The 64,742-nt window shown below is 48.6% G+C and overlaps 2 protein-coding genes across 2 annotated transcripts; both read left to right on the top strand.

The window, feature by feature from the left end:
* The first annotated feature begins 7,083 nt into the window (after positions 1-7,083).
* Positions 7,084-7,560, top strand: NHLH1 (nescient helix-loop-helix 1). The gene has a single exon (XM_004442797.3). The coding sequence runs from the start codon at positions 7,084-7,086 to the stop codon at positions 7,483-7,485; it is 402 nt and encodes a 133-aa protein (XP_004442854.1). The 3' UTR covers positions 7,486-7,560.
* Positions 7,561-27,854: 20,294 nt separating this feature from the next.
* On the top strand, positions 27,855-54,490 carry VANGL2 (VANGL planar cell polarity protein 2). Its single transcript, XM_004442798.3, has 8 exons — positions 27,855-28,145; positions 42,139-42,399; positions 42,553-42,673; positions 45,174-45,781; positions 46,558-46,694; positions 47,203-47,338; positions 49,575-49,806; positions 50,624-54,490. The coding sequence occupies exons 2-8, from the start codon at positions 42,329-42,331 to the stop codon at positions 50,882-50,884; spliced, it is 1,566 nt and encodes a 521-aa protein (XP_004442855.1). The 5' UTR covers positions 27,855-28,145; positions 42,139-42,328; the 3' UTR covers positions 50,885-54,490.
* Positions 54,491-64,742: the final 10,252 nt, after the last annotated feature.

Below are 64,742 nucleotides of genomic sequence, written 5' to 3'. Positions count from 1 at the left end.
CCAAGACGTACTGCTGCTTCCCAGGAACACAGCAGCTCCTGCCCAGCCTCCTCCTGCCTGCCTTGCTCCTGTGACCCTGAACACGGCCAGTCTCTTACCAGATACACCCCCGCCACGGGCCACTCTCTGGGAAGGGTCAGGCAGTGTGGCACAGCGAGGGTTAACGCCGTCTGCTCTCCCTGCCAGCCGCTTGCCTAGTTGGGTCCCCAGGGCTCCCCACATATGTCACCCCCTCTCCTGCCAAACCCACTGCTTCCCAGCTCCTCCAGGCCCTCCCCCCACCCTCAAGGACTAGGCCCCCACCCCTCTGTCTTCCCAACACACCAACCTCCCTCCTCCAACAAACTACCTCAAATGCTATGTGGAGATGAAAAGACACTGTAACAGTCTGAAAAAGAGAATGCCTATTAAATGCAAAATAACAATGAAACCATAGTACCATACTCATCCCCAGGCTCTGCTCCTCCTGCCCTCCTTACAGCAAAGAGCCCACAACTCATGGGGTTCTCCTTCCCCCTTGGGGCCTGGGTCTGCTGACAACCTGAGCTGACCTGAGAGTTCTCCCCAGCCTCCCTCAATCGTAATGCCTCATTTCCACGTGTGTATGAAACTTCTTGCCACCTTTAAATCACCGTGCACAAATGTAAGTTTTGGGGTGAGCACTTTTCAGTTTACCTAGCACTTTCCCACACATTGTGTGGCAAGAGCCCCATGAAGAAGGCAACATTATCCCCATTTCACAGATGACAAAACACACTCAGTCAAGGTTAAGCGACTTGTCCAAGGTCACCAGGACTTGTCCCGGGTCTCCTGGCCCTGAATTCAGTGGAATTAGTAGTTCTTTCCACCACTCCATGCTTTTAGCTCCTCTTTATCACACGCTTATGGTCTTTTTAGCTACTCCACTGAGGAGAAAAACTGAATCCCTGAGGGAAGACTGGGGCTTGGGGCCCAGAGTCCAGGATCCTGGGACGACAGATGCAGAGGAGAAGGTGGTGGTCTCCAGAGCACTCTCTCACCTCCCTGTACGATCAGACCTCAGCTTGCACTGGGGACAGCTTGGGCTGGGTGCTTCAAGGACAGAGGTTGCAGGGCTGAAGGGTCTGAACTAAACAGCCTGAAAGGATTCCTCCTGAGGCTGGCAACAGGAATTCGGTTCCTCCCTCCCTTCACTCAGTGCCCCCCACAGTTCCCTCCTGCTTCTAGGGTCTCTCTAGGTTCTGCTTGTTTTCCTCAAAGTCTCACCCTTGGAATCCAGGCCTCCCCTTTTCAGTAACAGTCCCTCATCTCTATAGTTCTGTTTCTTGTGTCTCCCCACCTTGTCTCCTGTCTGGTATTTTTGTGTTTCCTCACAACTGTCTGCACTCTGCCTCCTCCATGTCTATGCCTCCAGCCTGTCTTGGGGCCTCCCTCAGGACTCTCTCCCAGGATCAGTATCTGTCCATGCCTGAATAGCTGTGTCTCCCCATATCTTCATTTTGCCTAGGTCTGTATCCCCCTAATGATCTCTTCCTCTTTTCAAGTCTCACCCCATGTCCCCCCCTCAACCCTGGCCCCATATCTTGCAGCTCTGAGCTTCCATAAAGCCTTGGTAACCTGGCAATTCTGCTCCCACCCTCTCTTTTTTATCTCTCTGTCTCCCTATGTCTCCATCTCCCCATGACGTGTCTTCCCCTTTCTCTGTATCTTCCCCATGTTTGCTACCCAGTGACTGTTTTCTCATCCTTTTTCTCTCTCTCTGGGTCTCTATCTCCCCATGTCTCCCCCTTCACTTCCTCTCCATCTCCCATTCATTCTGTGTCTCTCTCTCCCCCATGGCACTTTCTCCTGAGTCTCTTGGTCTCCCAATTTCTTGGATGGGGTGGAAGGCAGGAGGGTGAGGGAGGTAGAATTGTTGTTGCTGGGGGCTCATTAGGTGGAGATTGGTTTTTAATCAGCACCATGGCAATGATGATGCAAGAACTGAGATGCCACCTGATCCCATGCCCCCCCAACCCTCCTCCCCAAGCCTCCTTTCCCCTCCAGCTCAGCCCATCTGCTGGCGCCTGGGCACCTGTCTGGGCCTGCCCAGGTGGGAGTTGGCACCTCCCAGACCTGGGGGTGGGGAGGGTTAGGGGAGCTTGGGGAGGAATTATAGGACTCCCCTTAGGGAATGCCTCACCCTGGAGAAAGCCCAGAAAAGGGTGATCAGCAACAAGGAAATGGCAAATGCCTCCAACAGCCTGAAGATGGGGTGCACACCTACTAAGGTCCCAGCCTACAAGACGCATTATCTCAATCTCCATGGCAACCTAAGAAGCAGCTATAATTAACTCCATTTTACAGAAAAGGATGATTGAGGCTCAAGAGGTTAAGTTACTTGTCCAAGGTCACACAGCCAGCAGGGCTTTATTCACTGTAGCACACTGTCTCAAGTCCTCCCAGCCACGGTTTGTTTTTTTGTTCTAGATACTCACAAAGTATCAATGAAGACATTCAACAGCTAAGTGGGGAAGAGAACCTCAGATAGTGAAACCCAGCCCACTGCCTGTCTGTGCTTCCCTTAGTCCCTGCTCTTGCCACCCTGCAACACACACACACACACACACACACACACACACACACTCAGACATGCACACAGAGGCTGGAGGCAGCTGAGCTATTGATGTGAACTTAATGCATATTTGCATATAATTTTGTATCTAGTTTTCTTATTGCTCATTTGATGCCCCAGCATACTTGAAGCATGCCTGGGCTGCCCTGCCCTCCTCCCCCAGTGTCCTTCTGACCCTCCTTCCCCTCTCGACACTCCTGCACTCTGCTCCCTTTAGCCCTTACCTCCTAAGAGCCCCTAAGTCCCAGTGGGTCAGGTTGGGCTGGCCAGCCTAGAAAAACTCCTTGTGGGATCCATGTCAGGAATCAGACCCTCCTCCTCTCCTGGTGATGGGGTAGGTGGAGGATGGGGGCTGGGATGAGAGGGTGTGAGGTGATTGAGTTCCAGGGTAAGAAGGGCAGGGACCTGAACAGTAGCCACAGGCGGCCTGCCGAGGGACTGGTGGGCACCAGCTTTGTGAAGGGTGAGAGTTCAGTGAGGGTGAGGACTTTCTGGTCCTCTCCTGCCTTTTAGAGCTGTCCACTTGCACTTTTCTAGATTTCTCTGTCAGTACCTCAGAGAGCCTTCTTCCCAGGGAAAAGGAGTCCTGGGAAGGAGCTGTCAAAGTCACGCTGGGACTCAGAATGGGATCATGGCGCTGAAACCTGGCTTGCTGGGGGCCTCTGTCCCTGCCACCTCTGGTGTGGGAGACTGAGGGGGTTCATCTGTGATCCTGCCCTGGCTCTCGCCCCAGCCCCACCCCTTCCCAGCTCTCCATTTCTTGCTTATGAAATATGCATGGAGAACAGATGTCCCTGCTCCCCCACTCCCCGCCCCCCCCCAGGGCCAGCCCCCGCCCCCAGCTCCCGAGGGAGTTCCCAGATCCCTCTGCCAATGGCTGCCTGGCCTGCCTGTTTAATATTGATGAGGGGGGAGAGCCTGGGCCAGCCAATGGAGAGCTGGGGGTGTGTGTGTGTATCTCCATATATATACATAGGGCTGGGCCAGCTCAGGTGTGTATGTGTCTGTGAGTGTGTGTGCGTGTGTGTGTGTGAGTGTGGGTGGCCCCAGTACCTGGCCAAGCCCACCCGCTCCACCTGGGCCCTATATCCCCACCATGTGTAGCCCTCTCATCTACCCTGGAGCCTGTACAGCCACGCCACGCTGTCCCTGAGACCTCTAGAAAGCTGGTCACTAACTTTGCAGATGGATGAGCTCTGAGCAGCCAGAGGAGACTGGGGCTGTCAACGCTGCCCCCTGTCCTGCCAGCTTGGATCCCCTCACAGGGTCCTCCTAGGTAAAGGGGGAACCATGGCTGGGGAGGGGTGGGCGTGTCCCTCCCACTCTCTGGCTCATGTCCCTTCCCAGAGCCTCCCTCTAGTTCTTCTCTCTCATGCGCTGTGTGTCTCTCCGTCCCTGCACCGCCCTCTTCCCCACTTCTCCCCTTTGACTCTTTGTGCCTATTTATTCTCAGTCAGGTTGGGGATGGCAGAAGTGGGGCAGGAAGTCCTATCCTCGATGCTTGGAATTGCTGCTCTCCTTGATCCTCGGAGCCTGGAACTTTGAGACCAGAGTGGATTTGGGGGTGAGGACTTGATGGGTAAATAGAAACTGCTGCCAGGACTGGAGCTGGGGAGGATAGTGGGGTCAGGGAGATGAGACTGGGGTCAGATTGGGAGCACACAGAGGGAAAGGGAGGGCATGACAAAGTGACCAGGGATGAAGGGATGAAGGGGATCGGGCAGAGGGAGAATCGGGCTGTGATCGATGTGCTGAGAACCTCACGCTGAACTCCTGAAGCACGGGGTGGGGAGTTGGAGCACTGAACGTGTACTGGAAGGTGCTGACTTTGGGGCCTCCCACTCTATTGCCATCCCCTCTTGTTCCTTTGGACCCTGGTATATGGGGTATGTTGTAAATATGAGGACTAACCACCTTCTGTTTTGTGTTATAACCATTTGTGTATGTACATGTCGTCAGATGTTGGTGACCTTACACCCTCCCCCAACCCCAGAGCTTAGTAACTGTATGTCGACTATAATTGAGCCTGTCTTCTGTGCAGTGGGGTGGGGCAAGGCTGGGGGGTCCTGACTCCTGTGAGGGTGTCTGTCAGGCAGAAGAATCAGGGCTGGAGAGAAAAGGGAGATGGTGACTGTGAAGGAGCCTCAGTGCTTCTGTTTCTGACTAAGTCCAGCTGAGCTCACAGTGAGTGGCCCACTGTTCCCGCTTAACATTCCACCCGCCCCCCCTCCCCCGAGCAAAGCCCTTTACCCAGCTTTTCCCAGGCCATCTTCCTGCTGCCTCACCCTGACCTCCTCTGGCCCCAGGGAAAGCAAACCTTAGCCAAGCCCCATAATGGTGGCCCCAAGAAGCTGTTCACATCCTCCTCTGCAGGTCATGTCTGAACTGACCTTGGGCTGTGGGAGGGTGTGGAGTGGACAGTTGGTTATGTTCCCTTTCCCAAATCTTCCTTGCAGAGGAAGGGCCAGGGAATGGTGAGGGCTCAGGGTATTGAGGACAGAGCCAGAGGAAGGGGCTGGTCCTGAGCATGGGGGCCGTGGCCAGAGGAGATACATTCCCCTGAGTCTAGTGGACAGGGTGGTAGGATCCATGTCTGTGGTGGTCATGTTGGGGGGGGTTAAGGGGGCTGGGAGAGACTGAGCTGGGGCAGCTGTGCCGAGCTCCATATGTCCCAGTCCACTCTACAATGGGCAATCTGCATGTTTATCCCCGCTTCTCCCCAACACAGAGAAGCAGCAAGGGTGGAGAGGGGCCCTGGGAGGGAGGGGATCGCGGGGTCAAGGCTTGCAGTTCTCCACACATGACTGGGAAATGTTTAGAGTCATAGCCAACCTCTCTGGGAGCTGTGGCTTCAGTCTTGCTCAGTTTTTTCTTTTTCCTTTTTTTTTTTTATTAAAAAATTTTTTATTGTGGTAAAAAACACATAACATAAAATTTACAATTTTAAGTGTACAGTTCAGTCGTGATAAGTATATTCACGTTGTTATGAAACAGATCTCCAGAACTTCTTCATCTTACAAATCTGAAACTCTTACACCCATGGAACAACACATCCCCTTCCCCTGCCCTCCTCCCCCAGCCCTTGGTAACCACCACTCTACTCTCTGTTTCTATGAAGTTGACTACTTAGATATGTCATATAAGTGGAATCATACAATATGTCTTTTTGTGACTGGCTTATTTCACTTAGCATAATGTCCTCAAGGTTCGTCTATGTGGTAGCATGTGACAGGATTTCCTTCCTTTTTAAGGCTAATATTCCATTATATGTATATACCACATTTTCTTTATCCATTCATCTGTCAATGGACGTTTGGGTTGCTTCCATATCTTAGCTATTGAGAATAATGCTCCAATGAGCACAGAATGGCAGATATCTCTTTGTGATCCTGATTTCAACTATTTTGGATATATACCCAGAAGTGGGATTGCTAGATCATATGGTAGTTCTGTTTTTAATTTTTTTAAGACACTCGATACTGTTTTCCATAGTGGTTGCACCACTTTACATTCCCACCAACAGGGCACAAGGGTCCCAGTTTCTCTACATCCTCATCAACACTTGTTCTGTTCTGTTCTTTTGTTTTGAGTTGCATTTCTCTAATGATTAGTGATGTTGAGCTTCTTTTCATATGTTTGGTGGCCATCTGTATATCATCTTTGGAGAAATGTCTATTCAAGTCCTTCGCCCATTTTTTAATTGAGTTATTTTATTTTTTGTTGTTGAGTTGTAGAAGTTCTTTATAATATTCTGGATATTAACCCCTTATCAGATAATATGATTTGCAAATATTTTCTCCCATTCTGTAGGTTGCCTTTTCACTCTGTTGATTGTGTCCTTTGATGCACAAAATTTTTAAAATTGATGTAGTCCCATTTGTCTATTTTTGCTTTTGTTGCTGTGCTTTTGGTGTCATATCCAAGAAATCACTGCCAAGTCCAATGCCATGGAGCTCTTCCCCTACGTTTTCTTCTAGGAGCAGCGTAGTCTTAGGTCTTACATTTAGGCCCTTAATCCTCTTGCTCAGTTTAATCCTGCCCTGTGTCCTTCTCATCACTTCTCTTTTCTGTTGCTCACTTTCTGGATTCTCTTCCCTTCTTCCCATCTTCCCACCTGCTCCTTTACAATGTGTCCACCTGCCTATCTCTCCTGCTGCCCCACCTCCCCTGCCCTTCCCCATGTTTCTGCCGGTCTTCCCCCTCACTTACAGTACCTTTGTGTCCCAGCCATGTCAAACCTTCTTCACGGCCCTCCCCATCTCTGAGCTGTCCTTCCTTCCTCCCTCTGCCCTTATCAATTTCCCCTTCTCTCTTCCAGGCTCCCGACTGGAACCCCGACCATGGCACCCTGAAGTGGCTCTGACTCCCCAAGCTCAGTCGCAGACCCCACCACTCCAGGCCCTTCCTGCCCCTCCCACAACCAGCTTTCCCGGTCCCAGACGGAGGGGTGGGGAGGGGATCCTGATCTCACAGGGCAGGGGGCTTCCATCATGATGCTCAACTCAGACACCATGGAGCTGGATCTGCCTCCCACCCACTCTGAGACGGAGTCAGGCTTCAGCGACTGTGGGGGCGGGGCAGGTCCTGACGGAGCTGGGCCTGGGGGTACAGGAGGGGGCCCCGCCCGGGGCTTGGAGCCCGGAGATTCTGGCCGGAAAGACCTGCAGCACCTGAGCCGGGAGGAGAGGCGGCGCCGGCGCCGGGCCACCGCCAAGTACCGCACGGCCCACGCCACGCGGGAGCGAATCCGCGTGGAAGCCTTCAACCTGGCCTTCGCCGAGCTGCGCAAGCTGCTGCCCACGCTGCCCCCCGACAAGAAGCTCTCCAAGATTGAGATCCTGCGCCTGGCCATCTGCTACATCTCCTACCTGAACCACGTGCTGGACGTCTGAACCGGGTGCTCTCCTGCCCTGGATGCGCCCCTCCTCCCGGGCCTCGCTGGGGTACCTTCTCACGCTCACCGCTTAGAACGGCCATCTCCTCTCTGAGCCCCTGCCCCCTGGCGTGGAGTCCTCCAGGCCCCAGGCCCAGGCAGAGTGCCCACCGGCGGGTCGTGAAGGCGGCTTTCTTTTACCCACCCATGCCCCCCCAGGGCTATTCTCATGGGTATCTTACAGTTTGTGGTTGGGGCCCAGCTGGATAGAAATGTTTGCTGGGGTGGTCAGTGTAAGTCCTTGCTGGCTTTACTAAGCCAGCCACACTTGGCATCTACCCCTAGCTCTCTCATGGGCTCCTGCCCCTTCTACCCCTACGTCCAAATTTTCAGAGACCCCAGACCCCACTCTGTTTCCCATCCTCTTTCCACCCTGTTCCAGCTTCGCTTGCCCACAGTAGGGAGGGGGCATCAGAACAGGAAGGGAGGAAGGCTGGGCTTAGAGTTGGGGTGGGCTTCTTCCTTGGAGATCTCAGTTTAGCCATGCTTGGCAGAGGAGCAGGCCCTGGGGAGGCAGGTGCATGGTGAGATAACAACTGTGAGGGGCATCTCAGTAGCCGGGAATTATGGAAAAACTTCCTGTTTTCTATCTTGTACCTGAGGCTTAGCACATGCAGACCTTGGATCTTACCTGGTAGTGAGTGCCTTGCCCTCTCTGAGCTATTTGGCCTCCTCCCTGCCCCCTCACCCCTACCCTCCCAATTTTTCCTTCCCTGTGTGCAGCTAGAGAAAGGGAAACCTAGATACTGGGGTGGGGGATGATGTCCCCAAACTCAGCACAGAGAATCTGAAGGCCCAGGCAACGGGTGGGTCAGATCTCACCTCTGCTTCCTGCATCCCAGCCCACTGTGAAAATGTGCAAAACCCACACTGGTTTCTCCCTCAGGGGCAGGGGGGATACCCTGTTATTGCCCTCTGGGAATACTCAGCTCATCTGGCCCTAGGGCCTGTTTATTACACATTTTTCTCCTTCCTTAAGCGGCTTCCCTGTGTTGCTGAGCCCCACCCGCTCACTGTAGCCGAGGGCCAGCAGTAGGATGAAGGGCCCTAGGACCTGTGTGAAAGCAATGAGCCCACTGCACTTCCCACGCTCCCTCCTCCCTCACACCAAACTCCTAGCTCTACAAGGATATTATTTATTTATGTATTTATTTATTTATTCATCTATTTATTTACTTATTTATTTATAAATATTACTATTTATTGCCGAATTGTGCACTTTGGGGTAGAGTGAGGGGGCTCCTGGCAGCGCTAGCCGGCTCTCTTGCTTCCCTCTGGTTACTCCTTTCCCTTTCTTGCTCCTTCTGCAACTCCAGGTGTGTGTGGGGATCCCCTTTGCTCGCCACACCTGTATCCCTTCCTCAGATCCCTCTGTCCTGACACCCAAGTCCTCTGGGCTGGTGCCCCTCCCCTAGCTACAGGGCTCCTGGATCCTTCCTCAGCTCCCTCCATCCCCAGACAATCCCACTGCAGTCCCACCTGCCCCTTTTCTCTCTCCAGCCTCCCCCATACCCTTCACTTCTTCCTAATATCCCCAAGAGCGGGCCCTAGGGGTCTGTGTCCTGTGTCCTGTGTGTGATTCCCTCCTGTCACTTTTCTGATTCCATAAAAAGAAAAATTAAAGTGACCTCGTTCTAGCACCAGGAATGCCTGTGGGTCATTTGATTGGGTTGGGAAGCTGGCCTGCAGGTTATGGTAGGGTGGGCAGTGAGGGTCCTGGGCTCTTCTGATGGGGTCGTGAGAGCTTAGTATAGTGGGTAAATGAAGACAGAAAGAAGGGGCCACAGAGTAAAGAGGAGCAGGGGAGGGCATTAACACACAGATCTCAGACATCCCACCTAAAGTCCTATGTATCCCCACCTTGGCACTCATGGGGTGACACATTCTGACCTTTCTCTTGTGCTTCTGCTTCTGGCTCTCTATGGGCCTGAGAAGAAGCTGAGTGTCCCAGTGGTTCCCAAGTTAGACATGTGTCTGTGAGTCTGTGCTGCTGAGAGAGGCCATGGCATGAAGCATTGCCCTCCCCATTATTGTCTCTGAGCTGGGTCAAAATTCCTTGCAATCTCAGTTCTTGGCCCATTTTGTGTTCTCCAACCTTAGGATCCTGGGGACAACACGACAGAAGACCTGGGACTAACAGAGGAATAGGGAAAGGGATAAAAAAGAGTGTTGAATGAACATCAAAGGAATCGTGGAAGGGACCCTACAATCAATTTATAGATGAGGAAACTAAAGCCCAGAGAGGAGGAGGGTCTGGTCCAAGGTTACATAACTCATTAGGGGGCAGACCTAAAATTCAAATCCAAGTTCTTTATGTCCTATGCTGCCAATGTCCCTCTGCCTCCCTGAAAGGACCCGGTCTGACAGGTGGCAGTCTTATAGACCCCATATTTTAACAAGGACAATGATAAACCAGAGAGTATTCAGAGTTGTGTGGCCGAGAAGGCAAAATGTCAGGAGACTACTTCACAGAAGGAATAGTTGAAAAACTGAGGATATATGTCTTTACAAGAGGAGATTTAGGGGCAATATGATACCCGTCTTCAACTATTGAAAGAAGAAACAAAAACAGACATTCTGCGTGGCCCCAGGAGGCAGAACCAGGACTTGTAGGTGGAAGTTATAGGAAACAGATTTTAACTCCAAGAAAAACTTTGCAACACCTGGAGCTGTCCAGCAATGGAAGCCCCTGCTTCAAGGAGGAATCCAAATCGACAGGCTGGAGAATCACCCATGTGTGGAGACACCCAGGAGCACACTCCTGCCTAGGGAAACTCGAAGGTCATCTGAGAAGGCTGAAGGCACACAGTGGAAGGGAAATGCTGAGCCGTTTCTGAAGGGAGCCATTTTCATCTCTGATAAGCAAAGAATGACATCAGCAACAAGACAGGTTTGAGTTAGACTTAGGGAGAAACTCTCATATGGGAAGGATTTGACCTCTTTCCTTCCCAGTCTAAGTTAGATGAAATGTTCTGCCCAGAGCCTGACAAAAGGGAGGGCTGAACCAAGGCCAGGGAGAATCTAAGGACTACAATGGGCAAGAGTTGGAAGGGAGAACGGATATCGCTGAATCCAACACCTTTGTTTTAAAGGCAGGTAACTGCTGTCCACAAAGGTGATGGGACAGGGATTAGAACCCGTGTCTTGCATTCCTGGCTCCCAGCGCTTTGTGACTTCCCCTGCGCAGCAGCCACAGTCCTGCAAGCTCACTGCCTCCCTCTCTTGTCACTCCGCCCCACTGGAAGCAGAAGGGGTTATGGGGCCCCTCCTCTCCTGGATCCCTCAGGGCCTGGGGGTGGGAGAGGGGGCAGGTGCAGCTGTTCTACTGCTAGCTCCGAATTTCTTCAGATAATCAATTGGCCTCGGCTGCTGCTTGGCTCCGCAGGATGGATAAGAAGGAGGTGGGAGTGGGAGGGGGAAGGGAGCAGGGGACCAGACGCTGGGAGAGGAGACTGTCCGGGAGATGGAAGTCCCAGGCTGAGGACTGAGGGGAAAGTAGAGCTCTGGAGCAAACAGACATGGAGGAGGGAGGAAGGGAATGTTAGAAGAGGATGCATCTTGGGGCCCTCATTTCGCATCCTCCGAAACCCAGCAAGTGGGCCAGTAGGGTGGGGGAGGGGTGGTTCAGGGGCTCTGGCACCTCCCCCCGCAACCCCACGGCCTTTCTCCATCCCCTTCCCATCCATGGCCATGCCCTTCCCAGCTGTCCATGCCCTCTTCCATCCCTAGTTACTGCAGGGATAGAAGTAACTGACCCTCCAGTCCTGTCTGTCATAATTGCTCTCCTCTGCCCTCTTTGTCAGCAATCCCCACCCCCAGTGACAGAGCAGACAGCAGGGCCCCAGGGGTTTGGTGGGGGGAACTCTTAGCCACTCCTCCCCCTACACACATACACACACACACACACACACACACACACACGCACTGTGTGGGCTGCCAGGCATATGGCCCCTTTGTGCCCACACAATGGAGGCCCTGCCTGTGCCCCCTTTCCAGTCTGGGCACGGGGGCTCCTCTACACCCTCATTTCTCTTCCGGTCCCTCATTTCATCCACGTTCCTTCCTTTTCCATCCCCAATGCAGTGCCTGCCTTCTTTGCCTTCTCTTCTTCCTCTATCTGGAAGGCCCCTTATACCACCCCTTTCCTTCATCTTTCTGTCTCTTTTTATGTCCTTTCCTGAGCTCTTGAAATCTGACTGGGTGAGGGTTCTGAGCAGAAGAAAGAAGCTAACAGGAGGGTCACAGTCCTCGAATGTTAGTTCGGGGAGAGAAGAAGGAAGCAAGCAGAGAGGGAATGGGGCAGAGTGGAGGCAGTGCAGCGGCAGCAGCAGCAAGGTTGTGCTAGAGGGGAGAGAAAGCCCCGCTTGGCAGCCAGAGGACCTGTGTCCCAGCTCCACACTTACCTTTACTCTTTGTGCCATAATGAGCAAACCACACGCCTACCTGGGTCTCAGCTTCCTCATCTGTAAAATGGGGAAGATAATATGACCTGCCTCACAGGGCTGTCATGAGGATTATATGAGATCATCTTGGCAGCATGATAAGTGCTCTTTAAATGGTACTTCAGGGGCAGTAAGTAGCAGTTGCACAGTTGTACTGTTGTACAGTTTGTGCACTGCACAAGGGCCAGGAGAGTGAAGGGGCCTGACATCCAGCCCTTGCTCCACCAGACCAGTCATGCACCAGTGAGGATGCATGCATCTCCAGAGAGGTGGCCCTGGAATCAAGCCCCTCATGTGCGTGCTGGGCATCAGTTAGGAGTCCAACCGAAAATTCAAGAGTTCTGACCTTCTAGGAAACCAAGATAGAATGGGAGGGGACAAGAGGCTATGGGGATAATGAGGGGAGATCCTCTAGCTCAGTCTTCTCTGGAAAGTTGGGAAGAGCCAAACTATGAAATCAGCTAACCTGAGGATGGAGACACTGCAGCTGAGGAGAAGAAAGGGGCTGAAGAAGCAGAAAAGGAGGGAGACCTGGGTTTGGGGATGTGATCAGAATGCGGTGTTGGTCTAAGGACCTCTGGCTCTTGCTTCTCCTCCTGCCTTCCCTCCTTTAAGCGTTTCTGTAAGCCTGGCTGATTATTGCTTGTGGAGCACTGCTCCCTGCTGGCCACAGGCAGAAATGCTCTCACTCTTCCTCTTCTGGCTGGGAGCTGCTAAGAAACTGGAAAAGAGAAGACCAGACCAGACTGGGGACAAAGGATGAAGGAGATGTGGTGGGTCTTGCAATCCAGAATTCTGTTCTTGGCAGGGGTTTCTGGAAGGTGAATGAGGGTTGATTGCTTACTGGGGATAAATAGAAACTAGAATTCACAGGTGTTTCATTTATACATATCAAGGGTCTATAATTTTCAAATCGATTTTTTCGTGTTTCTGTCCATTTCATTTGTTTTGTGTCTTTGTGTGTGTGTGTTCTGTCTGTGGGGATGCTTGCCTACTTCTGTGGTTGCTGTATGTGCGTACATCCATGTGCTTGTTTCTATGTCCTTTTTTATGTAGGAATCTGAAGGACAGCTCTCAGGTATGGGCAGAGGCCAAAAGCTGTTTAATTTCCTCTCCTTCGCTCCAGTTTTTACCTCTGCCTTCTGGCTCCATCAGCCACATGGCTATTTACAGGTGACAGTCTTCTGCTGGCTCCTGCCCTACTTTGGACGTTCCAAGCTCAGAGCCTTGCTTTGCTCTATCCTGGGACTCAGTTCTTCCAAGCAGGGCCTCCAGCTTGGTTCCCAGGTGAAGTGAGAGGAGAGGGAGAACCCTGAGATCAGAGTCTCTCTGCCACCTACCTCCCTTTTATCCTTACTGGCATTTAAACTCCAGCCTTCCCCTTTTATAACCTTGTACCTGTCTTCTTCATTCCCATTTTATTCAATGCACCACACATTTATTGAATAGCCAATGTGTGCTAGGCACTGTTTTTGGTTCTGAAATACAGACAGGCTCTCACCATCTACTGGGGAGGGGATGTGGGGACACAGACGTGTAAACACATCAGTTTCTTGACAGTGAAGACATATGCAAGAAATAGCAGTAGTGCAAGGAAGGAAGGATTAACTCAAAGGGAGCGTTGGTGAGGGAGGGAGCAGGCAAAAGCTGAGCCTGGCTTTGAAGACCAGTAAGGATTTGCCAGGTCTGTAAAGGTGCTTGCAGAGAATTTTGCGGTGTGCTGCCAAGACCTCCCTTCACAAATTTCCTCCTTCACTGGACAGGAGCACTCACTTCTGCAGCTGCAGGAGTGTTGACTCGCAGCCAAGTCCCTCTCCTAGAATTGCCTGTGGAGAAAGAAAACTGTCTTGCCTAAGGTTGTGCTCCCTCCCTGGGGCAATCTGTATGCAAGGACTGTTTGGTGTAAGGTGACAAAGTCCCAGTCCAGGGACAGTCATGAAGAGCCATCCCAGCTTGAGATCTCCCATGGGATTGCCAAAGGCCTCTGCTGCAATTGCATTGCATTTCAGCTTCTCTCTCTGCTTAATCCAGCTTCTCTCTCACCAAAATATGTTCCCAAGAGCACTCTCTTGCATACAATCTCAGAGCGTAAGGATCTGTTTCTCAGGGAATTCTACCAAAGGCAGTGATATTCCAGATAGAAGGTGCTGCAGGTGAAGGCGTGGAGGCCTGAGGAGGCTTTGTAAGCAAGAGTGCACTAAAAGCAGTTTGTTCTGTTGGGACATAAAATGCAAGGGCGGGTGGAACAGAAGAGTGATGGAGAATGGCCTGGAGAGGTGAGCAGGGGCCAGGTCAGGAAAGGCCTTGTATGTTATGCTAGGGAGCTTGTACTTTGATGGGAAACAGTAGACGTTGTCTAGTAGGGTAGATTAACACCAGCAGATTCACGTTTTAGAAATACCACTTTAAGCACAGTTCTGAAGATAGCCAAGCAGAGGTAAGATTTGTGCAGGGAACCGTTTTAGGAGGCTGTTGCAAGGCCAGCTGAGAAAAGATAAGAATCTATATTTAGGCAGCAACAGAGGGAATGGGGAAGAGAGGAGAGATTTAGGAAAGCTATTTAAATGGTAGATTCAGCAGGACTTGGCGATTTATTAAATGTGGTAGGCTAGAAGAGAACTCCCAGGCTTCTGACTTGGGAACCTGGATGCAGAGTGATGCTACCTTCCAAAATAGACCATATAGGAGGAGAAACTTTGTAGGGGATTGTGATGGGGATGGTGGCAGTAGTGGTGATGTAGTAAGGACAAGTTGAACAAGAGCTGTTGAGGAGCTTTTGTTGAAGCTGTCCGGAAGGAGGTGGCTCTCTGGATTTGTAGCTGAAGAGTTGGACCTCTTTACTAGGGTGTCTCCCAGAAATCTCCAACTCCGCATACCCCAAACTGGCCTCCTTATTCTCCCCTTCCCTCAAGTCTACTCTCCCCTTGGTGTTTCTCATGTGAATAAATGGCACCATCAGCATTCAATTGCTCTGGCTATCTCACTTTTCTTTCCCTCTACTCCCACCTCCAATCCATCTTCAGCATCTATCTATTTTACCTTCTAAATGTGACTTGAAACTGTTTCTGTATTTCTACCAGTACTACCCCTGCTTTCTCCCACCTGGGCTGTTGCAGTTGCCAGCTGGTCTCTCAGTTTCTTGGCTTCCTCCTCTTAAATCCACCCTCCAGACTGCCAGTAGCCAGCCCTGGTGGTCTAGTGGTTAAGATTCGGTGCTCTCACCTCCAGTCAGGGAACCACACTACCTGTCTGTTTGGCAGCTGCATGTTACTGTGATTCTGAAAGCTATGCCACCCCTGGTCACCCATGGTGGACAGGTTTCAGTGAAGCTTTCAGACTAAGACAGACTAGGAAGAATGACCTGGCCACCCACTTCCGAAAAATTGGCCATGTAAACCCTGTGAATAGCAGCAGAGCACTGTTCTGAGCCTGAAGGGAGAGGATGGTGCAAAAAGACCGGGCAGGGTTCTGTTCTACTGTACACAGGGTCACTAAGAGTCGACTCAATGGCACCACCAACAACAACCAAACTGCCATCATAGTGACCTACCCAAAATGCAAATCTAATCAAGACAGTTCTATACTCATAAAATCCAAATTCTCCAACATGGCATGAAAGTCTCTTCATAGTGCAGCTCCTGCCAGTCTGTCCAGCCCCACCTGCCATTCTATCCTTCACACTTTGTGCTCTAACATTCTCGAAGCTTGAAGCTCTCTGGCACACTCCCTATTGTTCCCTACTTCTGTGCCTTTGCTCAGTAATTCCTCCTTCTACTTCACCTATGTTAAGTCTTACTCATCCTTCAAGACAATGCAGGTGTCCTCTCCTCCAGGAGACCTCCCAATTTGGTGTGCCTTCCTACAGCTCAAGCTTGGCTCCTCCTGTGCCCCCTTAGCTTTCCACGTATATCTCCATGATTGCCCTCCCCACAGTGAATTGTACTGAAATCATCTCTCTACCACCACATGGGTTTCAGTGTGACCTGGGGTGAGTTACCTGAAATCTCTGAGCATCTGTTTCCTTGTCAGAGATAACATATAAAGTCCTTAGCCCAATGCTAGTGCATAACAAAGCTCAATGAATGGTGATTATTAGGATAATTACTACTTTTATTATCTTCCATTTCAATTTGCTGAGTTGTCCCAACATCCAACTGCTACCATTCACCTGGAGAATGCCTGGAATATTTGTTCGTATATTCCAGTCCATTTGGTATTTCAGATGGGGTTCTCATAAGTTATTTCCCTCCAGAAGCTGTGTCTTATCTTTTCACTTCACTGGAAGCCATAGGATTACTCATTTTTAAAAAGTGTTTTAAAATTACCAAAGTAATATATGCCTGTTGTAACAAATGCAAATAATACCAAATTATGTAAAGTTAAAAGTAAATGTATGAGCCCTGCATATCGATTATTTAGATGTGAATTACACATCCCCCCCAGAAGTAATCCATATTAACCATTTGATCTGTATCTTTCCAGACTTTGCATTTTACAAATATATGTAAATATATAGGTGAATGCATTTAAAATTATATTGTACCTTTACTGTTGGACTTTGTCTAACAATATGTACTGCTACTTACTTTTCCTGTAACAATACATTATAAACATCTTTTTATATCTATACGTATAGACTAACTTCACTTTTTAAACTTCTGCATAGAACATATGTATTATAATTCATATAACTGTCCTCCTGCTGATGGACACTTAGGTTAATTCCAATCTTTTGCTGCACTACACATCATTCTATGCATATATTTGTACACTTATGTGAGCATTTTTGGAGGGTAGATTCTTAGAAATGGAACTGCTGGATTAAAGAGAATGTACATTTTTTAAATCCAGCTTTATTGAGATATAATTGTCATATAACATTGTGTAAGTTTAAGGTATATAACATGATGCTTTGATACACGTACATATTGCAAAATGATTGCCACAATTAGCTTAGTTAACACATCCATCACCTTACATATTTACCCTTTTTGTGTGTGTGGTAACTATTAGGATCTACTCTCTTAGCAACTTTCAAATTTATGATACAGTTTGGTTAACTATAGTCACCATGCTGTACGAGAATGTACATTTTAAATTTTGATGGATACTTCCACATTGACGTCTCAAAAGTCTTTATCAGTATATATTATTTCCACTGCACGTGAGGGTCTACTTTTCTTCACACCTTTCATAACAAGGGCTATTATCATTTTTAAATTTTTTTTCCAATTTGATGGGCAAAAGGAAATAACAAATTTTTCTTTATTTAGAATTTTCATTATTATTTGAGGTTCTTGATAATTTCGTATGCTTATTAGATGTTTGTGTTCTTCTGTGAATTGCCTTTTCATATCCTTGGCCTCTTAAAAAAATTATTTCATTTTTTTTATTTTGTGCAATATTCTTTTCTTTTTAAAACATACAATTTATTTTAAGTAAAATGAAAATGTTTTTGGTCTTCACAAAATAGAACTGCTATAATCAATTAAATTCATCAGTTTGTGGCACACTAAATAATGGGTTCCTGCCAATTTTCCCAGTACCATTTATTGAACAACCTATCTTTTCTTTATTGAAAGAACGATTTTTTTTCTTCCTTTGCAATATTTTTACATATTACTTCTTTTGTTTTTTTTTGTTGTTGCTGTTTTGAGAGTCCCTTATATAATCTGATACAAGTTCTTTATCAAATATGTGATTTGCAAATATTTCCTCCCAGTTTGTGACTTGTCTTTTCACCTCTCAAAAGTGTCTTTTGAAAGAAGAAGTTCTTAATTTTGGTAAAGTCCAATTTATCATTTTATATCTTTTACAGATCATGCTTTTAGTGTCATAGCTAAGAAATCTTTGCCTAACGAAAGGTCACAAAGATTTTCTCCTATGTTTTCTTCTGGAAGTTTTATGTTTTACATTTAGTTTTATGATCAATTTTGAGTTAATTTTTGTGTGTGATGCAAGGTATGGATTGATATTCTTTTTTTTTTTTTGCATGTAGATATCCAACGGTTCTCTATTAAAAAGACTGTCCTGGGGCCGGCCCCATGGCTTAGCAGTTAAGTGCGCGCGCTCTGCTACTGGTGGCCCGGATTCGGATCCCGGGAGCGTACCGAGGCACCGCTTGTCCGGCCATGCTGAGGCCACGTCCCACATACAGCAACTAGAAGGATGTGCAACTATGACATGCAACTATCTACTGGGGCTTTGGGGAAAAAAAGGAGGAGGATTGGCAATAGATGTTAGCTCAGAGCCGGTCTTCGTCAGCAAAAATAGGAGGATTAGTGTGGATGTTAGCTCAGGGCTGATCTTCCTTACAAAAAAAAAAAAAAAAAGACTATCCTTTCTCTATTGCCTTGCCTTTGCATATTTATCAAAAATCAATTGACCTTATGTATGTGGATCTATTCAGGAACTCCCCATTCTTTTCCATTGATCTGTCTTTTTTTATGCCTATACTATACTGTCTTGATTACTGTAGCTTTATAGTAAAACTTGAATTTATGTAAGATGGGCCTTTCAACTTTATTCTTCTTTTTCAAAGTTGTTTTGGCTGTTCTAGGTCCTTTGTATTTTCACATGACGTTTAGAATCAGATTGTCAATTTCTATAAAAAAAAGATTGCTGTGATTTTGTTTGGGATTGCATTGAATCTTTAGATCAATTTTGGGAGAATTGAAATCTTAACAATATTGAGTCCTCTGATCCATGAACAATGTATATCTTCCTATTTATTTAGATCTTCTTTAATTTATTTGAGCAACGTTTTGTAGTTTTCATTGCACATCTTTTGTCAGATTTATCCCTAAGTATTCTATATTTTTTGATGCTATTATAAATGGTATTTTTAAAATTTAACTTAAGTGTTCACTGCTGGTGTTATGGGTTAAATTGTGTCCCCCTTCAAGAGATATGTTGAAGTCCCAACCCCCTGGGTACCTGTGAACGAGACCTTATTTGGAAATTGGGTCTTTGCAGATGTGATTAGTTAAGTTAAGATGAGGCCATATTGGAGTAAAGTGGACCCTTAATCCAATAAGATTGATGTACTTATAAGAAGAGAGAAATTTGGACACAGACATGCAGAGAGGGAAGATGATATAAAACCCCACAGGGAAAAGATGGCTGTGTAGACAATGGAGGTAGAGATTGGAGTGGCCAAGAATGCACAGATTGCTAGAAAACACCAGAACCTAAAAGAGGCAAGGAAGTATTCTCCCTTAGATCCTTCAGAGAGAGAGCATGGCCCTGCCAATACCCCAATATCAGACTTCTAGCCTCCAGAACTGTGAAAGAACAAATTTATGCTGTTTTAAGCCATCCCAATTTTTGATACTTTGATATGGCAGCCCTAGGAAACTAAGACAGCTAATATGTAGAAATATAATTTATTTTTGCATATTGATTTTATGTCCTAAAAGCTTGTTAAACTCACTTATTAGTTCTAGTAACTTTTTTAAATAGATAATTATGTTATCTCTGACTAAAAACAATTTCTCTTCTTCCTTTCCAATCTGGATGCCATTATTTGTTTTTCTTGCCTTGTTGCACTGGCTAGAACCTTCAGTACAACATTGAATAAAAGTGGTGAGAGCAGATATACTTGCTTTGTTCCTGAGCTTAGGGGGAAAGTATTCAGTCTTTCACCATTAAATACGATATTATCCTGTAGATGCCCTTCATCAGGTTGAGGAAGTTTCCTTCTATTCCAAAGTTGTCAAGGGTTGTTTTTTTAAAATCAGAAATCAATGTTGTATTTTTGTCAAATGTTTTTCCAATAGACATTAAGAAGATATGTGGTTTTTTTTTCTTTCTTTTTTGGGGAAGTCTTTCTTTTTTCAATCTTTTAAAATGTTTTCAATGTTAAATCCACTTTGCATTTTTAGACACATGTATTATCCCTTTAGTATAATACTGGATTTCCCTTACTAAAATTTTGTCAACGGTTTTTGCATTTATGTTCATATGGGATATTGGTCTATAGTTTTCTTGTGATGTCTTTGTCTCATTCTGGTGTCAGAGTAATGCTGGTCTCATAATGAGTTGGGAGGTTTTCCTGGTGCTTCAATTTTCTGGAATAGTTTGTGTAAATTTGGTGTTATTTCTTTCTTAAATGTTTGGTAGAATTCACCAATAAAGCCATTTAGGTCTGGTGTTTCATTTGTGGAAAGATTTTTAATTGCAATTCAATTTCTTTTATAGCTATAGGATGATTCAGATGATCTAGATCTTCTTGAGTGAGTTTGATATTTTGTTACTTTCAAGGGATTTTTATATTCATTTAAGTTGTCAGATTTATTGGCATAAAACTGTTCATAATATTCTTTTCTTTTCTTTTCAATATCTTTAGAATCTGTAGTGATGTCACCTCTCTCATTCCTGATATTAGTCATTTGTGTCATTTTTGTTGTTTTTCTCTGTTCAATCTGGCTAGATTTATCTATTTTATCTGTCTTCTCAGAGACCCAGTTTTTGGTTTCATTGATTTTTCTCTATTGTTTTCTGTTTTCTATTTCATTGATTTCTGCTTTATCTTTATTATTTCTTTTCTTCTTCTTACTTTGGGTATAATTTACATTTTCCCCCTAATTTTGTAAGGTGGAAGCTGATATCATTGACTTGAGACCTTTTTTACATTCTAGAATGGGCAGTTAGAGCTATAAATTTCCATTTAAGTACTGCTTTAGCTATATCCCACAAATTTTATTATGTTGTGCTTTTATTTTCACTCAGTTCAAAAATTTTAATTTCCCTTTTGATTTCTTCTTTTACCCATGAGTTATTTAGAATTGTGTTATTTAGGGAATATTCAATATTTGGGAATTTTCCAGGTATCTTTCCATTATTCATATATAATTTAATACTATTGGGATCAAGAGAATATATTTTGTATGATCTGATTCCTTTTAAATTTATCAAGAGTTCTTTTATGGCCCAAGATGTGGTCTATCATGGTAAATATTCCATGTGCACTTGAAAAGAATGTGTATTCTGCTGTTGTTGAGTGGAATGTTCTATAAATGTCAATTAGGTCAAGTTAGTTAATAGTGTTGGTCAGGTGCTTTATATCTTTGTTGATTTTTTGTCTACTTGTTCTATCAATTATTGAGAGATGGATATTGACATTTCTGATTATAATTATGGATGTATCAATTTCTCCTTGCATTTCTATCAGTTTTTGCTTCATGTACTTTGAATCTCTGTTTTTAGGTACATAAATGTTTATAAATGTTATGTCTTCTTGATGAATTAACCTCTTTATCGTTATGAAATGACCCTCTTTATTCCTAGTAACACTCTGCCCTGGAATCTACTTTACCTAGTATTAATATAGCCATTCAAACTCTATTTTGTTTAGTGTTAGCATGGTATATGTGTTCCCATCCTCTTACCTTTAACCTATTCATATCTTTATATTAAAAGTTGTTTCTTATATAGCTAGCTATTGCTTTTATTTTTATTTTTATTTTTTTTTAAGATTTTATTTATTTTATTTTTCCCCCCAAAGCCCCAGTGGATAGTTGTGTGTCGTAGCTGCACATCCTTCTAGTTGCTGTATGTGGGACTCGGCCTCAGGATGAACGGAGAAGTGGTGCCTCGATGCGCACCCGGGATCCGAACCCGGGCCACCAGCATCGCAGCGCGCGCACTTAACCACCAAGCCACAGGGCCGGCCTAGCTATTGCTTTTATAATTCAATCTGACAAGCTGCCTTTTAATTGGAGTGCATAGACCACTTAGAGATAATGTGCTTATTGATATAGTTGGGTTTAAATTTTCTATCTTGCTATTTATCTATTTGTACCATCTGTCCTTTGTTTCTTTTTGCTCTTTTTCTTTATTTTTCTCAATAACATAAACAACTGAAAATCAAAATATAAAATATGGGAAGAGAGGTTCAGAGAAAGATTTGGGATTTTAGAGAAGGGAGAGATTAGGTCAAAATGGTGGTGTCAGGAATGGCTGGAAAGAGAAAATATCATTTGAATTGGACCTGGACATATTTTGGATAAGGGTGATGGTGAATGGAAGGCACACCATATAGAAGGAATGGGATCAGCAAAGGGAATGGAGGCAGGAAAGTATGTGTTTGGTTCAGATGGTCTGAGTCAGAGTGGCAAGGGAAGATGTGAAAGGTACTTGTGTTATTGCCAGCTTCCTATGGACATCTTTCACTCAGACTTCTGAGACAGCTGTCAAACCAAGTACATTATCTACCCTTCAAACCTGCTCTCTCTCACTAGCCTTTAATTTGATGTGTGGCATCACCATCTCCCTTAATATCTATACCAGAAGCCTCTGAGTCATCCAAAATACCTCCTGTTCCTCAACTCTGTCCATCACACATACAGGTCACCTCTCAAATTCAAACTTTCTTTTCTATTCCCATGGTCTTGGAGCCAACTCGCTTGCTCTCACATTCTCTCTCTCCTCAACTATTGCATTAGTCTTCTCACTGGTCTCTCCATTTTTAGATTCTTCTTCCTTCAAACCATCCCTCACATAGCCACTAGCTCCTTGTACCCCCTGAAAATGGATATGAAATTCTATGCATTTTTCTGGAGAGAGCCTGTAGCTTTCATCAAAGTCTCAAAGAGAACAAAAGTCTATGCAAAGCTAAAAGCCACTGCCCTGTATCTTTATTTCAAAGGAAACAATTAATGCTCAGTTAATATGGTGCAGTTGATAGACTACTGAACAAGAAGTCAGGAGACCTATGTTCTAGTTCTGGTGCTGCCACTTACTAGCTGTATGATTTTTAGGCAATGAGTTACTTGCTCTGCACCTGTTTCCTCATTTGTAAAATGGAGAAAGATCTCTTCCAACCTCAAAATGTTATTATGCACAAGCAGATTCCCTGAACATCAGAAATTCCACAGTTCATCTCCTCTCAGGCTCTTCTCTGTTCTGTTTCACTAGACAAGCATTTACTGTGGTGTACAACTCATTGAGCTAAGTTCTGGGTGTAGAAAGATAAATAAAGCACTGTTTCTTCGACTTCAGAAGCTCACAGACCAGCTGGGCAGACAGATATGTAAATAAGAAATTACCATACAATGTCATAAAATGCAGAGCTCTGGGAGCACAAAGGAGGCTCTCTCGGGGAGGAGGCATCTAACATTGTTCCGGAAGGTTGGGGAGGAGTCAAAGAGAAAACCACAGCTGAGTCTGGAAGGATTAGCAGAACTTTCTAGGCAGAGACGGAGGGGGATGGCATTTCAGGCAAAGGAAACACCATGTGAAGGCAGAGGCAGTAATAGAGCCCCAAATTGGCAGAACAATGAGTAGATGGGTATAGTTTGAATGTATGTGTGTTGAATGTTTGGGCTTTGAGTGCACAGGGAGTAACAGGAGATAAAGCCGCAGGGAGAGAGTCAGGGACTGAAGGTCCTTACATAGAGTGCCAAGAATTTTTGACTTCATCTTGTAGACAGCAGGGAGCCACTGGATTGTTTTAGGCAAGGGAGTTACAGTCTGACTTCTCTTTCAGAACAATCACATTGGCAACAGGGAGGAAGATAGATTGGGAGGGAATGATACAAATTTGGAAGCGAAAAAGGTCTAAATAAGCCAAGGGGATGGGGGTTGAGGGAAGATAATGTGTTCCCTTTAAACCTATTACATTAGGAATACCCAAAGAATAATCAGGTTAAAAGGTTCAGTAGGAAGCTGGAAATATGAGTCTGATGCTCAGCAGAGAGATCTGGATTTAGGAGGATTCATAAGTAAGCAGTGACTGAAGCCATGGGAGAGAATGATATTACTTTGGGAGAGCATGCAGAATGAGGAGGAAAAGGTCCAAAGGCTGAATTCCAGGAAATATCAATATTTGAAGTCAGGAGGAGGAAAGATAGTAAAAGGATGGCTGGGTTGCGAGGAGCTGAGGAGTAAAGGATGGTGGTGAGGAATCTACTCTTTTAAGAAGGTTGCATGATAAAGAAAGGAAAGAAAGGGCTGAAGCAAAAGGAAACTGGAGGGAGGTATTTTATTTTGTTACCTCTGCTAGATGTAGATGAGAAATGGAGGTGGGAAAGGACAGGACCTAACGCACACCTGGAGGGATTAGTCCTAGGCAAGGGAGGTGGGAGGCATTTATTCTGCCAAGAAAGGAGGAAGGGATTCAGAAAGAGTTTGATTCAGTGGTTTTCAAATTAGAATCACTGAGGCAACTTGAAAAAAAAAAGCCAACATCTGGGCCACACGTTGGAAGTTTCTGGTTTAATTAGTCTGGGATGGGTCCTGGGCATTGGTGTGTTTTCAGAGCTTCCCAGATGATTAAAATCTGCAGTCATGGTGGAAAATCTCACTCAAGGTAGAGGTTTAATTGTAGGTAACTTTTTAGATTGGCGGTGATGGGATGGGATTTGAGGAAGCTCACACTTGATAAAGGTTGGGTGAATAGGGAGTGGTAGAGGTTTGGGACAGGTGAGGAAATTAGAAGGGAAGGAAACTAATACCAACTCAGTGACGTTTATGTGCCATTAACATAGAAATAAATGAGGCTCACTGTTTGTTCTCAAAGAGAGCTGGAGCTTACCGGAGAGAGAGATACACCTCACAATAACCCTGAGTCATCCCAGAGTTCTTAAGCAGTTAAAGTTTTTTTTTGTTATTTGTTTTGTTTCTCATTAAAAGTGAAAAAAAAATCCAGTTGTTTCACAGTGTAGACTGGATCTGGAAATACTTTTCTAAACACTGAGAGTAGCCGTTCTAGGAAAGTGGGTGCTGGGGAAAGAGCTCTAATTATCCTGGAAGATTGAACTGTTCCTAGTTTTATCAGCAGGGCTGCAAGAAGATGGTGATTCTAGCCTGGGATGTGGGTACACCACTGTGGTCAGCTGTACCTGGGAGGTGGCTGAAATTGCTAACCACTCGCATTTAAAAACTTTGATGGCCATCCTGCCATCAAAAAGCTTCCAGGGTGTGAAGCTTTTTATGTTTGAGCAAGATACTAAGGATTCCCCTCTCTCAGCAGCAGTGCTGTAAAAGGGCCCTACTTTTCGTCAGAGTAGAAGACCTAACCTTTGCCACCATGGTCTGGGCCTGACCTCTGGGAACAGCTTCATCTGCAAGGAAAGCAGGCATTTCTCTGTAGCTGGGACCTTCCCTTGGAGAGGGTCCACTGCCGCTTTTTGAGCCCTTTGCATCTTTCCCAAGAGACGCAACCTCCCAGGGCTCCTGAGAGGCCTGTGGTCTGCCTGTTACATCCCTGCTGCCTCAGGCACATGAGCTGTGGAGTTGAAAGAGCTTTTACTGAGGGTTCTAGCTTTTGTCTAGGAGCTCCCTTCCTTGAGCAGGATTCCCCAAAGTACTAGGAATCCCCTAGGCACTGAACAGAGAGGGGACCTTTGATTGGGAATGGACTGGGGCACTATGGGTATGCAGAGGGGGTCCCTTCCATCACCTTATTAGTTCCATTTTATATATAGGTATTGAGGCTTAAAGAAATTAAGAAGCTTGCCCATGTCCTCAAAGCTAGGAGCTGTGCATTCAAAGTTCAATCTGTTCCACTCTGTTGTCCTTCAGGCTCCTGACCTCCCTCTATCACTGCAGTTGGACCCTTTGGGAAAATCTTGGTTGAACGTCATCTCAGTGCCCAGCTCCCTCCTAAAGAGTTAGGCTAGGTCCCCTGGGCCCTAGGGTACTTGGGCCTCCTCTTTGGGTCTCCATTTCCTCACCCTGTGAACTAAGGATGTGTGAAATCCAGATGGGTTTCCATCCTAGTGATGAGGGTGGAGGGCAGTCCGGGGAATTGCTGCATGGGACACATTAAATCAGATTTTAATGGTGGACCTCTCCTCTGTAATCCAGTGCTTTTGTTACAGAAATGGAATTGAACGCCGCCAATTTCCCCTTCAGAGAAGAGAAAGGAGAGACGGAGCTTATTCCAATTTGATGCCTGATATCTTCGTTTGTTGACTTCCTGACTCAAGTTTTGAGCTTTAGGTGTGGGCCAGTCTACAGAATGATTTGCAATTCTGGCATCAGAAGCTGTGTTTCTTATTCTTTGGACCCTTTTGAGGCCTGTGAAACAGGGTAGCATCACGAGAACACAGTTCACACTGAACCTGGGGGATAGTCAGCCAGGGCCCTGGCAGCTAGGGCAGCCCCGACACTCTGTCAAATGACACACTTGCTGCCCAGTCTGGGGGTGTGCTCTGGGCAGGGCTGGGAACACCCTAAGCTAGCCCTACCTCTCTTTACCGCTCCCCAGCTCTCTTGCCACTCATCCCTCATACACCTGGTTGTCATGGTCACTGTGGGACCCCCCAGTGCAGCCTAGCACATGACAGGCACCAAGCAATTGAGTCGGTGCATGCATGCAGGGACTTGGGTACCTGAAATGATGATTCTGCACATTTCATGCAGTCTTGGTGCTGAGTCACTTGCTGACCCACAGTGTGGGAACCCGGAGTGAGGAGAGGCAAGGATTTGGGATAAGGAGAAGGAAAGTGTTTCTAAAGGTTCTCCATCTTTGAATGGTCACAATGCAGATGAAGATGGCTCTGTCCTCATCTTTGGGGAGGTTAGAATGGATGACCAAAAGGGATGAGATTAGGTCTCAGAAAAAAATTTCATCAGGGAGGAGCAAAAATCCCCAAACGAGTGAGGAACAGAGGCTGGAAGTCTCCTTCCTTGGGACCTAATCACAGGGTTGGGTGAGAAGTGATCAGGATTGGAAGCTGGAGGATGTTGAGATGTTGAGAGGGCCCTACCCCCCGCCTGGGGAAAAGTGTGTGAAGGTGCTTTTGAAGTACTTATTACTATTCTAGGTAAGTGCCAGGTTGCACAGCAATAATACTAATGATAATATAATAATACTCTTGCTTTCACTCACTCCAAGGGGAACATGGACTTCCCACAGCCTAGACTTCTATGGTGGGGGTCACTCTTGGTGGGTTCAGTCTATTGCCCCACTTCATCAACCCCAACTGGTTTCTTGGAGTACTTTAAGGCAGAAATGCCCCCATTATGGCGAATATTTTGTGATACCCTATAATCCCCGTGTAGTACCCTCAACTCCAAGGTATCTGAAACCTCTGGGGCCGAGAGCCCTGCCTACTTGGGGTTAGAGACCCGACAGGCCAACGCATTTTAACTCCGGGAGGTTTCCTGGGAGAAGGGCCCCTCTGTTCCGCCATCCAAACTCCTTGGCGCCTTCAGCGTCTCCCCCCTCCCCCGCTCCCCTAGGGCAGGGTTCCCTTTGTAATTAATCTAAACGCTCAAACCAGAGGGGAGGAAAAAAGTGTTAATGAGGGAGCGTCTCAGACTGACTGGGCGGTCGCCGCTCGCAGCTAGAACCGAGTAATTAAATTATTTTTGGAAGCAGGGGGATGTGGTGGTGTTGGCGTCAGGGTAATCCCCGTATGCATGGGAAGAGGGGAGTGTCTCTCGCCACTAATTAAAATCAGGGACGACTCTCCCTTCTCGCAGCCCTAGGGGGGAAAAATCAATTTTTCCACGTCCCAGATTCCATTGGATTTCGTGTAGATGGGTATGTGGCCCAGAAGAATTGAACACGGCCGTCCCCGGGGGTCTGGGGCCACGGTCTCCGACAGGGGGTCGAGGAAAACAGTCCCCGGAGGGGCTGCAGGCTGGGCCAAGGCCAGGAATCGAGGCATCCCTTGGCCACCACTTGGCTCCGGGGTCGCAGCACCGCCGCTGATTCCCAGGATCGGGGAGGGCCGCCGGGCATCTGGAATTGAAAGGCTAGGGGAGCGGCGACTCCGGGAACAGCCGGGCCGCAGACAATGGACGCGGCGGCGGGAGGCGCGGCGAGTGCGGGAACAGCCGGGAGGTGGCACCCGGGAGCGCGCGCTCCCCCGCCCCCTGCACCCCCTCCGCTCTCGTCCCCTCCCCCTGAGCCCCCTCCCCCCTCCGCCGCCGGCTCCTGATCTGATTCCTGATCCCTGATTCCTTGATCCTTGGTCCCGCCATGGGAGCCTGAGCGCCCCCCATTCCCCCCGGCCCCCTGCCCCCGGGGCCTTGAGGGGGAAGAGGCAGCGGTCTGGGACGGAGAGGGGGTGACCAGACTCAGGAGCCCCCCTTAACATCCCCCCATCGTCCGCGCTGCCCGTCCGGGAGCGCGGAGTTCGGAGCGACCCGGAGCGCTGCGGATACAAAGGCGCCGGGCCGAGCGGGGCGCCCGCCGAGCCCACCCGGCAGTTCGCAGCGGCGGGTGAGTGCCGGGCCGAGGGGGCGCGGGCAAAGTTTGCAAAAAAAAAAAAAAAAAAAAAAAAAAGAAAGAAAAAAGAAGCCGAAGAGGAGGACAATCATACAAGGGGCCAGGGGGTGCCCAGCCCCCGAGCGAGGGGGGTGGTTTATGGGGGAAGGGGCTCTGGGCCACCCTTCCGGTGTTCGCCCACTGCACAGCAGAGTGACCCCCCAACTTTGGGGAGGGGAAGGGGCGCGTGGGGAGGGGGCGGAGCCCGGGCCTGGAGAGCCGGGGACTTTCCTGGGCCCCGGGCCGGGCAGGGGCCTTAATGATCCCGGGGGAGCCGGTTGAATCCGGAGACTGGGAGTGTGTTGGAGGTGGGGGGAGAGGCAGTGGTAGGATCGGAGTCTGGAGGTTTTGGAAGACGAGGGTGTTTAGGGGTGCATACACACCTTGGGAGTGTGGGGAGGCATGGGGGCAGGTGTGCGTTCAGGGTATGATGTGGAGTCTGGGGAGCTGGCCAAGGAGAGTAGAGGAGGTGTGTGTGCAGCTCTAGGATGGAGCTGGTGGCAGAAGACCCACTTTGTATCCGGGCCCAGGGGGCAGGAGGCCGGCATCCCTCTCCCCACTCATATTTACCTATTTAGGGGGCTGTGGGCTCTGCATTAGTGAGTTTTAAAGGATTGGTGGAGGATCAGTGTGCATGATTCTTTGTTTTTGAGTGTGTATGCCTTGACGTGCTGCATGCTCCTGCAGGTGGGCCCCTGGGTTTGAAGGTATAGTTGTTTTTTGGTGCCTGAGTGTACGTGCACCCAGGAAGCGGCTGACTATGTGTCTGCATGTGTTTGGATATGTATTTATGTGTACATTCTGAGGAAAGGATGTGCATCTATGTGTATGTACTGGGGAGGGTTTATGGGAAAGAGGTGTATAGGTACTGAGGAAGGTGGGTGTGTAAGAGCAGAATGGGACATACCTGGATAGGTGTGTGTGCACCTTTGTGAATGAATCTGTGTTCTCTTGTGTGTAACCTGTGTTGATAGATATAAGTACCAGTCTGTGTGCCTGCCTCAAGTGGTGTGTGTGTTTTTGAGAGTGTTGGGGGAACTACCTTTTGCCTCTGCAGGCAGATTTTCCTGGCAGAGATCCCAAAGGGAGTGTTGTCTGGAGGATTCCGAGGCTTCTGGGATGGCCCTGCCTGGGTTTGAGGGTAGTGCCTTAAGTATCTGAGACCTACGGGTGGGAGTGAGTGGGCCATCTTATGAGGTGCCTATTTTGGGAGGTGGGTTTTTCTAGAAAAGGGTGTATTGTGGGGAATAGGGAAGGGGTTCTTGTAGTCCTAGAGGAATCTGGGAGATTGGAGGACTCAGGGAGAAGAATAAGAGGGACTTCCTCCTTCACCATCATAGGTTGGGTTCTGGTGGGTGAAGAGGCTACATTCTTGGCTTCCTAGCCCAAGTTCAGCCCCCTCAGGCCATAATTCTCTTGGAAAGCTGTCTTGGAGTTTGCTGCTTCAGAGCCTGCTAACTCTGCTCTGCCACCAGGATCCTACAGTTCCCAGGGGCTCTTGGGATTTTGGTATGGGATGGAGGCAAGAGGAAGGAGCATGCCTGGAGGGATGAGATCTGGTGAGGAACAACTTGGGTTCCTTGCCCATGGGGCTGAGAAGGTCACATGGGAGTTCTGGGGAGGCCAGTGGAGGGTGTTTCTCCAGGAGTTTCTGGAAGTGTATCTGTGTGATTTATCACAGAGTTTCCCTTTTACCGGGTAAGAAGCATGTTTGGGATGAAGCTGTGGTCTGGGGCCAGATCTGAGGGTGAGGATTAGGGGATGAGCTTGCAAGAGGGCAAATGTCTGTGTGTTGGGGAAGGGGCAGGCACCCATCGCAGCTGTACTCATCATCATGATAGTGTGGAAGTGGATCTATCTCTCCCCAGAGAAGCAGCACCCGCCTCCTTTCCCTCTCCTCTCTCTTGTCCTTTCTCTTTTGGGGTGAAGAAAAGGGACCAGCCATCTTCTTTAGGATGCACACGTTGTTCGCCCATTTCACTCTCTCAGCCATTTTCCTCCTGCTGCCAGAAGTTAGATGGAGACACCCAGTTCTTAGAGCTGAGGCTTTGATTGCATATGCCCATTAGGGTCTCTGAGTAATTGGAATTGGAATGTTAGAGTCCCTAATGGGCATGTGCAATGGGAATGTTCCCTCTTTAGTCCTCAGGGCTCCCCACCTTTCCTAAGGCCCTCGGGATAAGAGTAGTGGGAGTTACAAAATGTTGGGACTAGGGATAGGGGCAGAGTAATTAAAGACTAGACAAAAAAAAAAAGCATGATTCTCTGACATCTGTCTGATGGGTTGCGTTGCTAGGGTGAACGAGGCACTTGCCTCTGGGATGTTGTGCTCTGGCTTCTGGGGTACCTTGCTTGCTCTTTGTACTCTCACTATATGAATGACATACTGGTGGGGGTGCTCTTCCAAGGAGGAGGAGCTGTGGTCAGACAATAGGAAGTGCCATCTCTGAAAGTACTTCGGACTGGAACTAGTGGCCACATTGGCCCCTCCTCCCCCATTGTCTTGCTCCTGCCTTCTCTTTCCTCTAATTCTTCGGGGACAGCCCTCTCTGGTGTGACCCCTCTCCCCCCAATCCTTTCAGATCTGAGGAAGGGCCCTCTTCCCTGGCCCTAGAGCAGGACAGACTTTTATCTGCTCATCTGGTTTCCAAGAGGTCATTCTGGTTAAAGGAGGCGTGAACTTGGCTAGCAGAAGCTTTGCAGAGGAAGAGGGAAGAGATCTGGGACTGTCCTCAGCCCCTCTGAGTTTTAGGGCCTCCACTCTTCTCCTTTGCTTATTCCTCCCTCAACAGCTCCCCAACCTGTGAGGCCCAAATGGAAGAGTCCGTCAGAGTTGGTTGGAATTAATACTTAATTGTGGTGTGACGTTGGGCAAGTTCTTAAACTCCATTCCTCAGCCTCTCAGGTGTCTTAAGACACCATCTTCCAACCCCAGGCTGGGCCTTGCTCAAGGATCTCCGGGTCCCCCCAGCGGCCTCCTTCCCTGGGTTTCAGTTTGCTCTTAATGTCTGGTTTTGCCACTTCTTAGTTCTGTGACCTCAGAGAAAATAGATAACTTTTTGAAGCCTCACCTGTAAAATGGAGTTAATTATAGGCTCTACCTCTTTGGTTTATGAGGATTAAATGAAGTAATATATAGAGAGAGCACTTCACACGGTGCTGGGCACATAGAGAGCATTCAGTAAGTGGTAGCTGGTGTGGTTTGGGTTCTGATTGGTGTTGTTACAGGAGAGAATTCTGGGTTGGGGAGAGGAGCTAGGCTTTGGTTCTGCTCTTCTGGCAGATCGTGTTGGGCACTGCCTACTGTCTGCCAGGCACTGTGTGAAGCACAGGGGATGGAGGGGCAAATAAGACGGGATTTCACAGGGGAGACGTGCACAGACACGTTGATTCACTGTAGCCCAGTGTGTGCTATATGGAGGTGTGTTCAGGAGGCCACTGGAGTGTAGAGCAGGAGTGCTTGGCCCTGGGTTGGGTGTCAGGGACGGTACCTGGAGTTGATGTGCTCTTGGCTGGATTCTTTTTTAACTGAAATGAAGTTCACATAACATAAATTAACCATTTTAAAGTGAACAGTGGCATTTAGTACATTTGCAGTGTTGCGCAACCACGGCCTCTACCTAAAAACATTTTGACCACTCCAAAAGGAAACCTGTGCCCATTAAGCCGTTAAGCTCCCCATTCCCCATCCCCCACCCCCTGGCAACCACCAATGTGTGTTCTGTCTCTATGGATTTACCTATTCTGGATGTTTCATGGAATTGTACAATGTGTGACCTTTTGTGTCTGGCTTCCTTCACTTAGCATAATGTTTTCAAGGTTCATCCACGTTGTAGTATGTATCAGAACTTCATTGCTTTTCGTGGCTGAATCGTATTCCACTGTGTGGATCAACCTTAGCTGGATTTAAAGGATGAGTTAGGCAGACAGGGAGGGGATGGAGGAGGGCACTGCGGGTAGAGGCTGAGCGTGAGAGAGAAGGATCAAGGGGCGTTGGTGAACCACATGCAGCTAGGTATTATTGGATATTGAAGGATAAAGTGGAGATTTGGCCTCAGTTTCCCTGCCTATAAAACGAAGTCCTATGTAGTTGATGGGGATGGAGGTATTAGGGAGAGGAGAGGCTGGGGTATTATTGCCCTTTCTCAGGATCTGGGTAGGGGGATAGGACTTTTTTTTTTTTTTTTTGAGGAAGATTGGCCCTGTGCTAACATCTATTGCCAATCTTCCTCTTTTTCTTTTTCCTCCCCAAAGCCCCAGTACATAGTTGTGTATCATAGTTGTAGAGTTGTAGCTCTTCTATATGGGATGCTGCCTCAGCATGGCTTGAAGAGTGGTGAGTAGGTCCCCGCCCAGGATCTGAACTGACGGACCCTGGGCCCAAGCGGAGTGCGCGAACTTAACTGCTACACCACCGTGCCGGCCCCCTGGGATAGGACTTTTTTAAAACTGCTCTTTCCTGGGCACCTCCCTCTCACATGCATTTTTCTCATCCCTGTGTGTACTCATCTTCCTGTTTTACTGGGCATCAACTTCCCCTCTCTCTGAATTGACCTGAAATTTCCCCTCTCACCCTCTCTAGGTGGGTAGCCTTGTTCATAGGGAGATTTTGGTAGCAGAGGTGAAGAAAGGGCCTGGGAGTAAATCCTACTCACGCCCGTCCCCCAGCAGTCCTCCCTTCTTGAGCCTGCCTCTTGGTGATCTGATGTGGGCAGCCCTCTGTCCCCTTCTCTTGTGATCTGGAGAGAAATGAGGTGGCTCAGGGAGACTCTTTCCATCCCTTTCCTCCACCCTGCTTGCTCCCGAGTGGGAGGCAGAGGCCTTGTACGGTGGAGCCCTTTGGAAATGAGATATTACTGTGCTTGTCTGATGCCCCTGGCGAGGCTGGTAATTACAGACATGACAGCTGGGAACGGGTTTGGGAGAAGCCGGCTTGGAATCAGCAGAGCTGAGGATATCCTGGTAGTCAGGGTGGAGCAGTGAGAAGGGAGAGTGGGAAGAGGCTGGGGCTGGGGTGGGGCGAGAGGCTTGGGACCCCCTTCCCCTGCCACTGCACACACGGCTGGGCCTAGCACCTACGGAAGAGTGGGAGGTGGTTGGAGCCCAGGCCCTGCCCTACTGTGAGTGTGGAAGGAGGAAGGGGAAGAGGTGGGAGGGGATCCAGGAGCCCCTGAGGAAAGCAGCAGAGAGTGGGAAGAGACTGCTCTCTCAGGCACTGCCTGGGTGTGGTCTCGGTTAGAGAGGGGCCGTCATTTGGGGGCTGGGGCCAACACTATAACCAAAGGTGATTCCTTCTTACTCTGGGTGGGGTCTTACTTCTCACAGTGAGGCTGTGGGAACAGGAAGTGGAGGGGATTGGCAGTGCACCCTCTAAAGGAGAATGAGGTGGGAACTAACATTTATTGAGCATCTATTCTGCACCTGACTCTGTGATACTCTGTATACATTATTTCTTTGAAAACTCTTAACCTTCTGAAGTGGGCACTGTTATCCCCATTTTACAGATATGAAAACTGAGGTTTAGAGAAGGCATGCGACTCATCTAAGATGACATTGCTCTCAGGAGGCTGTGCCAGGTCTATCTCACTTCTTGGCTCTTCCGTTTCCCAAAGTGCCCTGTCTGTTTCCCTACTCGCATTCCAGTTAGGTCTAATTTTGCCCATTATTGCCTTTAATCCTGAACTTGAATAATTCTCTTATCTCCTGAAAAGCAGATGTGAGTCCAGATGTCAGGCTGAGGAGTAGAGAAGTCTACTCCCGAGGGAGGGGGCCAGACGGAGTCTCCTGGAGGAATGGGGTCTCCCAAGAGGAGCACCTCATTGTCACCAGCCTGGGGCAGGGCCACCACCTGGGCAGAGCCTCTCTGGGGCTGGCCTCTTCCTCTCTGCTGAGTTGCTTCACACGTGAGGGCTCCGGCCACCATAGCCCATGGGGTCTTGTTTGTGATTGGGAGGGGCCTGGCCCTCATTATCTATAGAGTTTTCCAGCACCCCCCTAACAATATCGCTCAGACCCCCACTTTCACCAGAGAGTTCCTGGCTCCCCCACCCTGGCCAGAGGAGAGAATGTGTGTTTGTGTGTGAGTCTGGGGAGGGGGCTCTGGCTTTTTAGGGTACGTAGAGGTTGGACAGGAACAGGTGCTGAACCAGTGGTGTGACTGCAGTAACTTAAAAAACAGCCGAGTGTGATCAGAAACACTTATTTTGTCACCTGTCTTACTCCAGGAATGGAGGTGGTAGATACAAGGGATGGCGGATGTTGCGACTCCTCAGAAAGAGTGAAAATCTCAGGTGGTGGGTTTGTCAAGATGGTGGAGGTTGGTTGGTACTTGGGCCTTTCAACTGGCTCGGTTTTCCCAGATAAGAACTGACTGACTTGCCAGATCTGGTGCCCTGGGCTGAGGTGTGACGACAAGGTTTTCAGAGTGTGGAAACCCAGGCCTGCCACCTGCACCCTCAGCCACACTGCGTTTCACATCCTTAGTCCCACCCTACTGCTTTTCCCGTACAAACCAGCCCTTGTTGTCAGTGTCCGCACATCACAGCTGTCCCCATCCGCACACAGACCTAAGGTTGGCTGCCTCCCCCTCCTAAGTAGCTGCTTTCCACCTCCTTCTCTCCAAGGCAGGCGCTGAGTGAGCAGGCTTTGAAGGTCTCTTGGGGCCGGGGACTGTTGGGGCTGATCCAGGACAGTAGGCTACAGAGAGAGGAACACATTTTTGTTTTCCAGGAGGGTGGGAGCGTGGAGTGCACAGGAAGTTGGCCTGAGGGTCAACACAGCTTGCCCACCACCCGTTGTCTACCTTCTCCTGTCCCTGAGGACAACTCGAGGTGCCTGTTTTCCTTCTTGGCTCTTCCACAGCTTACCTGGTGGGCAGGTAGGGGCCAGTCCTTTGCCCTAGCTGAGGGAGGAAGAAGCTCAGAGCCTGGTGGGTGGGAACTGTGGGGCTGCCCATTGGTGAAAATTAAACAGCATCCAGGCATCTAGAAGTCCTGGTTACCTTCTTACCAGCTTAGCATCCTGTCTCCCCTCTGGCACCCACCTGGGACAGATGCCAAAGGGATTACTCACTCTTTCTACTGCACACTAGTCCCCCCTGCCTAGTGTTCCCTTCCAGACTGACTGGAAATGAGTCTGGGGGAGGCTAGGGAATGAGGTGCTGTGGTGTGTGTGTGCGCACGCACGTGTGTCTGCTTGTGTGTGGTGTGTTGGGGAGCAGGGAGTTTCTGAGAGCTGGGTGGGGGTGGGGGTGCCAGAGAGAAAGCAGAGCAGGTCTCTACAGAACCTGCCTGGCCAGGGTGGGTGGAGCTGGGTGGGGCAGGCAGGAGCCATTCCAGGTTTCATCGGGGGAATACGAATGTGGGTGTATGTGTGTGGGGGTCTGTATTTAAGTGTGTCTGTGGATTTGGAGGGCACTCAGCCTCACCTCTGCCTTAGATGGAGGGAAATTAAGGAAGTAGGAGGAGAGGGGCTTGGCTCTGGCTTCCCCAGCTCTTTTTCAGTTAGAATGCCAGCTCAGGTGTCCTGGCCAGGAGCCCAGGCCATGGACCCTCCCCTGCGGTGCTCCTTACACTGGGGTCTGGTGGTGAGCAGCTGCTCTGGAAGCGGAGATGCCTGGGTGACCCAAGCACTGCCCCTCCCCTGCTACGCAGCCCCGCAGGCCCATGAGGAGAAAGATCCTGCCTCCTGCCCTGGGGCTCTAAGGATGGTGAGCTCATGTCTGGGGCTGTCCTGGGAGAGTGCTGGGTTAGCAGGGTGGGGGCAGGGCACTTGGTGCCAGCTCCTGGGCTCCCTGGTCCAGCTCCTCCTACCCATCAGCCCTGAGATCCAGCCGTTCTCTCTGGCCTCCTGGACAGCACTGTCACCCAAGGACACTGGGCCTTTTTCAGGGTACAGGAATAAGGGTGGGAGCAACATCTCCATCCCATTCTTGGTCTAGGCCTGGGGCTGGTCCTGGCCCACTCTGTGCCTTCGTTCTTTCTCTGGTAGGGAAAACCCAGCATGGGCCTCTGGGATGGGTGGCTTGTCCGTGGTGCAAGGCTGGATGGGAATGAATGAAGACACATCAGGATCCTCAGTCAGGATTGGTGGGTGGGTGGGGCAGAAGCCACCCTTTTGAAAGAAGGGGGCTCTTTGGTCTCGACTGGTTTGGCTTAGGCCTGTCTAGTCTGTCTCTTTGTCACTGGTGAGAAGAGGGGGTAGGACAGGAGTCAGCACATTCTCTCTTTTCCTGGCCTTGTAGTCTTGGCTAGTCCAAGAAATAGAAGGAGTCTCATGGAGGAGCCTGGTCTCCCTCTGGGTGGAGCACACCTCAAAGTCACAGTGTTAGTAAGGTCTTCCTAACAATGCAGGCCAAAAAAGAACTGCTTCAGACATAGTGACCATGGGATAGCCACCTTCTTTCTCGCGAACCCACCTTTTTATCTGTAAAACTTGGGGTTGCACCTTCAAGGCCTCTTCAAGCTTAGCGCTGAAACCTGCTGAGAACTGGGTGCGTCATTCCACTGTCTCCTCCTGGGGGGTGGGAGAAGGAGAGCTTGGGGAATGATGTGGGCACAGTCAGGGGTTCTGGTACCTCCCTCTCCTCCATGGGAGCTGTTAGGTTCTGCATTTTCCCCCCACACTGGACACCTGCCGCCCCCACCTGTGTCTGACAGGAAGGCCTGGTTGAACACATCGATGTAACTCAGGGAATAGCATGGCAAAGAGGAAAAACAGGGTCTGAAGAAGGACAGTTGTGACTTTGAATGACTTGGCAAGGTGCTCTGTCTCTCTGGACAGACATCTAGCTCCTTGGATACTGGGTGAGGAGATGGGACTCCTGGTGCCACCCAGGAAGGTGGGCATCCAGCACTTTGGGTGGGACTCACATTGATTTACTAGAGCATTGGGGCTGTGGTGGGTGAAGCTTAGGGTGCACCCCCATGTCCACATCCTCCTATAGGTTGTAGTGGGGAAGGGGGTGCAGGGCACATGCAGTGAGACCCCGGCTCTTGTGTAGGAATCAGACACCTTTAATGGGCAAGGGTCCAGACTCCTCTGCAGGAGGGGTCTGAAGAGGCAATCATGCGCATTCCCCCCCTGCATCCAGGCAGGACCACCCTGCCCTCATCCTGGACTGAGGAGAGGGAGGCCATTTGTTTAAACAGTGGTCCTCTGCCCGTAAGAGGAAACCTTTTGGCTTCTTGTCTTCTTTCCCGTCCTCTTCCCCCCTCCAGCTGGAAGTCCTTTCTAAAGTCCAACCCAGGGTCTTCCACTGCACTGCTGGTCTGGTACCTCCTGCCTTGTCTTTCTTAGAGATGAGGACAATAGGTGCCCTTTCTAGGTGTGTTTTTGTGTCCTGTCCCCTCCCCACCTTTTCTTCTCTGACAGAGTCGCCCTGGATCCCACAGTGCTTCCCTCCAGCCCCGTCCTCATCTCTGCCCTGCTCCCTTTCCCCACCCCAAGGCTGAAGGAGCTGGACTGGGCGGAGGGGTGGCTGCGGGCTGGAGCAGCAGGAGAAGGAGGTGGTGACCATAGCCGCCTGCCCTCTGGTCTTCGGTCCCAGCACATGCCCCATATGGGGCTGTCCGTGTCTGTGTCAGAGGCCTTATCCATCTGAGCTGCTCCTCCCAGTGGGGCACTGGGAACACCAACCTCCCTCCACCCACACCCCCCCCACCCCACCCCAGGGCCTTGCTCCCTCTGCCTGTTGCCAGGTTCTGAGTGTATTTTTTTCCAGAGGCCTCCGATTGTTTCCTGAAGAAACCTGATCCCAGAGCTCAGACAAAAGCTGGGGCTGCCAAAGCAGAAACCCCATTCTCTCCCCCTCTGTCCCTAACCCCCCCACCTCCATAACCTCCCTCGCTTTGGATGCTGGGTATGGGTTCCAGGACCTAGCTGCCATCACCTAGGCAACAGGGGGCTTTGGTTGCCATGGTGATCAATGTGGGAGAAGCTGGGCAGCCGGGACAAAAGCCCCCACATTCCCCCCCAGCCCTCCCCCCAAGCCCCTTGGGATGATACTGAGACACATTCCATTAATTTTATTTCTAAAAGGCCTTTGGAGGGGAGAAGGGTCTCCTTTTGTGACGGACTCTCTCTTGCTTCCCTCTCTCCTCTCTGGCCTCCTTTTAACCCCAGATAATCCATGGTTGGTTTGAGCAGGGGACTGAGTGAGTGTGTTTGTGTGTCTTGGGGGGTGGGGGCAAGGTGAAAAGCAACAGACACATTCCCTTTTACAGCGTCCCAGACCAGGGCACTCCCTGCCCTGCACCAAGTCCGGACTTCCCTCCCCGTCTCGTCATGCCTCTGACATTTCCACTTGTTGATCTCATCCAATGATACCCTCCCCCACTCTCTTCCCTGGGAACGCTGCCCACCCGGGAGACCCTCCAAACCCCTGATTGCTGAGACTGATTATACAAGGGAACTTCTGCCCTCCTCCTTTCTCGCCTCCCATCCCTCCCCCCAGCCTCTCCCGTGCTTCGATTAGTTCCCTGGGGTACTTGAAGGGACAGCGGGCAAGGGTCTCAGAAATTGGGTTCATATTTGGCCCCTCTGTTTGGTAGGGGTGGACAGAGGAGCATGTTTTAGAGCTTTGGGGGCACTCTGAGTTGGGCTGGTCGTGGTGGGAGAAGCGGTCCAGGGGAGCTGGGTGACATTGGGTCTTTGATGAGTAGCAGAGAGGAAGGTAGGGGGCTCTAGGCTGAGCAGCTCAGAACAAAGGGTTGGGAAGGGACTGGCACCCTTGTCTGCCTTGAAATTTATCTATAGGAGAAACAATGGCATCAGCTTCCCTCCTGGGTGTGTTTGAAGTGGTGGTTCTGGTCAGGGATGTGTGTGTGTGTGTGGATGTGACTTCTTTATTTAGTCATACAAACAGCAGAATTTATTTATACTGCTTCTTTCCAAAGTCTCAGAGGAAGTGTCTGGGGAGTGTGAGTGATCCTGGAGCCAGAGCGTATTAATTGCTTAACTAATTACTAGCTGAGCAGTTTATGAAAGCACTTCTTTCACTCTTGTGATCCTCACAGCAACCCCATGAAGTAGGTATCGTTCTTTTCCCTATTTTACTGATAAGCCTACCAGGCTACAAAGTACAGAGAAGTTAAGTAACTTGCCCACAGTCGCACAGCTAGTCAGTGAGAGAGTTAGGTTTTGAACCCGGATCCTTGGGTGCAAACTGCAGGCTCTTTTTGCTGTTGGCTCTGGCAAACATGAGTGTGCAGGCTGAGGAGATGAGAGTCCAGGTTCTGGTGTCTCTCTCTAGACCCCAACCCATGGCAGTCCTTTTCCTCCTTACTTCTCCACCCCCCTCACTCTGTAACCTACTTGCTCTCTTTGAACCTCCTGGTGAAATTCAGTTTTTGGGAGGAGGACTAGAAAGAATAGGCTGAACCACAGCAAGAGAGATACAGGTGAGATACCTAAACTGTACTGAGGACTAAACCAGTAGAGTGAGTTCTCAGGAGACGGCGCAGAGGAGCCCAATGTGTAATTTGCAGATAGGGCAATGAACAAGGGCCTTGTTTATGGCAGAGATTTTGAAGAAGGTTTAGGGTTGGGTTAAGGTATTGTGTCTCTGTCACACGCTTTCCTTGACATAGGGATATTGACAAACATCACTAGGCCACGGAATGCCTCCAGATAACTCTGCTAGGAAGATAAATGAGTGGATTTAGCATCGATTTCATCTCCCAACAGTCGTTGCGGTTTCCTGAGAGTCAGAGAGGCATGTTCATTTACTAGTTGGGTATCAGTTACTAGCTGTGCGCCCACGGGAGGGTGTGGATACAAATATGTATCAGTCATATTTCTTATTCTCAAGTTGCTGATGGTTTAGTTTAGCTGGAGAAAAGTTAACGACACAAAGCAAACCCATTTTAGTTCTTAACGTAATTGACCTCTCGGCAGCACTTGACCTGTCTGATTTTATTCCCACCTCAAAACACTCTGAGTTCTTGGCTGCATGAGAGCCCGCTCTTCTGGCCTTCCTGCTGCTCTGGCCTCACCTTCTAAGCCCCTTTGCCTGCTCCTTTTACATATTGGGGTTCTCAGGGACCCTTTATTTAATCCTCTCTCTAGATAATCCCATCCATTCCCTTGACCTTGCACACTGTCCATACCTCCAGCTCAGACCCTCTTCTGAGACCAGCTCCTCTGACACCCAGCTGCCTGTCTCACGGCCGTGAACTCAGCACGCTGGAAGCTGAACTCATCGACTTTCTCCCCAAACCATCTTCCTCCCCAGTCTTCCCCACCTTATAATGACACTCCCAGCCACTCTGCTGCTCAGCCAGAGAGTTTGACAGTCCCCTCCCTGCAGCTGGTCCTCCTTAGGTCCTGTTGATCCTACCACCACCATGTCTTGGACGTGACTATTCCTCACCTCCTCTGCTGCTGTGCGCCATCCGAGCCTGCACGACTACAGTCGTCTCCGTACTCATCTCCCTATTTCTACTTTCCCCTCTTCCCAGTCCATATCCGCATCACTGAAATCCTCCGCAGCCTTCCCATCGCCCTTAGAATAAAACCCAGGCTCTTCACTGGCCCGCGGGACCTTGTAATCACCTGGCCCCTGGCTGCCTCTTCAGCTGCACCTCGCACTGCCCTCTTACCTCCTCAGCTCTGGCTCCAATGGAGAGCTCTCTGCTGCCTTGGCCTTGCCCTTGTTGCACGGGCTTTCCCCTCCACTCTACCTGGTTAACTCCTGCTCTTCCTTCAGGCTTAGGTGTCATTTTCTCATACTTTCCAGAACCATCCAGTCTAAAGTAGCCCCTGCTCCCCGTAGTGTCTCTCATAGCGTCCTGTTCTTCTCCTTCCATCTCTCCTACAGTTTGTCATTTATAGTCATCTGTTCACTTCTTCAGTGTGCATCTGCCTCACTAGACTGTAAACTCAGGGTCTGTTTCACCACCGTATACCCAGGGCCTACCAGAGTGTGTGGTTCATAGAAGGTGCCTAAGAAGGAGTTGATGACTCAGTGAGGGAAGATTGGAAATAAGTGCTCAGCGTGTGGTGATGATTACTAGTGGGGTCAGGGTCAGAGGGGAAGATATAGCAATGGGTGCTAGAGTAGGTGGGGGGCTTCTGTGAGGAGGTGGGGCTGGGCTCTGAAGAATGAGCAGGTTTGGGTGAGAGTTGGGGAAGAGGGGAGAAGGAGAGGTCATTCTCCTCTGCAGAATTAGAAGGTGAAAGTATAGCAGAAAGACGCTGCCCCTCAGCCCGTAAATATCCAGATAAACTCATGACCTTGCCTGTTTCAGGACATTAGGCTTTTGGAGAACGGTTTCTACTTGCCTTCTCCTCCCACCCGCACCACATTATCCGTAGTTTCCATCCCTCATCCCCGCCTCTTAGTGTGCATGTGCACACATGCACGTGCACACACTCACACACACACACAGACCCTCAAGGGGAGCAGCCAGCCCCACCTGGCCAGTAACTATGGGTGTGTTTGACTTAGATGCTGGGGAGATGGCATCAAGAGAAGCAGCCATAGGCAGCCTTTTGTGGGCACACTCAGAAGTCGTGAGCGGGGGGAAGATGAGTGGAGGGGGAAGGAGAGGCCTGGGGTAGCCTCTGGAAAGAAGCCCGCTGCTTTCTGCTCTCTCGGGTCTCCATTGGTCCAGCCTGTTGGCCTGGCCAGAGCCTGCCTTCTATGAACCTTAGTTTTCCTGGCTGAGAATTAGGAAAGCATTGCCCTGGGGTCATTCTGGGTGGCTTTTGCTGGCCATCTTCCCTCCACCCTGAGCCCTTGGCACAATCTGGGGCTGCTCTTTCTAGGAGGCAGGGCAGGAAGAAGTGGGCCTATTGGACAGAGCAGGAACCTGGGTGGAATGTTCTCAGGCAGTGGCTAGCTTCCTGTGGCTGAGCTTCCTGTGGCTGCTGTTTGGGGATGGTCTTCCTCTGCTCTGACCCCCCAGGGAGCTCCAGCCACCCGTAACCAGCTGCTTCCTCTCCTCAGGAGCGTCGCTTGATTTTCTCTGAGACAAGCCCACCCGTCCAGCAAAATAGAGTCCCTCAGGGTGACGGTTGATTTCCTGAAGGTGCCCCTTGGCCTGAAGAAGCCGGTGCTGAAGGAGGTGGCTGTGGGGCCCCCCAGAAGGCCCCATCCTGTGGCCCTGGAGCGCTACAAGGCACGGCGTTCAGACGCCATGGACACCGAGTCCCAGTACTCGGGCTATTCCTACAAGTCGGGCCACTCCCGCAGCTCCCGCAAGCACAGGTGGGCGAGCGGTGGCAGTGAGTGGTGGAGGGAGGGTTGGGGGCGCTTGAGAGGTGGGCATGAGCAGGGGTGGTGGGGTTGGGGTGGCTGCTGAGAAGACCCAGGTCCTCCCCTTGACTTTCTGTGCCTGTTCCCCCCGGCCTCCTGCTGTAGGGACCGCCGGGACCGACACCGCTCTAAGAGCCGAGATGGGAGCCGTGGGGACAAGTCGGTGACAATCCAGGCCCCAGGGGAACCCCTGCTGGACAACGAGTCCACGCGAGGGGATGAGCGGGTGAGTGTCAGGGACGAGGCCCAGGCCAGGTGTTTCCAGTCTGATCTTTGGAGAAGCTGGAGGTCCATCAGAGAGGGGAAAAGCCTGGAAACCTGGTCTCTTCGGACAGAGGCTAGATCAGGGAGGGCATCTTGTGTCATACCTCCTTCTGCTTAGTGTCCCAAGGTCGGACCCTGTTTCAGTAAATTCAGGGAATTTCAGTAGAGATCCCTTTGGAAGGAGCAGCCTCTTCCTCATCTCCAGAGAGGTGGGGGTGACTTGGACTGTAATGGGAATTGCCTGGTTTCTCTGGGCCGATGCCAGCTAGTCAGCAGACTGGAAATCTGGAGTAGGAGGGCTGTGGTGTATGGCGCCCAGGGGTGTGGGAGCCGAGTTTTCCCTGAGCCTTAAGGTGTGGGCACTCCACCGCCCTCTGGTGTGGGCCTGTGGAATAACATCGCCCAGGTCTTAGGGAAAGGAGGTGAGGGAGGGAGGAGTAGATGGAAGAAGGGGAGGGAGAAGTGAGGCAGGAGGGCTGAGAGGGGCTGGAAGAGAGTTCTCCAGGACGTGAGTGAGCAGGTCGCTCCTGCTCTGACCTCTGGCCCGCCCTGTTCACCTGATCAGGAGGTCAGTAGGAAGAACACAGTACAGAGGTGGGATTGAGATGACTCTGAGGTTGCCCATGTTGCATTCCTCCTGCTCTTTCTTCTTGGGAGCATCTTAGACGGCTGGAGACTCCCAGTGCCTTTTTCCTCACAAGAAATCTCTGTGACTGACATTGGGAATTCCTGGGTTTTGGGAGCAGATTGATAACCAGAGGGAAATGTTCTTTCTACCTCTTTCCCAATCTCGTCTTCTCCCTGAGACCTGCCCTCCTGAGTTTTTGAAGTGACCCTGAGATCAGCTCCCCTGTTGTAGGGGAGGAGTTCCCAAGCCCTTGATCCTTGGAGAGGGTAGACAGTATGTCTGGGGTCACACTAGGGTGAGGAGCAGACCCAGTTTCTTGAGCTGAAAGCAGTCAGTGCATCCACTTTCTACAGGTCGGACCCTTCTCCTGTCCTTGGGAGAGGAGATTCCTCAACCCCCTAATTGTTGACCCTGCCAGGCAGTCTCCTACACTCTCCAGTCCATATCTTAGTCTGGTAGCCTAAATCCCCTGGGTATCAAAATGTGATTCCATAACCCCAGGCTGTCCAGGAGTTAAGGGTGTGGGCATTGATGGCCACTAGTGGTCTTGGGGCTCTTCTGTGGGATGGTGTCTAGCTTCTGCAGAGAAACAGCTTGAGTGGACCACACTCTGAAGGCCACCTGGGGACCTCAGCCTGTCCACCCTCTTGTCTCTAGCAACAGGCAGCCCGTGAGCTGTGGGTGTTCAGATGGCCCAGCAGAGCCGGCTGGGCAGACCAGAGACCCAGAGTGGCCCTAAGTCTGCACCATGTCTTGCATGCCCTGTACTAACCGTTCATCCTCCCACCCTCCATTCCCCCTGGCGTCCTCTTCTCTTCATCCGCCTCTTTTGTCAGGTCACTCCCTTAGTCAGAAGCCTTGAGTGGCTCACGGTGCCTGGAGGATAGGTGCTTCCTGCTAGCCTGGCGCTGCAGGTTGGCTGCTCTCAGCCTCACCTTGCTCTGCTCCTGCACATGGATCCCCCGCTCTCACAGTCCTCTGGGGGTGAGCTCATGTCATTCCTGCCCCTGGGTGCTCCCCCTCTCGCTTCTGCTGAAATCATGGAATGCTGTGAAAGCTGGAAGGAACTTATGGCAGTACTTCTAAAATTTTAATGTTTGAGTGATTTATGGGGATCTTGTTAAAATGCAGATTCTGGTTTAGTACATGTGGGGTGGGGTCTGTGATTCTGCATTTCTAACAAACTCCCGGGTGATGACCACACTGCTGGTCCACAGATCACATGTTAAGTAGCCAGGCCTTAGAGATCATTTAGTTCAGTGATTCTGGATTTTGGATGAACATTGGAATCATCTGGGGGGCTTTTTAAAAAATAAAGGTTGACACCTTCTTGAATGGGATCTGGGCATTGGTGTTATTTTCCAAGCTCCCTAGATGATACTAATGTGTGTAGCTGGGGCTGGGAACCACTGACTCAGTCACTTCTTCGTGTCACCTGCCCCCAAGGGTCGCTCAGGTTGCATGGTTCCCTGGAAGCCTGCCTGCTTTGCCAGTCTGATCTCTGATCCCAGTCATTGCTGGAGCAGCTCCTTTGGCATCTCTCTTGGGCCGTCTGCTCTGAGGGTCCTCTGTGCTCACACAGTTTTTTCCTGTTTTGCTGACTGGTGTGAAGCTCCTGAGGCCCCAAGTCTCAGACGTCCCATCCCTGCAGAGGCCGGGCTTGGGCACACGGTGGAGCTCAGTAAATACTTTGATGGCTGCATATTTGTTGATTACCCCTCCTCTCCTCTCCTCTCCCATGCTTTCCTCTCTGTCTTCCCTCCCTCCTCCTTTCCCCTGTTTCCCCTCCTCATCACATCTTTTCCCCTCATTGCTGTGGCCGCTCCTGCTACAGGACGACAACTGGGGGGAGACGACAACGGTAGTCACGGGCACCTCAGAGCACAGCATCTCCCACGATGACCTCACACGCATCGCCAAGGACATGGAGGACAGTGTCCCGCTGGACTGCTCCCGTCACCTGGGTGTGGCGGTGGGGGCCACGCTGGCGCTGCTCTCCTTCCTCACGCCACTGGCTTTCCTGCTGCTGCCCCCACTGCTGTGGCGGGAGGAGCTGGAGCCATGCGGGACAGCCTGTGAGGGCCTCTTCATCTCCGTGGCCTTCAAGCTGCTCATCCTGCTGCTGGGCAGCTGGGCCCTGTTCTTCCGCCGGCCCAAGGCCTCGCTGCCCCGCGTCTTCGTGCTGCGCGCCCTGCTCATGGTGCTCGTCTTCCTGCTCGTCGTCTCCTACTGGCTCTTCTACGGCGTGCGCATCCTGGACGCCCGGGAGCGCAGCTACCAGGGCGTGGTGCAGTTCGCCGTGTCTCTGGTGGATGCCCTGCTCTTCGTGCACTACCTGGCAGTAGTCCTGCTGGAGCTGCGCCAGCTGCAGCCTCAGTTCACGCTCAAGGTAGTGCGCTCCACTGATGGGGCCAGCCGCTTCTACAACGTCGGCCATCTCAGGTATGGGCACGTGGGAGCAGGCTGAACGGGCATGGGAAGAGGTTGACGGGACTGTAGGGCAGGAGGGCGTGATGCTGAAGCTGGAGGTGATGGGCTAGGAGGGCTGTGTGGGAAGGAGTTGAGTACTTTGCACATTGTTTGCTGCTTGATGGGAGGGTCATGCGCAGGGTCCTGGAGCAAGATGGGGTGGGAGTTAGGAGTTGGGAGTGAACAGATGAACAGACAATTAGAGAGCCAGATCTTACAGAGGGATGGACCAAAGAGGAGAAAGGTGTGGGCATGAACAGGGGCTCTTTGGAATCACTTTTCTAGCTCTTTCTTGGAGGCACGGTCTCTGTGAGCACTCAGCGTGTGGTCCCTGAGATGAGGTGGCCGGAGGAGGGACCCCTCCCGAAGAAGAGATAATGGGGAGAGTTCTTTAGTCCCCCTGTGGGCAGGATGCCCCCAGGCCACACAGAGTACCAGTAGCACCTCCTAGTCCTGTGGGGAATCTTGAGGGGATGCTGGAGGGGTTGAGGTGACCCTTTGCTGGGGACCCAGGCCCAATGCCCTTTCTCCCCTGGGCTTTAGCACAGCAGGGAAGGACTAGCAGGCCCAGCCCTGGGGAAGGCTTGGGAGCCTGGTAAGTAGACCTCAGGCCCTGAGCCAGGCTTCTTGGAAGCAGCTTGTGTCTGTCCTGTGTCCTTTCCTGCCCTGCCAACCTGCCCTGATGCGCCCCTTCCCCTGTGCCCCTTGTCTGTCCCTTCTCCCTCCCCCTCCTGCCATCTCCCCCACAGCATCCAGCGCGTGGCAGTGTGGATCCTGGAGAAGTATTACCATGACTTCCCTGTCTACAACCCTGCCCTCCTCAACCTGCCCAAGTCCGTCCTGGCCAAGAAAGTGTCTGGCTTCAAGGTGTATTCCCTTGGAGAGGGTGAGCGGCCCTGCTCCTCCGCGCTCCTGGTCTCTTCCCAAGCAGGACTCCCAGTTACCTCCTCCCTGTTTCTCACCCTCCTTCCCTTGCTTTCTCCTTTCCCCGGCCCATGTCCCAGCCTCTGCTGTTCTGTCAGTTTCCTTGACTCCAGGTGGCTGGTCTTAGCTGCTGATCTACTTGTTGTCCCTTTATGCTATGTTGTGTCCCGCAATCTGGCTCCTCTGCGTCTGCTCATCAGCCCTGGTCCTAAGCCCTTGGCTCTGTGAGCTCCAGAGCCTCCTGCACTGGGAGGGCCATGTGCAGGACTGCTGCCCCACAGTGCCCTCCTTGTTGCTTTCCTGGGAGCCTCCCTCAGACGTGGCCAGGAGGGTTGGAAACGGGAAGTATTGCTGGGGGGTGGGTACAGCTTCCTCTGGTCATGTCAGGTTGCTGTCTCCAGAATCCCTGGAGTGGGAAGCGAGGCCACGCTCCCAAGTGACCATCCCCTCTCTCTCCTGCTCCTGTGCAGAAAACAGCACCAACAACTCCACGGGCCAGTCCCGGGCTGTGATTGCAGCAGCGGCTCGGAGGCGGGACAACAGCCACAACGAGTACTACTACGAGGAGGCCGAGCACGAGCGGAGGGTGCGCAAGCGGAGGGCCAGGTGGGTCCCTGGGGTGGAGGGGCGTGCCTGGCTGGTGGGGCTGTTGGGTGTGGATAGGCTGGGGAAAGCAAGACCAACGGGCTTCTGTAACTGCTGGAAATAGACGAGCAATGATGCTATCGGTGGGGGTGTGCATTCATTTTCTGTTGCTGCTGTAACAGATGACCATAAACTCAGTGCTGTAAGACAACACGTGTCTATCATCTCACAGTTCCATGGGTCAGGCGCGGGTTAGCTGGACCCTCCACTCAGGTCTCACGGGCTGAAATCAAGGTGACTCTCATCCAGGCTCACTGGTTGTTGGCAGAATCAGTTCCTTGCCACCTGATCCTGTTGGCAGTTCACGACACGGCAGTTCACTTTTCCCCCGAGGCCAGCAGGAACAGGTCTCTCTGACTTCTGCCAGAGAAAACTGTGTTTTTAAAGGGCTCATGTGGTGAAATCAGGCCTGCCAGGATAATCTCCTTATTTTAAAGTCAACTGACTTGGCGCTTTAATTATATCTGCAATATGTACCGATTATTGAATAACCAGGAGATGGTAATCTGGTGGAGGTAGGCGTCCTACCAAGATCGTCCTACCTACGATCTTGAAGGCTTGCTCAGCAGACAGTACTTTTCTACCTGCAAAAAATGAGGTTCCAGTGCCCGTATTTTGGTAAATTCTTAAATGCTGTTCTTACTCCTTCCTTTTTCCTGTTCACATTATTATGTGAACTTCAGTCATGCCTGAAGAATCTTTCTTGATGACTACTGCTGCCAGGTCCCGCCTTGGTTGGTCGGGATTTCCATGAGGGAGGAGGAGCAGAGGGCCCTGGGACTTGACCATCCACTCTGCCCTCTGCCCCTCCTCCCACACGATCTCCAGGCTTCCAGGGAGGAAGGCTGCACAGCTGCAGCCTCAGTTCACGCTCAAGGTAGTGCGCTCCACTGATGGACTTACCCTGTAAGAACACGAGGCTGCTGCCCCTCTCAGAGACCACACCCCATTTCGGTGACATTCCAGCATGTCTCCATTTGTCTCAGAAATGGCCCTGGTGGGAAGGAAACCAGAGATGTCACCTACCCCCTTTACCTTCTGCCCTGATGAGGGTCTTTGGATCTCCTGTGCTGTCACCACCATTCTTGGCCCATAGGGGACCCTTTCCTTCCCCTATTACTTTGGTTGTAACAAGGAGTCCCTTGGTTCACCTGAGACTAAAGGATCTTTTCAAAAGGAACCTTGCTGAGACACTCAGGGGAAGCAAAAGAAGAAACAGAGAAACGGTAGACATACGCAGATCCACACATTTACTTAGCCCGGATGCCATCCTAAGCTCCTTGAAGTTCCCGGGTTCCTGGGTTTCTGGATACTGGTGTTGGTTTGTGTGTCTCTATGCTTTTAATGTGAATTGGCTTCTTTCTCCTGCTTCCTCCTTAACGTTATCTATTTGAGATTCACCCATGTTGTCTATCCTCATCCGGTGTCACATCTTATCACTGCATAGTAGTTCATAGAGTGCTCCCACCATCCTAACCAGTGTTTGGATTATAGTCATCTTCCCAATTTTTCCCATTTTGATGGATAAGTAGTATCTTATTAACATTTTAATTCTCTCTCTAATTACTACAAAGTGATGACTTCATATATTGTTCAGCCTTTCAGGCCTCTTGTGAATTGTGTGTTCACCTCCTTTCCCCATTTTTATATAGTGTTCTTGCCTTTTTCTTCTTGATTTGTAGCAAATTGTTTGCATATCTCTCCCCCTCAACAGATGTCAGTTCATGTTGCCCATGCTGTCATGGTTGAATAGGAATCTGTTATTTCACGTAGTTATATCTATTAGCTGTTCACCTGATGAAGTGTGATTTGGGGGTCTTATTAAGAAGGCTTCTCCTAGGGTTTGATGCAGTGCTCATCTTTCCCATAGCACAGTTCCTGGTTGTTGCTCTGGGTTTGACACTAGATTGTCCTCTGTGAGTCCCTGGGCTGGGCTCACTGAGCTATACAGCTGTTTCCTGTCCCCAGTGGGGGAAAGTTCACCCCTCCAACCACACACACACACACTCTCTCACATCCACATGCACGCACATGCTCACAGACACACACACGCGTGCGCACAGCCCCCAAAGCCCAGATGGGTTTGTATTGCTTTTGGGAGAGTACAAAGGCCTGACCTCGCTCAGGCTGCTGGGGGGCCCAGAGCTGGGCGGAGAGGAGAGGTGGGCGCCTGGTCCAGACCCCTCCTATTCCCCAGGCTTGTGGTGGCGGTGGAGGAGGCCTTCACTCACATTAAGCGGCTGCAGGAGGAGGAGCAGAAGAACCCCAGGGAGGTGATGGACCCCCGGGAGGCCGCCCAGGCCATCTTCGCATCCATGGCCCGGGCCATGCAGAAGTACCTTCGGACCACCAAGCAGCAACCTTACCACACCATGGAGAGCATCCTGCAGCACCTTGAATTCTGCATCACACATGACATGACGCCCAAGGTAGGCTCACTCTGCTCCCAGCTTCCTTCCTCTTTCCCCAGTTCTGGCCTCTTCTTTTCACCTTCCTTTTCCCAAATTCTCTTACTTCTTTCCTTTCCCTCCACCCATTCTTCTCTCTCCTCTCCACCTCCTCCTAGTCTCTTCTCTCATTCCTACCCCATCCACCCCATCTCTGCACATTCTTAGGTGGTAAGGAGAAGGGGGAGCTTCAGGACTATTTTGGGAATGGCTGAGACCTATTTCTTTTCTCTGTAAGGACTCTAGAATTTCCAGATCCAAAGTCCCACCTTTATCCCCCTCACCTCTACCAGGTGTTCTTTGCTCTGTGCTCTTTTTGAGCCATTAACCCCACTCAGCTCTTTTGCCAGCTTCCTAGAATTGCTTCCCCTGAGCCATCCTTGGTGACCAAGTGACTGAAGATGTTGCACTGTAACCATGACACCTCCTCTAGCTTTCTGCTGGTGCAGACCTGCTCCGCACTAACCATATGAGCTGTATGGAGAGGAAGGAAGAATGAGGGAGGGCTTGCCCAGGTCACAGCATGGTATAGGGGGAATTACAAAGATGAGAGGTCAGGAGAACCGTGCTCCAGTCCTGACCCTGCTGAGCCACCACACTTCTGTGGGCTCTGGCTTCCTCATTTGTAAAACAAGTGTCTGAGGCAGATGGTCTCAGGCCCCTTCCTGCTCTAACATTCTACAGTCTTGTGGAGTGAGCTGGGGACATGTTGGTTGTCTTTGGAAGTGGTGCCCCCAGGGGATGAAGGATGGCGAGTGGGTGGGAGAGATGCCTACACAGCCCCTTCTCCCCTCCTCAGGCCTTTCTGGAGCGGTACCTGGCGGCCGGACCCACCATCCAGTACCACAAGGAACGCTGGCTGGCCAAACAGTGGACACTGGTGAGCGAGGAGCCGGTGACCAATGGGCTCAAGGATGGCATTGTTTTCCTTTTAAAACGCCAGGACTTCAGCCTGGTGGTCAGCACCAAGAAGGTCCCATTCTTCAAACTCTCTGAGGAATTTGTGGATCCCAAGTCGCACAAGTTTGTCATGAGGCTGCAGTCTGAGACCTCGGTGTGACTGTGCAACAGCAGGGGGAACGGGAGACGCGGGGGGCTCCTGAGGGTGGTGGGCAGGGGCTTGGCTCCCAGGCCACATTCCTGCTGCCCTTCTTCTTCTTGCTCTTGGTTTTTTTACTTGAATTTACTTACCCCCCTCTCTGACTCCTCCCCTCTTCCTTATTGACCCCATATGAACCTGGAGAGACCATCCTGCTGTCAACAGTATCTGGGAAGTCCCCTCTCTTTTTTCCACCCCCTCACTTTTGTATCACTCCAGGCCCTGCAGGAATCAGTGCCTCTCTCCCTCTTTTCCCAGATGACAGTTCTTCTGAAAGGGCACAGGGCCCTCGTGAGCCCCCACTCGCGAACCCCGGTTCTTGTGGCAGGTCTGTCCGGTGGCCCCCCACTGGGTGTCTCTGTGGGGCACAGACATGACTCCAGAGAGCCATGGTGCCAAACTCCTCCCAGGCAGTGGCTTCCCGCGGCATCCAGATGGCGGGGGAATCCGGCCCTCCTGCCCACTCACCCCCGCCGTAACAAACCCTGAGTTCTGGGACAGCTCTCCCGCGTCCTCCCACACAGCCTCAGAGTCAGGGGTCTCCCTGCAGGGGTTGTTTGTTTCCAGCTGTTGGATCCTCCTTCCCCCAGCCTTCAGAGCACACATAGGCTGTTAGAGCCTCCCTTCCCCATCCACATATATTCAGAGCAAGGGAAGAGCCCATCCTTAACCCTGATGTCTCTGCCTTTGTTTCTGATTTGTATGGTCTCATGTGACCACAGGCAAACTGAGGCAGGAACCCTTTCTGACCACTTTTCCTGGGCCTTGGGGGACGGTATCCTTCTTCCATTGGGTCTTTCCTAGGCAGCCTCTGAGGGAAGGGCAAGAGAGACCCCTGTGAACATCACTGACCCCTACCCTCTGAACCTGCCCACATCTTCGTTCCTGCCTTGGAGGGGCAGGTTTCCCCCTCCCGGTGAAGGATGGCATGTAGACTCCTGTACGGATTTAGTGGCTTACAGACCCTGACCCAACCCCTGTGGTCTTAGACAAACGTTTTTCTTTCCTTCACCAGCCACCCCCCACTCCTGCTGTTTCTTCTCTCAGCTCTAGAGACCTGTTGCCTCATCTCCTTTTGTGGGGAAGCCAGCAGCTCCTCCTCATCCCCTGCCTTAAGTCTACTTCTTTGCCTCAGGGGTCTCTTTTCCTTGGCTGCCAAGATCACTTCCTCTTCTCTCCCTGCCTGGTTCTCTGGGCTCTGGTCTCCCTCTGTACTGGGGTGAGGGACCAGGATTGCTGCCTTTTGTGGGTACTTAACCCCTCACCCATTTAGCTTCCATAGTCTTTGCAACCCGATTTGAATTCTAAAGAGTGTAGGTCTCATTTTGAGCAAAATTCGCTGACCCTCTAATACATATTTTCAGTGTAAATTTGAGCCTTTAAATCAGACAACTTTAAATTATGTAGTTTTAGCCAAGAGGAATAGAACTAGGAAACACCCATATACCTCCAGCCACGATCTATGTGGAGGACTGTTCTGGTGGCTGGGCTGGAGCGTGCCCCTGGACCAGTCCTCTAAATAACTCACAATGCCCCTTTATAGGCCCATGTTTCTCCTGGAAAACTCACTGGTTCTTGCCTTTTGGAGTGCCCTTGGGATATGATCCTCATTGATCTCTCACCAGGGAGGCCTCCTGTCTGTATAGTGGCAGCCTGGGCAGGATGGAGCCTAGTGATAGGGATTTCTTCTGCTGTCCTTTCTGAAAAAGCACATCTGTCCACCCACCACTTACTAGAGAAGGGCTCTTCAGCCAGTGTTTACCTTGTCCCACAGGGGTGGGTTGTGGGGCTGACTTAGGCAGGGCCTGGAGGTCAGCCTTGGGCTAGGCTGTGGTTTTTGGATAGGCCTGAGTGAAATACATCCTGGCCTGGGGATCTGGGAAGGTATTTCTTCTTCTCTTCGAAGACCTGGTTTCAGAGGAGTCCCTTCAGGGTCACATTTCTAAATACCTCACTATCCTGGAAAATAGGGCCTGGATGGTGATTGGGGTGATTGCTTTTGTGGGCAGGAGTGGGATGTGGTGTGGTTTGAGGAACGAATTGGGGTGGGGAGAGGGAAAGTATTTGGGATCTTAGTTGCTGCCCTAGATTAGGGACCGGGGAGTGTTTGTTTTAAGAACCTGCCATGTTTTTAATCACTGTGATTTTTTCATTCCTTTTTCCTAAAACAAAAAGAAAATTTTTTTCCCCCAAACTCTCTCTCTAAGCACTAAGGGCTGTGACTGAGAATGGTAGTGTTTTGGTCCTTTGCGTCAGAGCTGTGGTATCTTTGTCTTCTTTGATTATTATTATTATTATTATTTTTTAAAATGTCAGGATGAGTTGTCAAGTGTATGGTTGTGTTTGTCTTTTGCTTCTCCTATATGCAAAGTTGTTTTCATGCTGTGAACTGCTGTGGGGCGGGCAGCTGACTCAGTCCCTCTGAGCAGTGTCCCCCACCTTGCTTGTCCCATCATGTGCCTACCTGTTGCCACTCCCTGCCCCCATATCACCACAGGGGATGCCGTGGCAGGGTTTCTCCAGTGCTCTTTTTTCTATGACTACATGGCATCCTAGCCCATCCCCACCATACCTACTAGGCCTTTCTTTTTGTCACCTTGGACTGCTTGTCTTTCCCTCCACACCAGGATACTGTGCCTCAGTCCTTCACCTACCGCGCCACTCTGCCACTGTCCCCACTGGTCCCTTCCTCTTAGACGACTCTTCATGCTCTCTCTGTTTATTCTTGTTTACAGTCATTTGTCACTTAACAATGGGGATAAATTCTGAGAAATGCACCATTAGGTGGTTTCATCCTTGTGCGAACATCACAGAGTGTACTTACACAAACCTAGATGGTATAGCCTACGACACACCTAGGCCATATGGTACTAATCTTATGGGACCACCATTGTATATGTGGTGCGTTGTTGATCGAAACATCATTATGTGGCTGTGACTGTATTTCCTTTTAGTCTTTCATTTTTACTTCCCATCCCCCTTCACTTCAGCCCTTAATTTTTCCTTCTCCATCCCACCTCAGTATTCCTGTTGCAAACCCTGATTACATTACCAGTGATGAGACATTGGGATCCTGGAACCTTCTCATCTGAAACATGGATTTCCCAGAGTTTGTGCTTCTCTCCTTCTCTGTTGGGCCTGGATGAGCTCCCTCGCCCCTCCCTGGTGTCTATCAGTCTGTCTGTCTTCTCTTTCCTCTGCCCTCCCCACAGGGCAGCATCTGCTGATGGATTCAGTCTGATGTGTGATTGTTGTGATGTGTTCTGTGTGTGAAAGGAAAGGGGCTTTTTGCGTCTCTTCCAAGTGAGATTGTAAATGTAGAATTTGCCACTGTTGGATCTAGATTTCTTTTTTTCTTTTTTTGGGGTTACAGAGCTGAGACCTTGTGCATGCATGTAGAAAATTGTAAAATGTAAATTTTTTTTTTTTAATATATAAAAAGCTTGTTTTTACAGTTTGCAGTGGATCTAAACATTATGGCAATTTTAGAGATTTTTTTCCTTAAACAAACCTAGGAACTAAAACTGTAAAAAATTTTTCTATATAAAATAAAGACATTTGACTTTTGTGGGGGCATTCTGTTGTTTTTCTTCTTTTACAGGAATAGGAGCAAAAGGTCAGGAAACAGTAAATATGTGCTCCTTGTCAGAGAGCGGGGCCAGGAGGGGGCACTGTGAGCTCATCATTGCTCCACTGTTCCTCAGGGTGAATGAAAAAGGAAATTGCTTCTTCTGAAGCCTGATTCTGAGAAGAGAGAAACAGTGGAATGAGAGGACTCACTTAGCCGTTTCCTGGGGTGGTGGTCAGGATAAGGAGGAAGGAAAGATGACTTTCTGGGTAGATCCATAGGAATTTCAGGGAATAGTTGATTTCAGTCTATAGTGACAGCTCATCACATTTCATTAAGAAAAATTCCTGAAGTACATCTCTTATTTCTGAGTATCTTCTTACTTCTACCATTATCTCTCTAATCTTTCAGGCACTGCACAAAAGAATACTCTAGCAATAGTTATTTATTTAAAATGAAAATGTCCAGTCGGTATTGTGCTTGTAGTCAAACATCAGAATCATCACCATGAGATCAGGGCCCTCATCACGAGCTTGGGTCCTCACCAAGATCCAAGCTTCTCTGTGACTTTGGGCAAAATGTTTAGCACATAAACAGCCTTCTAAGGTTAAGAACAAACAAACAAGCAGATGTAAGCTTTCCTGGGTGGAATTGACTCATTTACTAGATTTAGTCTTCCTCTCCCCTGCCTCATACTTTGCCAGGCTCTGAGGATGCAAAGACAAGAGACTCGGTCCTTGTCCTGGAGGAAGATCCAGTCTACAGGAGGTGACAGACCAAATAACCTGATGAAGCCCACATGGTGCTCACGGACAGAGCACAGATGAGCTTTGGCTGAATTTCAAGGAGCTCAGGGAGCCTTCCTTCAAGAAATTTAAAGAATTTGTTTAAGAATCAAGAGAGGGTAACACAATGTCCTTGAGGGGAGGGGCTTTATCTGTTTTGTTCACTTAAATATTCCCACCATCTATAGCAGTTCCTCACCTGTAGTTGGTGCTCAATAAAAACTGAAAGAATAATGAATTAAAAAACACTAACAATATAGCAGCCAGCGCTGGTGGTCTAGTGGTTGATCATTTCCCGGTCAGGGAACACCACCATCTGTCTGTGGGATGTCTGTGGCAGCTGCGTGTTGCTGTGATGCTGAAAGCTATGCTACCGGTATTTCAAATACCAACAGGGTCACCCCTGGTGGACAGGTTTCACTGGAGCTTCCAGACTGAGACAGACTAGGAAGAAAGACCTGGCCACCCAATTCCGAAGAAATTGGCCATGAAAGTCCTATGAATAGCAGTGGAGCATTGTCTGATATAGTGCCAGAAGGTGAGAGGATGGTGCAGAAAGACCGGGCAGGGTCTGCTCTGCTGTACGCAGGGCTGCTAGGAGTTGGAATTGACTCAACTGCGCTAACAACAAAAAGCAATACAGTAGGGGCGTATAAAAGGGATCATATACTTAGATCTTCTCCCACTAAAATTGCACTCAAGTCTTTCTTGTGAAAATGAATTAAAAAACTCCCCTTGAAACTGCATCCCCCATTCTCATGGCTCTGTCCTTTTTGTAACTAGGCTTCTAGTTTCACTTGCTGTTTTCAGTTTACCTCAAAGCCAACTTTTGACTTTCTGTGATCAAATTTCTACCCTAGCATGCTTCTAAAATTGTTCTTACTGTTAATGACCAAATAGAATAAATACCTTTTAGTTTAATAAGTCTTCATTCAGTTCCTAGGATGTTCCCAGCCTAGTACTGAAGTGCTTTTTTTTTTTTTTTGAGGGAGAGTGGCCCTGAGCTAACATCTGTTGCCAATCTTCCTTTTTCTTTTTTCTCCCCAAAGCCCCTGTACATAATTATATATCCTAGTTGTAGGGTCTTCTAGTTCTTCTGTGTGGGACGCCACATCAGCATGGCTTGATGAGCAGTGACTAGGTCCGCACCCAGGATCCCAACCGGGGAACCCCAGGCCGCCGAAGTGGAACGTGCAAACTTAACCGCTACGCCACTGGGCCAGCCCCTGAAGTGCTTTTGTTATAAAGACGGTGGATATGTTCCTGCCCTCACTGAGCCAAGGTTTGGGGATCCTTTTGGAGTCTGTGTTTAACCTCACAGACCTCCTCTAACGCCAGCCCAGGAATGAATAGATTTAAGGCCAGGTCTCAGTACTTGACCTATGGGATCATATTTTCTCTTGGGGTTTGCTGGAAGCAGAGGTGATAATCCCAACCATTTGTCTGAGGGTTACAACCATGTAACTGAGGGTTTTTAGCTATTTAGTATTCACGGTAGTTAGCTGAAAGGACATGTTTTCCATGGAAGTACTGCCTATATCACTGAAGACAGGTACAGCCTGGTGGATTGTCAGGATCACGCCTGGGACTTCTCCTTGACATTGCTGCCCAGGTGTGACGATTTTCCAGCCTTTGCCTTGGAAATACAGCCGAGGGGAAACCTGGGGCTGGGGGTCTCGGGGAGGAGATATAAGAATCTTTAGACCCTTTAGCGAATCCTCATTAATTATTTTGTTTGGGTCGGTTCAATGGCTTCTATAGAACTGAAAACCAGCTGCTTAAAATAGCCCTTGGCTTTTGATACGTTAGTTTAACCATGTGATGGAAATATTCTTCCAATTGCTGGAAAAACTGGGGAGGGAGGAAGTCAGCCTTTGGAAAACTGACAGCATTAGTGTACAAGCAGTCACGGAACTTGCTAGAGAGATAGTAGAGGACCATCCACATAGTAGAAAGATCTTGGGGAACATTCATCCCTGTCCAGCTCTCCAGTTTCTCTGTAGGCTTGGAATGGGGTCCATTTTCTTTATTACAAAGGGCAGGGCAGACATGATATCCTAAGAACTCATAACAACAAATGCCAAGCTTAAGTATGTATGGAACAGCGGAAGAATGTTCTGGTTTAGAGTTGGGAAACCTGGGCAAGGCATTGGCTTCTCTCATTTCATCTCAGCAAGTTTTGGGGGGACACTCAGTGCTATGCAGTGTTATACAAAGATAAATAAATCATTGTCCCCTCCTCTGGGAGTTCATGGGACTTTAGCTAGTAAAACAGGGAAATTTCATTATTTTGTCACCTGTTGTAGGCAACCCAAGGAAGTAAACTATTCCCTAGAGGTGGTGAATACTGCTGGCAGAGACAGACTGCAGACAGCGCTTGGTGAGTGCATTGAGCTTGATAGGCAAACTGATGTCACTGCTCAAAAAGAGCCATCTGTACTCTGATATCCTGTGAGGGAACCCACTTTGGTTGAAAAAAGTTGGGAGTGTGAGATCGTCAGTTGTGTCCTGTCCCTGCTGCTTGCTTTTGGGTACCATTAGCCCATGCTGCTGCTTTACCCACGGCAAATATGTGGTTAAAAGTGAAAGCGTGGATTTTTAGGATTTTTTAGGGTAGTGAAACTCCTCTGTATGATACTATAATTGTGGATTCATGCCATTATCAATCTGTCCAGACCCATACATGTTTAATACTAAGAGTAAAACCTAATGTAAACTATAGACTTTGGGTGATAATGATGTGTCAATGTAGGTTCATCCATTATAACAAATGTACCACTGTGGTGGGGGATGCTGATACTGGGGGAGGCTATTTGTGTATCAGGGGCAGGGTACATATGGGAACTCTCTGTACCTTCTGCTCCATCTTGCTGTGAACCTAAAACTACTCTAAAAAATAAAGTCTGGTCAAAAGGTATAAACTTCCAGTTATAAATAAGTACTAGGGAGGTAATGTACAACATGATGACTACAGTTAATGCTGCTGTATGGTATATTTGAAAGTTGCTAAGAGAGTGGATCTTAAAAGTTCTCTCACAAGGAAAATAATTTTTTCTTTTTTCTTTCCTCTTGTACCTATATGAAATGATGGCTGTTAACTAAAGTTATTGTAGTAATCATTTCACAATATATGTAGATCAAGTCATTATGCTGTACACTGTAAACTTATACAGTGCTGGGTGTCAATTATATTTCAGTAAAACTGAAAGAAAAAAATAAAGACTATTAAAAAACAAAACAAAACTAAGCATAACCTTGCTTAGTTCTAGACACAGATTAAGTAATAAAAGTAATGGTATAGGCACTTGTGATCGGAAAAAAAAGTGAAAGCGTATGCTATTTCTCCTAGATCCTTTAATGTGTGTCACTGGGGGGCTTGGAAATCAGATAAAGCCAACTGAAGGGGAAGAGGAGGGTCTGGTGGTCTATCACCACTGTGACGGCTGAAAATTTGCATTGAGCGCATTCAAATGTGTCAAGAGATATGGGGCTTAACTTAGTTGTGGTTTTCGCTCCTTTCAAGTTCCTGTTAATGTTTGCTTTTCTCATATATGAATGTGTGATTCTAGGGTGAGGTTGACTGGGAGAGTTTTTTTACTGCAGTAAAGAGCTGTTGTTGAAGGGAACAAGCTTTCCATTATAAGATGAATACACTCTGGGGTCTGATGTACTGTGTGGTGACTATGGTTAGTAGTGTACTTGAAATCTGCTAAGCGAGTGGACCTTAAGCATTCTCACCACAGACACACGCACACACATACCAAATGGTAACTGTGTGAGGTGATGAATGTGTTAATTAACCTGATTGTGGTAATCATTTCAGAGTATACATATGTCAAATCACCATGTTGTATGCTTTAATATAAAACATTTTATTTGTCAATTGTACATCAATAAAGCTGGAAAAAAAAAACCCCGTTTTTGGAGGAACGCTTGTCTTCCGCTTGTATCCTAACACAGTACCTCTGGCCTCAAAGATATCTAAGGTTGCACCATCTGTATCAAATTCTCATTTATGAGACTCTTAAATAATATGTTGTGAGATGGCCTTATGTGTAGAGTTTATGCAAAAGCAGTTCAATGGACCTCTTAACTGATCTAATGAGATGGTTCATAATGACGTGAAAAAGAGCCAAGCTGGTGAGACTTTATCACTAAAGGTCACAGAAATGATAGAAGCAGCTTAGAATATAAATTATCTTTGGCCATAAATTTCTTGCCAACATGATCAATAGAACAGAGGAAATTCAGGAGTTTTTACCAAGTTTGGAGAATTTCAGATAAGATGCCTTAAAGTACTTTAATACTTGCATTAATTGCTATGGGTGTAGAATGAAAGTAAACTGTCATCATATGTCAATAATTTAGAAATACCTTCTCAAGTTTCTTTGCCAAAGTCGTCATGATGATTACGTAAACTTCAAGATCATAATGATCACATAGTTGATGTTGCTGGAAGCTGCCTTATCTGTGCCAAGTGTTTTCCACTCATTTAGTCATTCAACAAACATTTGTTGAGCACCTTCTATGTGCATGGAACTATGCTAGGTATTGGTGATATGGCAACGAATAATACAGATGTGATCTTTGTTCACAAACAGTTACGTCTCACATAATTTCAAATGTGATGAATGTAATGAGGGAGTATGGAGGCTATGGCATCATTTAAAAGGAACCTAACCAAGAGGGAATGTCAGGGAAAGTTTCCTTAAAAAAATGTCATTTCAGGGCCGGCCCCATGGCTTAGCGGTTAAGTGCGTGCGCTCTGCTGCTGGCGGCCCGGGTTCGGATCCCGGGCGCGCACCGACGCACTGCTTCTCCTGCCATGCTGAGGCCGCGTCCCACATACAGCAACTAGAAGGATGTGCAGCTGTGACATACAACTATCTACTGGGGCTTTGGGGGGAAAAAAAAATAAATAAAATCTTTAAAAAAAAAAAAAAATGTCATTTCAGCTCCATGGGAAAACTTCTGCTTGAAAGGGTGGGGCACAAAACCTTTTTGACCAGGAAGAGCCTCTTTCTCTTCAATGAGGATGCTGTGTCCAAGTAATTGCTAAGAAGTGAGTGTCAAAATCATTGGACCTTAGGAAGTTGGCAGTAGAGTTCCTGGAGAACTGAAGGAGTGTTATTTTATTAAAGTCAGTGCTGGCAACTGAAATAAAAGTTGTAAACGTATCTTTTGTTCTAAGAATAAAATAAAAAAAGAGAAGGAGAAGAACTGGAGCATCTAATGTGCCCTGCTGATATATACACCAGTTGTTCAAAACTCAAGAAAGGAGGGGCTTTGTGGAAATCCCTCATGTTTAGACCACAGAGCCCATACCTGGTACTTGCTATTCCTTAGCTGCCGTGGTTCTTCCTGAGGGCAGGATCTCTGCCATGCCAAAGCTTATAAATAGCTTCTGAAACAGTATGTACTATTTGAGGAAGATTCTGAGTTAAACATTTTCAGTTCAGAATTTTATTTCCCCTTGAATTTTTAACAAGCTACATGGAAACCCTACTTTCCAGAATTCCTGGTATGACACATATTGTGGCTAGAGAGATGCCCAGGAGAGCCTTCTGGGTACTTCAGGTAGGACCCCACAGAGTGTTAGTGTCTTGGAAGGCACTACTGGTCCAGACATACTCTTTTTATCTGTTAATTAGAGGGAAATAGTGTTCTGGGGCTGGACTCAAACCAGCCGTACATACAAGAGAGCAATTATAAATAAGAATGCTACTTTATTAATTTACAACAGCTGGTAGATCTAGTTTGGAAACTGGGGTTGGTCATCTGTACAGCACATTTCCTGATGAGACAGAGCAAATTGATAAATTAGCATCTCATCTGGTAAGTACAGAAGCAGACAGAGGGAATTGTAAATTCTGAAAGGCCATGACTAAATTCTGCAGTACTTCAGTGCCCTTTTCTGTTTATCTACACACCATCCCTGGGTGACCTCATCTCGCCCCATGGCTTTAAATACCATCATGTACTGGTAGCATAGCATAGTGGTGATGAGCTTGGGCTCCGTAGTCAGCCAGCCTGGGTTTTTCTTCTGGCTTTACCTCCACTAGCTGAGTGACCTTCAGGAAATTTTGTCTGTTTCTCCATCTTAAAATGAAGATAATAATACAGTGCCAAGCCCATATGGATGTTAAGAGTATAACTAAAGAGGGCTGGCCCTGTGGCTTGGTGGTTAAGGGCACGCGCTCTGCTGCTGGTGGCCCTGGTTCGGATCCCTGGCGCGCACCGAGGCACCGCTTCTCCGGCCACACTGAGGCCGAGTCCCACATACAGCAACTAGAAGGATGTGCAGCTATGACATACAACTATCTACTGGGGCTTTGGGGGGAAATAAAATAAATAAATAAACTCTTTAAAAAAAGAAAAAGAGTATAACTAAAGAAAATATTCATAAACTGCTTAGATAGTGCCTGGCACATAGTAAGCACCCAATAAATGTTAGTTATATACCAACTACTCTCAAATCTCTATTTCTTGCCCTCACTTCTCCCCAGAACTCTAGATTCATATATCTAAGTGCCTATCTGATATCTTTACAAAGATATCTAAGAAACATTTCAAACTTAATATGGCCATACTGAACTGATTTCCTGCCCAATTCTGCTTCTTCCCTGGTGATCATGTTTCATTAAATAGCATCACCATCCATCTACTTGCTTAAGCTTAGAAACGTAGGAGTTATCCTTGCTTCCTCTCTTGTTCTCATTCCCCCCATCAGTCCTGTCTGTTTTTGGAATATGCCATGCTCATTTTCAACGAAACATCTTTGCATTAGGTGTTCTCTGCCTGGAGTGCTCACCACTTGATCTTCACTTATCAGGCTCTTCTCATTCAAAGGTCAGCTCAATGCTACCTCATAGAGAGGCTTTCTATAAGCAACTAATATAAAGTAGTTCAACCTGTAGTAGCCTTGGAAGATAAAGATAGTGTCTCTCTCTGGGGCAGAGGACAATGACTTAACGAGACTCTTGAGTGTGGCCCTGTGTCAGTAAGCACTGACGTTCAGTTTTGCGTGACTGGTGGTGGTCCAGGCTCAAGCAAACCAATTTCTCATTTTGCTTTACTCAAAGCTCCATTTCCTCACTACTGACATCACTAATTTTAGCTTCGGGAATATCTTGACTAAGTCATCACTGCCTTACTGCCTTGTGGCTGGTGCTGTGGGGCTTGTTGTTGCATTGTCACAATAACATCCTCTCCTCCTCCCACTCAGAGGAAAATGAACAGCATTCAAACACCATTTGGACAGCTTGTCTCAATCTTAACTCCCACCTCTCAGCCTCATTAACAGGTAGAATAGTGGGGACACTTACTCCTGAGCTCTTGCCCACCCCTATGATGAGAACATTTACTACTGGAAGCCAGGGAGTCTCTCATATCTCCCAACCCGGCCACAAAGTCCCCTTGTGTACTTTCCTCTCCCAGAAAGCCATGTCTCTGTCAGCATTTCATCTTCCTTGCCAAAACTGTCAACGACTGTAAAGGATCTGAGATTTTACCTCACTTGAAAACTAACAAGTTTTGCCTTCCACCGTTTCATGGATGCTCACAGAAGATACAATACTCCGGGATCAGAGACAAGGGACTTTATTACTCATGGCCCAGCAGACAGCAAAAGCTTCACGTTTGCATTGGTCCCTCTTGCCTCCAAGTCCCATTGGATGATGCAGAGAAGCCTAGGTGGATGCTCTGCATACAGTAGGTTTGTGTCACAGCTGAGGAACTCTGAGCTTAGGAAATCCCAGTATTTTAAAGGTCATTTACATGGGACACAAATATCTTCACACTCTGACCATTTCACATAGTTCTTTCCCAGACTTCCTTTTCACCAATCTTCAAATTTTGTTTTTCTTTTAAGTGTCTGACCAGGTAGCCAACCTGTTAGATACTGCTCATGAGTCATGTAGATACGTACCTCAGGCATCTCCTTCCAAACAAAGTGGACAACTAGATATGCTGCTTACAGTTCTGCCTACTGGAGAGATTTTCTTTCACTGATTTTGAAGCCACCACTGAGTGGGGTTGTAGGGGAGAAGCCATTCTCTTCCATTTGGAGCTGGCATAGTGTGCAGATCTAGGTACATACCTTCTCTTCCTCCATCAGTTGTTCACAGGGAGCTGACCATGAGGCCATAGGTGTGGAATGAGGGAAGAGACGGAAAAGCACCTGGAGCAGTTAATATGCCACCTGCTTATGCAGCTTACTGTGCATTCTGCACCTGTTCAGGCCCAGCCTGCTATATTCCACTTCTGTTTCATAAGGGATTGATGTGAGGCACATTTAATTTTATACTTAGTGGTTCAGATAATACCCAGTTCATGATGGGCAGTTGAGTTGTGTGACACTTTGGTGTCCCATGGCAGACATTCAATCTCAACCAGCCCCCAGAAGCAAGCCAGGAACTGCTTTTCAAATGGAGAAAGGATGTCAGCACAAGGAGCCACCAGCTTACAGCAAATCTCTAGGGGTCTCCAAGACTCCCAAGGTCGGGGGGGATCAATCTAAATTTGATGACAAATAAGTGCAAGAGATTTCAGGCCTAGCTCTATTTTGTAAAGTAGGTAAAAATGACAAAAAGATTTAGTTATAATTTTAAAAGCTTGGAAGAAATTCTTTTGAACCAAGCCTTAGAAAGTTTTAACATTACTTGGTAAAATAAAAACAGGAAAATTAATTTAAATTCAATTTTACTTACACTTCTAATCAAAATGAACCTTGTAATAAATAAAATTATTTTGTGAATTTGGGTTTAAATTATGGCTACTTCTTTTTGCTGTGTTTGCCACAGCATGAAACAAAAATGCAAACATGGCATATTAATTAATTGAAAACTTTGTATTTCTGTTTTAACAAAAAGCTAGATTATATGGTACTATCTAAATTCCTTACACTTGTCCTGTAGGTCAAATACCTATTCTATTATTTGAAAGCATGTAAATATAAACATAGATAATTGCAACTACATTGAATTATAATTTAAATAAGTCATATCTGTGTAAATTGGTTCTTTTATATAAACCGTAGGTGATATTGCACATTATGTGGACCTACAGAGCTAACCCATTTATACTACCTGTGTAAAGTTTTTTTTTCTGGTAATTTCTCAGTATTAAGTTATTGTATTGCATCTGAATATTAATTAAATACATTTTCTAAGCTTCTTGACTGACTCTGGGGTAAAAAAATATTGAATTCATTAGTTAATATATCTTTGGTAACTTTTAAAGAAATTAAAATTGAGAGAGAAAAAAATATAGTACATAGCCTCCACACAGTGTTCATGTGTGTTTTTAACTTCTTTTATTTATTTATCTTTCCCCCCAAAGCCCCAGTAGATAGTTGTATGTCATAGCTTCACATCCTTCTAGTTGCTGTATGTGGGACGCGGCCTTAGCACTGCCAGAGAAGCGGTGCATCAGTGCGCACCCGGGATCCGAACCCGGGCTGCCAGCA

The sequence above is a fragment of the Ceratotherium simum genome, chromosome 2 (assembly GCF_057802395.1).
Source record: "Ceratotherium simum simum isolate JZ-2026a chromosome 2, ASM5780239v1, whole genome shotgun sequence".
NCBI lineage: Eukaryota > Metazoa > Chordata > Mammalia > Perissodactyla > Rhinocerotidae > Ceratotherium > Ceratotherium simum.
The sequence above is the reverse complement of the archived record's forward strand: the minus strand, read 5'-3'. Positions and strand labels throughout refer to the sequence as shown.

What these genes read in the sequence shown, in the direction of transcription:
- NHLH1 (XM_004442797.3), top strand. Translation starts at nt 7,084, where the DNA reads ATGATGCTCAACTCAGACACCATGGAGCTGGATCTGCCTCCCACCCAC.
- VANGL2 (XM_004442798.3), top strand. Translation starts at nt 42,329, where the DNA reads ATGGACACCGAGTCCCAGTACTCGGGCTATTCCTACAAGTCGGGCCAC. An exon ending in CGCAGCTCCCGCAAGCACAG is followed by an intron (nt 42,400 to 42,552) that starts GTGGGCGAGCGG and finishes CTCCTGCTGTAG; the next exon opens with GGACCGCCGGGACCGACACC. An exon ending in GGTGTATTCCCTTGGAGAGG is followed by an intron (nt 46,695 to 47,202) that starts GTGAGCGGCCCT and finishes GCTCCTGTGCAG; the next exon opens with AAAACAGCACCAACAACTCC.